Below are 72,089 nucleotides of genomic sequence, written 5' to 3' on the forward strand. Positions count from 1 at the left end.
CCATGTTGTCCATCCAGCCTTTGCAAAGCACTTCTTTACTCTCTCAGTAGCCATTCGGGGTCACATTCTTTTCTTTGTCTTTAAAATCTGAACTTCAGGCTGGGGATACAGCTCATTAGTAGAGCACTTGCTAGCATGCATGAGGCCCTGGGTTTGATCTCCAGAAACATGAAGCAAAAACAAAACAACACAGCTGACCTTCAAGAAGGTCACACTAGTTTTCTGGGTTAGGTTGATATCTCTAATGGGGACTGTGGAATCTTCTGGAAGACTGAGGCACCCCTTGATTAAGACACTGTACAAACTTGAAGTGGGGTCAATGTGTCAGTACATTTTTGGCAATGTAAGGAGGCAGATATGACTCTGTCCTTTCACATCTTTCCTAATTAACTAAGGAAAAGGAAGATGTGACTAGGTTTTCATTGAGGAGTGGGTGTGCTCTGAGCATACATGGCTTTGGAATTTAATCCTCTGCTACTCTGCATAGGTGTAAAATGTATGCTGTTCATAAATTCTATAAGCACTGCCCTCACCCCAAAAACTCTTGGCTACAGAGTTGTCCTGCATTGATACAGAGAAGGAAAAAGCAACAGGTACTGGGATTAGCCATTAAAAAAAATAAAATAAAGGAAGTTCTACACTTTCTAGGAGGCATAGCTAAGAAGAAAATGTCTCCACTTGGAAAATGAAACTCCAATAGGAGATCAGGATAGATTTCTGCATCACGCAGAATCCCCAAGCCAGTTGGCAGAACGATAACGACCACATTTTATACATCCATACTTATATAATGAAACTTTACAAATTATAGTTTCAGCATCTTGAGAGTCAGCATCTTGGTATTATGGTAGCTTTGCTCCTTTTTTTATTTGGTTTCTTTAAAAGATGAATGGAATAAGGGCTTTCCGAGACTTGGGATAGTCTTCAAACTTCTTGAGGTAGAACCTAAAAGACACCAAAGGAATAATCACAAATACAATGGAACAGCAGACAATAGTCAAGGTCACTGTGTCTGAAACCCTGGTTACAAACTGACCTACAGTTATTTAGGGCCTGGCTCTTCCAGGTGGCCATTTGGGTATCCTTTTCTCTTTGTTGTAACCCATCTCTTATAAATGTTGACAGTTCTTATGTTGAGAGTTAAAAAGGAATCACCAGTGACAGTGGTGATGGATGTACAACATTAACCAACACACCTCATGCCACTGAATTTTACACTTAAGAACTGTTAAGATGGCAAACTTTAAGATGTGTATATTAATTTACCAGAATTTTTTTAATGTAATGGAAAGAAGCACCATTTGGGTTCAGCTGAGAAATACAGGGAAACCCAAACTCCCAAAGACAAATGATCAAAGTTAATCCCGGACAGTTGGCCATATTCCCAGGAAAATATTCCTTCATGAAACCTAGAAATGCCCTTGTGTGATGGGTTCAATTCCCTCCTCCCCAAATATATACTGAAGTACTAACTCCCAGCATCTGGGAGTGACCTTATTTTGGAACTAGGATCTTGGCAGACATAATAAATTAAAATGAGGTCATACTGGAGCAACCTGGGCCTTGAATCCAATATGACAGGTGTCCTTAAAAGAAAAGGAAAAGAAACATAAGACAGAGACACACAGGAGGGACACAGCCACATGAAGATGGAGGCAGAGGTTACAGTGAGGCTGACACAGGTGCTGAGAGGTGGGACTTCAACTTGTTTGGGGGGACAAAATTGAACTCATACTACATGAGCACCCAGTATGGCTGGCCACTACCAGGAGCTGGGATGAGGCAGGGAAGGATTCTTCCCTTAAGCCACCAGACAACATGGCCCTGCCTGCAGTGAATTTCAAACTCCTCTTTAGAACTGCAAGACAAGAATTTCTGTTGTTTCAAGCCACCCAGATTGTGGTCTTTTCTTATGGCAGCTGTAGGAAAGGGATGCATCTTGTAAAAAGCCTTTCTTCTTAGGTTAGGTAGGTCAACCACCCTCTTTGCAAGAATGTGCACTGGTTGGCGTCCCATTCTCTAGGGTCTTCCCAATCTCCCTGATTGGCAGATTGGGTAACTCACTGGGGTTGCAGGGCCCTTGGAGGAGTTCCATCATTGGCTGCTTTTTCCTTGGCCCATTTACTTTCTTGACTGTAGTCTCCAAGTTTGGGGTTTTAAACATCCATCAGACCAGTTTCACCAGTGTTTAAATGGGAGTAACGGGTTTTAATTTTATAGTTACCCCTTCCATTTAATTGGGGATCAATATTAGCACTGGAAGTTAGCTTTATTTCATGTCTGTCCCATCAGTGAAAGCTTATTATCTCAAATTAACTCAGGTTGTTCAATTAGAAAGAGTACCTCTGAAAAACATTAATGGGCAACAGCTGTAAAGTTTTAAAGGAAAATACAAATTGAAATTACCAATAGCAGAAACATATTTAGTTTGGATAATGGCTATGATCCAAGAAACATAATTTTTTTATAATTCTAAATCTTACTTAGTTATATATTATATGTCCTGTTTATTTTGAAATCACAGTAATCTTTATGACAAAAATTTATCATTTGAACATAACTTTAAAGAGCTTAAGTCTAGTCTACTTTGAAATCATCTTAACACGGAGTAAGATGAGAGGCAGAGTCTTGCTCAGATGAGGCAGAGCTCTTGACAAATCTTACGTATGAGTGTTTTATTTCTGAAGCTGATCTTTACCTCTTTTTTTAAATACCATTTTTACAAAGTTTTTATAAGCTGTATCCTGAGTCTATATGAATGTTAGTTAATATAACATTATATCTGAAACATGAATCAAACAAAAGCTAAGAAAGGTTTTAACACCCTTTTGTGGGAAAGTGGCAAAATGTTTTTGTTTCACAATATTAACCTTTAAACAGATCAGGCTTTCAATATCTTTCAAAAGTACATTTAAATTTTCACCACAGTGTAAAAAGTAACATGAATTTTACATATACTTTATTGATAACAAGTTCAGTTACAGAACGTTAAATGATATAAACAAGTCCCCAATTAAATTTGCTATTTCTATAAATCTAAAATTACCATTACAGACAACATTAGTTTGGAGAACACCAAAGTTTTGTAAAGTGCTTTCCTAAACTTTATATTTTAAAACCTATACTAAAAGAACGTAAATGTATTCAGTATACAAAGAAGAACTAATAGCATCACATTACACAAATGTCCTTATATTAATTAGGTTTATTTTCACAATAGAATTCAGAATTTGCAGATAATTGCAAGCTTATAGACTTCAATACTACTAACAAAAATCAAGGATAGCCTTAAATCTCATAGACATTTAGGGAACGGAGTTAATGATCAGAACTAGACTTAGTCAAAGCAGATAGATCAGATAGACATGAGCCAGTTTTCCAAATGGCAGTGTGACCCTTTTATGCCAGATAAAAGAGAGCTCTTATTGGGTAAACCCACATGAACTTTTATTTTTTTGAAGTATTTATTTTTTAGTTTTAGGTGCACACAACATCTTTATTTTTTTTTAATGTGGTGCTGAGGATCAAACCCAGTGCCTCACGCATGCCAGGTAAGCGCATTACCACTTGAGCCACATCCCGAGCCCGGAACTTTTATTTTATAAACTTTTACAGAACATTTAGATAAAGCTCAGACAAACATATTTAGTTTCAGATGTATCTGTCTCTAGTATTGCTCTCAAGTCTTGCACTAATTAGCACTCATCAGTGTGAGGTTTTTTTCAACAGGCAGAATAGGCAAAACTGGCAAAACTGAAGCAATACACATTTTAAACAATTGTCCAGAACAGAATGAATCCCCATTAATGCCTCTCTCTTAAGGGTTATTTTATTTTTTCCTGAGACAAGTTATTTCCTCCTAAAACAAATCTTGGTTAGGATAACATGGATCACTTTTCTCAGGGTCTCTTTGGCCTAAAAGGTCTCACTCACTTCTAGTAGACCTCCAGCACAGCAAGCTCTGTTTTCTTTTTCTAGAAGTTGTTGCTTTTGGGGTGAGAATGTTGTCTCTACATTTAATTTACATGAAAAATTTTATCCTAAGAGAGGGATCACAGTCTGTCATACAAAAAAAAAAAAAAACAAAAAAAAACTGTGCCTTAACTTTTTTTTTCCTTCCAGTTTGCATTGAAGGGGTTTGAGCACAGGTATTGTTGTTTGACCAGTCTCCCTTAGCATCATCATAACGCCATCAACAAGTGAGTCCCCCACTGTCCCATTGTCAATTGCACCCGAGACTCTCTCTTTATATACATCTAGGGCACTCTGTCCAGTGAAGGTCACATTGACCATTACAGAGATTTTTAGGGACCTCTCTCTGCAGAAACCATCAGGGCCAAGACACAGATGCTTGCGTACATGGGGACTCAGGAGGTCCTTGTATTTTAGCTCTGTGAGCAACAGGCAGGGCTACACCCAGAAATGTCCCCTGGCCAAATGGGTTATCCTCTCAGATCTTAAAAGAGGAGACTATTTTGTCCCCAGGTTACAATTTAATAGTACTGGTACCCATTGCCCTGTTCTTTGTGACTGGCAGTTTTTACCCACTCCCCACCCCCATAAAATAGGCTAGTTATTCAATGAGTACAATGGGTGGCAAATAAGGTTTTTTCAAATGTAAAGGCAACCCTGTAAGGTTAAGCATTTGAGTCCACTTCTTTGTCCCAAAGTGGTGGGAAAATTGAAATGGGGGTGGACCTAAATGGAGGTTACAAAAAGTTTAGACTTAAGGACTAAAAGTACCCAGCCAAATAGAAAGTCATGGGCCAAGCCACTAGCCTTGGTACTTTTCTAACATCTGTACAGCACCGATCCCAAAAATTAGCCCCAACACTTTTTAGTGTCTGTTCAGCACGGACTCTGGTCAATGCCTTTGTCCAGAAGCCTTACGTCTCCAGACTAGTGTCCTCAACTGGAAAAGCTTTCCACCAGTTTCCCCCTCACATCCTGGGGAATTTCACTTTCTTTCCCTCTCATTCAAAACTAATTTTATTTCTTTTATTTTTGTCCTCTGCCACCATCCATGGATTTCATTCTTTGAACTGATGAGACAAGAACCCAGAAAGAAATCAGTGAGGCCTACAGCCCACATAGATTTCATTTGTCTACAGAAGCTGTGAACTGAGCCCCGTTCGCAAACTCTGATTTTATTTCCATGGGCAAAGAGGAGCTGGAAAGCAGGGTAGAGGCCAGGTTCTTCTCTACCCATTTCTCTATAGACCAGGCAGATTTCCTGGGAATTTTTTTCCTTTATCCCAGGACTGGTGTCTCTGACTCACAGCAGGATGATTTGCAGCTGCCTGGGGCCAGGATGAGAAGCAGTGCTCAGACTGTCAGCACTGGGTTGAAAGGGATTTTAAAAAAAATATTTTTTAATCCTCTTTTGGTCTCCTGCTATATCCACACATTTGAGGCAGCACTTTTTTATATCCAACTTTGGTTTTGACTGTTAAGACTCCTTATTATGTAATTGCATATGTTCCTGTACATACAGAATCTTTCACTTATTTTATCTCTGACAGACCAACTCCCAACTGCAAGATTGTACAATAATTCAGAAAACCATTCAAAGACTAGATTGTTACAGTAAAACATCATCTTTTTCTTAGACAGGTTTATATCTATAAGTGACCCATTCAACCATGATCTTTCCCAAGAAAACAATCTATAGGATCAAAACAGTATTATTACCCATGTCTTAAAGGGCCAGAAACAGATACAGACAAACAAAAAATAGAGACCGACAAACAGAGACAATCCCCAAACCATGGCCAACAGATGGGAACCTTTAAAACAAAACAGATAGAGGAAAACCCCCCAAAGTTCCCAACTCCCACTTAACTATGACCTCTACACCACTGGTGCCACAGATGTCCCACAAAGGGGAAACGTGTAGAATTGAGGGTCTCAGTGTGCACCCTGAGGGAGCTTACTGAATGGCCAAGGTGTCACAACTTTACTGTGCTCAGTTTCCTTTTTCTCAAAGTAGACCAAGATGGAGAGACCCATATAGTTCAGGGAAGGAAGGTGGGAGTTCCCTGAAGCGAAATGTGCTTCAGCAATTGCTGGAACAATCCCTCAGTCCCTCCCTGTACTCACAGGAATAGCTCCTTTGGTTCAACTCCAGGTCCATTTGCCCATCTCCTAACTTTCCAGCAGTCAGTTCTCAAAAAAGTTTGCCTTACATCCTCAGCATGGAAGTTTGGTTGCTTGGAGTGCCAGGCCTGCCCCAGAAAGCCGGAGTGGGGGCTGCTCTCCGGTCCCATCTGGGTCACCAATTTTGTTACCAAAATTGTCCCCAATGCCAACTCATGCCAATCAATCATGAGGACATGGTTTTGAGTCAAGGAAAACAGAAGGTTTAATCCTTTGTTAGCAAAGGAGAAACACTGGGGACTCCAGTCTCAGAGTCTGTGGTTCTGCTCTTCAGGGAAAATAGAGGGCTTTGAAAGAAGCTCTTCAAAGGCTCCATTCCAGATGTGCCCTGAAGATGTGTTGAAATTCACTTGCTAACTTGGGACACAGTCACTTCCTGGATCTTCTGGTGACATCTCCTTCCTATGAAGCACAGATAACTCAAGGTAATCTAGTTCCCCAGGTCAGGAAGAGGGAGAGGGAGAAGAGAAAAAGAAAAATATGTCCCTTTAAAAATAAGCAGCAGGGCTGGGGTTGTCGCTTCGTGGTGGAGTGCTTGCCTTGCACGTGTGAGGCCCTGGGTCTGATCCTCAGCACCGTGTAAACATAAATAAATAAAATAAAGGTATTGTATCCATCTACAACTACCAAACAAAAAATCTTAAAAAAATAAAATAAATGAGCAGCCAGGGCTATATTCAAAAGGTAAAGTGGATCATCCTCTCTCGGTCTCCAGGAATCACAGGCTTTATCTTGCCCCAAAAGCCATTTGGAGAAATGGATATGAAGATCACACTCAGGTTTAAACTAAGATAACAACTTCATATGTTTCCTTCCAGCGATACTTTTAGTTATTCCTTTTTGTCCCCACCCCACCCCTAATGGGGTTAGTGAAGCTGTAGACCAGACCTTCAGAGGAAAGGTTCTAGATGCCTGCAATCCCAGCCATGACCAGCAGAGGGGGAAGTCCAACAATTGCACCCTCCACACAATTGCTTACTCTACCTTACCATAGCCTTGGCTATGAGAGATGGAGAGGGGTAAAGGAAGGAGGACAGTACCAGAAGAAGCCCCAGCATTGGAAGATTCCAGAACAAATAATCCTTCTGCAGATGACAGGACTCTGTGGTTACCTGAACTGTTAGCACCAAGCCTTGAACTGAAACTAGCTCCCAAAAAGAACATCCACATAGACACCAGCTAGTGTTTCTTCCCAGAGGTTCTCTATCCAAGCTGTACCTCAGAATTATCTGCGATCCTTTGGGAGGTGCTGGCCCTGGTCTCCCCAACAGAACACACTTCCAGAATCATGGAGGAAGTTGGACTGGGGCATGGAAATGAAGGTGACTTCTTTTGTCTCTTAACTCAGTATCTACAATTTACTTACTGCCAAGTAGCACCCATCCCCAAGCACAGAACCGGGGTCAACAGTCACTTAGATACGAGGTGCCCTTGCTGGGAAGTCTTCTTCAAAGGGTAGACACAGCGGCTTCTCAACTGTCACCTTAGGGGCCTCCATCTACATGGGTTTGTTTTTGCTCTTAGAAAAATATTTACTGCTTGGGTCGTCCAGCTAAATTGCAATGACAGCAAAATCCTTAAATTTCAGAGTTTTACAGCCCAGATTATGGTATCTAATTTCCCTTAAAAAAAGATAAATAAGGTTTCTAAATCAGACTCCCTGTGCTAAAAGGCATGTCTGGAGAGGAAAGCTACCTGGGTTCCACTGCGTGTATTGACAAGTTTACCTGTGGTGATGAGAAGCTCGCTGGCCAAGGTAACAAAGTGAGAAAAAGGCAAACGCAAGTCCTGGAGGGGACCAAGTGGCCAAGGCATAGCCGATCCATTCAATGATCTCGCCAAGGTAATTGGCTCCAGAAACATATGTAAACAAACCACCTGTGTGCAGAAGAATCAGAAGGTCAATGATCAGAGCTGCATCCTTGTGACATTGCACCCCTCCATGTGTTGTTCCAGAACACATAAAGGTAGCTAGAACAAAGTTGGGGTTGGAGACTCCCATTACAAGCATAGGAGCTTTGTGGGGTTCTCCTGGATAACTTGTTCTGGAATCTTCCAATGTGTTAAAGGATTACTGAAACTGATCCATTCCTACCTGCTTATCTGTTTATCTCACACCCTCCTTTCTTGGGAATAATTAGGATTTCAAATATTCAGCATCTTCAAAACATTCAATATCCCCAAAAATATATACCCAGGTGCTGTATAACAATGCTTTAGTCAACATCAGATTGCTTATACAATGGTGACCCTTTAGATGATAATTAGAGTGAATCATAGCCAGTATAATCTCATACACAATGCACTACTTGTATATTCATGGCAACGCTGGTGTAAAAAAACCTACCACACTGCCAGTCATATAAAAGTGTTGCACATTAAATTACGTACAGGACATAATTTAATAAACTAATGTGCTATGTTCTTAAATTTACTATGCTGTATTATTTGTTATTTTAGAATACCAAAAAACTTAACTGTAAAACATTCTTAAGCAATTATTCCCCACAAAAAAATCATTTTTATCATAGGAAATTAAAGCTAAATGTGTGTTATTACATGTAAGACTTTCCAAGGAGACAAGATATGAAGGTGGAAGCCATGATTTTAATGATTCTGAACCCATATAGACCCAGGCTAATGTGTGTTTGTGTCTTAGTTTTTAACAAAAAAAAAAGTTTGAAAGGTAAAAATATGCACAGTTAAAAAAAAATTAAAAGCAGGCTAGAGCCAAGGGATTTAGTAGGCTACACTATCTAGGTTCTTGTGAGTGCATTCTATGATGTTGACACAGCAATGAAATCTTAAGCTTCGTTTATTAACTCAGAAAGGATTACACTCTGGGTGCAGAACTATCTTATCTACTACAACTAGATTGCAATCTACTCCTACCCTACCCATGCCTGGCACCCTCTTCCACCTTCAGGATATTGTGATCTTGCTTTCTGATGATTCTTGTAGCTCTATTGAGCTTCAGGGTATATATGAGAAATGCAGATGTGCTGTGGAGGGAACAGGGAGTGGAGGAGAAGTCAGGAGCAAGCCAGGACTTGTTGCATACTTGTGCTTTTGATACTCTATCTCCACTTGTTAGAGCTTAATCCCTGGGACAGGCTCCAAGGGAGATGGGAACCTGGTGGGTAGGGGAAGGCATTACCTTGTGGAATCCTGTAGGTGATTTCTCCAGGCTTCCTGAGCTGGCGCAATATATAGTCACTGTGAATGTTGATTCCCATTCCCAAAATAAATAGGAAGATACCTTGGTAAATAAGAGAGAAAGAAAGTTGAAAAATGTGTCCTGATTTCGATATGTTTCAGACATGTTGTTTTGTTTGTTTGTTTTCTAAAAATGAAGGAATTAATGTAGAAATGGTACTCAGATATGGTCCCAAGTTTTCGGGGCGTGTGTGTTATTGTTCCCTAAACCAAAATGCTGACATACGCCGTGATGCATGTCAGGTGGAGAAAGGAGGGAGAAGAGAAGACAGCAAGAGGCAACAACATGGTGCCATACTTAAATAACTAATCAAATACATGAAAGAATAATAGTCAGCCCTGGGCTCATTCCAATCAACTGGTTGGCTAACTCAACAGTCATTCTACCTTCCTCTTTTTTTGTCCACTATAGAGGCTGAAAATCTGAACAGTGATCAAATCCCCTAACTCTGCCAGAAAATGTAAGAGGGAATCTTCTAGGGACTTTCTTGGATATCTTTTGTTTTTCTGATAAAGGGAACAGACAGGACCAATGCTTCTGCTTCCTCTTTCATCCTGACTTGATTGCAGATGTAATATCTTGAGCTGCAGCCAGTGTCCTGCAACTATAAAACGACTAAAATGAAGTCTACAGGTAAGAACAGTGGAGCATTAACATAGGAAGGATCTGGGTTTTTAGTGGCATCCGTAAGCCACCAAAGGAACACAGAAGACAGCTTCCTTTGGAAACTTCTTGTTCTGTAAAAAATATGAACATAGTATGTATACTCTTCATAGCTTTTTCATTTAATTTAACCACATATCCTGAAGGTGTCTCCATGAATATCATCCACTGGTACAGAAATAGTCCTGGTCTTGGGTAAGAAGTTCCAGGATCAAGCATGCTAGGTCCTTCATCCCGATGGGCAGTACTACAGTCCAGAAACATTCTCTGTCCCCACCTAGAGGCCCAACCACACTTCTCAATAAAATGTGTTTGTGCAGATCAAAATTCAGCAGGCAAAAATCAAGAAAAGTTTTAAGTAAAACAATCAGATCTAATTTCATCTAATTGGGTGTGATGTGAAATCATGATTTTTCTACCTTCTCTTATCAAAATATCAATGGCCTAATAGAAAGGCAACCTACCTAGGGCAAGGAGGAAAGCGGGGAAAAGAGAATGCACAACAGTGGGGGGATAAAAGGAACCTCAGACTAGCTGTCTGTGTGCCCTTCAGTAAGTCACTTTGAAGACCGGCATTGGAGGTGTTTTTATGCATTACCATGAATTGCACTATGTAAGGAACAACCATCAACCATCTGTATAAAACTCTCCCAAATCAGCATCCAAGCAAGAAGGGCTTTTTCCTCTAGCAGGCTTCTGGAGTAACTCACCTTCCTTGCCTCAATATTTTATCTTTCCAACTTAACTGACCTGTCATAGGGTAAGCAGCCTGACTTTGTTCCCATGACAAATTTGGTGAGCCAGCCAGGAGGACTGCTGCCTGTGGCACAGCCAGCCCCCAGGATGGGGGAAGTGTCTGTACTAACTCGAGTAGCTGCAAGACCCCCTTTTATTCTGGGAATTCGCCCTTGTTTTCATCATTCATGGTGCATCCTGACCAAGCACCTTGTTGATGCAAGCAGTTGACATTTGGGTAAGCCAGGAGGCTCTTAGGCTGGGTAAGTCACTCTGATGTGCACACTGGGACCTCCCATTCTCTGCCATCTGGGCACTTCTGTCATTTACATTTGGTAGCATTTGTATAGGTGAAAATCTCACCATTTTGGCATTTCAGCCATTTGAAACTTGGTACTGAAAGGCAGGTGAGATCGTTGTTGGACTTTGTACCCAGTTCTGGATCTCTGGTGCCTTTGAGCCTATGTACTTACATGTCTCTACGTGTAAAAAAGAGATGAGATGCTAAAGAGCTCCCCTGCCCCAAGATAAAGAAAAGGAGAGAGAAGAAGAAAAAGAAATCTTTTAAAACTCAACCTCTGTGTGACCTGAAAATTTTGGGTTAATTGTGTATCTATAATAATAAAATCTCCTAGGAAATTCTATTCAAATTGATTTACAGATAAATGAGTAAGCAAATGTGTTCATTTAAATTTACTGGTAAAATAAAAATTAAAATCTCTTCAGAATTGTTAGCATACATTTTTGTCTGGGCATCTATCTGACCAATCAGGATTGTACTTTTCTTTGTTAGATGTTTAAGATAAAAAGTCCTTTTTATATTGAAGAAAATTTAATTTTAGTACAAAAAAAATAGATGTTTTAGAACATGTAAAATAATACATTTGGTTTTTCTTGTTTTGTTAAAGGTATGGGTATATATGAGGGCAAGGCATTCCATGTATCTGAGTTTTATCTAAACATCACTCAAAAAATTATAGTTAAAGATACGTCGATTTAATTCATGACATGTAACCAATAAGTGTTCTTTTTTATACAATAGCCATCACGTCTGAATGAATGTATAAAATGGTCATTACTAAGTTGTGATTTTTTTTTATGGTTGGAGCCAGATTTGAAGTGTTCCTTTAGTTTTTCAACTTGTATAGAACTGTTTGAAAAGCAAAGCAACACTATTATAGTTATCCTACTGATACATAGGTTTTTCTTTAAAAGTAAAAGCCATATTGGTGTATTATAAAGGACTTGCATGTATCTGTGGTGCTGGTTATTACTGGCTATCTTGTACGTGAAGTGCATTTGCATTCCCCAAGTGTATAAGCCTTAAGCTTAGGAGAACACTTTACCATGTTGATGTCCTCCAAATTAGACTTGTTGATAGCACTAGTCTTTACAGGTTTGTGTTTGTGTGATGTTAACTGTAGCATTTCACTGCTCCATGGCTTCCATCTTTACATGAAGATGACTAAACATGCCCAAACGTTACATTCCAAGCAGTGTTGTAATGCGAGTTCCCTTCATGCTTGGAGTGTAAACCTTGCTGCTTGGTAGCTTATTTTAAAACTGTGATGTTTTTATCCTTTTTCTTCTGCCTTTCCTTCTCCCTGTCCCTAACAGCAGGAGAAACAAGATTAATACGTTTCCCATCCCAATCTAAGATTTGTGTTCCTTGTTCACTAAAAGAATAAACTCCGGACCTGGGAACCGGAGCCATGGCTCTCTCAAGGACACCAGCTGGATATTAATTATAAAAATATCCAGTATAATAATTATACTTGGAGCCCAGTCCTTGTAGTCCCCTTTTAGTTCAACTGAGATGGCAGTGAGATGGTAGTCTTTGGATCCATCCATTGCCTTCCCCTTTGCTAGCAAATCAATAAAACTTTTTTCTCATAAACTTTGCCCTTATTATTTGGACTGGAATCAGGAACAAATATTGAACTTTTGGTATCAATTGGTGACCCAAACAGTACCTGAAAGCATTCTGTGCTCTGGACTTCTGGACAGGTCTAGAATTCTGATGGCCCCCTCCATTCTCCACTCTCTTCTATGCTGAGGGTGTGAAGTGGCTGGTGGGCTCATTCATAGTTGACCACTTAGGACTTCAGAGATGGGGTAAATTTTCCTCAGTTTAGAACAGTTTTGGGGGGGAACATTTTTTATAGTTTTATTTTATTCATTTATGATTTATGTGGTGCTGAGGATTGAACCCAGGGCCTCACATGTGCTAGGTAAGCGCTCTACCACGGAGCCCCAGCCCCAGCCCTAGTTTGGACCATTTTGATGGAGATGCCATCCCATGAAAAAGGGAAGAATTTGAGGAACAGTCCCAGCAGCTGCCAATGCTCCCTTCGTTTCAGAACTCCCCTTTCTCTCCCTGAATGGGTAGGGCCCACTCAACCATTTGGCCTATTTGAGAAAAAGAAAACTAAGTTCAGTGAAGTTGTAAATCCTTGATCGTCTGCTGAGTCCCCAGCATGCATGCTGAGACCCTGGGGTCCACATATCTGGTCTCCCCACAGAAGGGGCAACTGGGATGCCTCTAGTATAGGAATCACAGTTGAGTGGGATTAGGGAACCTAGAAGATTTGTTCCCATCTGTTCTGTCTGTACTTCAGAGATTCCCATCGGTCACCCTTGATTTTGGGAATTTCTTTCAGTTGTCTGTGTGCTTATAATCCTTAATGTTTTACTGCAACACTGCCTGGCTTAGGTGTGTGTTGGAAAGTGAGGGAAGGTGGCTGCCAGATGGTCCTCTGAATTACCGTACAATCTTGCAGTTGGAATTACTCTGCCAGAGATCAGGAAAATGGAATGAGAGTCCATGTGTGCAAGCATTTACGCAGTTACATAAGAAGTCATCTGAATGGCCAGGAGCTAAGTTGACTGGGCAGAGAAAGGCACCTTTTCTAGATTGCAAGGTTAGTGGAGTACCAGAAGAGAAAACTGAGGAAGATTTAATAAATTTCCATATAATGAACCCTTTCAATCCCAATTTTAAACTTGTGCCAGCTGGCTTGGTGCAACCTCCATCCTGGCTCCAGCACCAGCAAATTCTCCCATACCCATGGATGACCTGCCACAGGCCATGTAGTGACAAAGCCCCTCCTCCTCCTCCCACACACACTGTTGACATGGCCAGGTTATGGCTCAGGGACAGGAATGGTGTTCACTCCCTTTGACCAGGAAACACCTATTGCCAGGTTGGGGCAATTTCCACTAGAGCACTGCCCTACTGGCACAAACACACAGAGGAGCCTAAAGAAGGCACAGCTGCGCAGAGCTAGGAAGGCCTGGCCACAGCTCAAAGATCAGATCCCCAAAGCTGCCACCTCTTCCAACTGACTTTAGAATTCCAAGTCAGGGTGGTAACCAGGTGCTCACAGAGGAACCTTGGGCCCCAAGGCGTCTGGCTCAAAATGGAAGGCAAAAAGTAGTGTCAACCCCAGAACCTGGAAAGCCCAACTGAAGAATCTAAAGGTCATGTACTGCCTGGCCTGTACCTAGATCCTGTACCTCAAGCAGCAGGGCCCATGCTCCTATGGGGAGAAGGAGGAGCCATCTTTGCAGGAACCCAACTCCAGAATCCAAGCCCAAGGTCCAGAGCCTCCCTGAGCCATGACTGTCACCCAAGGCCACACGGGAGATAAATGTGGCCTTCATGGCCCTCCTCCTGCACTTGCCCCTCCCCCCACCTTACATGCCCTGAACCACTGTGCTGTCCCACCTCCCATGGACACATCTGGGTGGTGCCTTGTGTTCTGGCCGCAGAGCCAAGTGGGTGTCAGGGTCTCCTGGAGTCCCCATGCATGAAGGCACCTGCCTCTTAGCCCTGCTAATGTCCACAGAGAAAAACTTAACAACAGAAGGGAGGATTTCAAAAACAAAAGTAACCAATGCCTCTAAGTATCTGCTAATTTTTTTAAAAATTGTTCTAAGTGTTGTGAGGATACCTCCGAATTTTTAGAGCCAATCTATCACACATATGGGAAAGACACTGATGCAGCTCCTGAAAACCTGCATAGGGTCAATATGACCCTCATTGGGCACGGCATCCCAGACATTGGCAGAATGCTTCAGCGCATAAAAAAAGATTGACATAAACCCTTCACAGCTAGCTGATAATGCCTTTAATGTACACAGTATCCAGGAAGAACAGAAACTAAAGCCAACCCATGTATTATGGCGGCCCTGCAAAAGGATCCTCAAAAAATAAAAAGTCTAGAGGAAAGAATGGGAAGAACTGCTCTCCATTGGGAAAAAAATAAATCAGTGTGCCTACTATTAAAACACAACCCCATAGGGGCCCTGGAGACAATTAACAGTGAGGAAACATTTAACATCAATGACACCAAGGCAGTAGTAGACTGACAGGTCACACTCAGAAGCTTTTGTTGCTCCAACCCCTTGAATGTGCACTAGAAGAGCAGAGATGAAGGCATAGCTTCTCGTCCATGCCAGATTGCCTGCTCCCTCTCCCGGGATGAGATTTGTTATGTAAACTAAATGTTCAAATAACCTTTCCGCACAAAAAGCAATGACTTCATTTGCAAGTGCCACTAGACAATGCTCTCCAGTTCCAGCTTTTGCTTACCAACCAGAAAAAGGAAGCCTTCTCTACTGGAGGTGTACAAGAAAGTGAGGAAGTCCACATAGGCTGATGGGACCCTCGGAAGGGCAGTCAGTGCTCCCTTACGATCTTACAAAGGAGGGGATAGCCTCCCCCAAGAAGAAGGAATACTCCCTTAGGAGAACGGTATTGAGAGGGATTCAGCCTCTTCTAGAAAAATTTTTAAAACATATATGGATTCCGCCCTGCCAGTCCTTCTACAACATCCTTATTCTGCCAGTGAGGAAACCTGACACTGATGAGCACCGATTTGTGCAACTTGAGAGCTATAAATTATATTGTCCAGGATATTCAGTCTACTGTACCAAATCCCTACACTGCCGCAGTCTGGCTGGGCACAATTCAGGAGCCACTTGTCAAAAGAAACTAACTTTATTTTTAGAACTACAAACGCCAAGCAAAACAGCTCCTCAGGAAAAACCCTCAGAGCCCAACTGCCACCACTGGCTTCCACACTACACCCTGCTGACCATGAGTCCAGGTAACAAAGGCTGGTTCACAGTGCTGGATTTAAAGGATGCATTCTTCTGTGTTTACTGGAAAGGAAATCCCAATTACTGTTTTCTTTCAAGTGGCAGGACTATGACACCAAATTATCTACCCAGTATTGCTGGACTGTCCTGCCTGAGGGATTTAGAACCTCCTCTAGTCTGTTTAATGAGCACCCAGCAAAAGACCTGCAGGCGTGACAGCTGGATCAAGGAATCTTTTTGCAATAAGTGGATGACCTGCTGATGTTTGGCCCCAGCCGAACTCTGCCTTTCAAACACTATTATTGTATTGACTCACCTCATGTCATGCAGATAAAAGATAACCACTAAAAAGGCTCTGATTTATAAACAAGTCACCTATTGGGATTCTAAATGTCAGATTGGAACCAGGCTATCTTGAGCCTTAAAGAACCAGGAACCAGAGATAGTAGCATGGGTTCCTGAGAATGGCAGGATTCTGCCATATTTGGATTAGTAGCCAGACCACTGTATAAAGGCCTTAATAAAAATAGAACCTTTGATTTGGACCTCAGAATGCCAAACTTCCTTTAGAAAAGAAAGTTTCATGATGCCCCTGCCCTAGGCTTGCCTGACTTACATAAGAAATGCAATGCATATGTATATGAGAAATAGGGTACAGCCCTTGGGGTTCTCTTACAGGCACTGGGAGACATACAGTGACTGGTAAACTATTTGTCAAAACAGCTTGTCCACACTACAAAAGGATGGTCCCTCAGCCTTCAAGCAATGACTGCCACTTGTGATTTACTACAAGAGGCTGAGAAGTGCACTCTAGGGCCCCCCATTATTATGTGTTCCTCATCAAATCCTGGTCCTACTACAACAGAGGGGTGGCTACTAGATGACTGCTAGGAGGACAGGGACCTCTCAGGTCATCCTACTAGACAACCCAAATGTCAACTGAAAACCATGTCCACCCTAAATCCAGGGATGCCAGCTGATAATGGGCCAATACAACATGCCCATCTGCAGATCTTGGAGACGGTTTGTCAGGTTGGACTTGTCTGATCATCTTATCACAGAGCTGCATTGGCACTTCTTCACCAACAGAAGCAGCTTCATGGACAATGGTCTGTGAATATTGGATATGGCATGGTCCCCGAACAACAGGTATTAGAAGTCAAGGCTAGGAGCACAAGCCTAGAAAGCTAAGCACATTGCTTTAAGAAGAACTCGGAGGAAGGAGGGTAAATGTTTACACTGACTCAAAATACGCTTTCATAATAGCATTTGCACATTCAACTATTTGGAAAGAGTGGTCCTCACCGCTGAAAACAAGAACATTAAGCATGCCCTTAAAATTCCAGCATTGAAAGGGGCCATGGCCAGACAAAAGCAAGTAATAATCACGCACTGTTCCAGTTAGCAGAAGACTGACCTTCCATGGGCAGGTGAAATCAGGCCAACATAGCAACCAAAAGAGCCACAAAGAGCAAACTGTTTATCAGCTCCCTGATACCTCAGCTTGAATTAGACCAGTCTCCTTACATTGATGAGGATGAGAAATGGGCCAGAGTAGGGTTTAGGCTCCTGGGATAGCGCTGCCAAGTGGAAAAACAGAATTCCCATGGGTTCAACCTCCTGCCTAAAGCACTGGTCTGGCACCTACATGAGAATGTCCACTGTGTAAGGAGCACCTTGGTGAATGTCATCAAGCCTTCTTGTGAGGGTCACAGCTCCAGCTGCTTAGTGGCTAAATCAGAACTGTGTCATATATGCCCAGAACAATCCAAAGACTGAAAAGCAGCTTACTGTAAAAGGAACACAGCCCTTCAATGATTGGCAAGTAAATTGTATCCAAATACCCATTCCCTGGGAAAACTTCAGATATTTGCTTGTAAGAGAAGATACCTTTCTCAAGATGGATTGAGGCTTGTCCCATCAGAACAACAACAACAACAAAAGATTTGAAAGTAACAAGTTCTCTTGAAGAAGCTGATGCCAAGATATAGATTCTTTTTTGATAAGTACCTTATCTAATACTCAGATCATATTCTGGTTTTCTTAGATGTCTCCCAGATCCCCCTTGGAAGTGGTTTGTGCAAACCAAGGTCCAATGTAAGGCCACATCTTACACCTGGATGTTATATCTTTTAATTTTGACTCTTTCCTTTCTTGTTCTTCTCCTCCTCCTCCTAATTCTTCTTCTTGTTTGTTTGTTTTAGGACTCTCACTCATTGAAGAGATTAGACCGTTGTCCTTCAGAATTGTCCATTTTTCTAGATACGACTGGCTTACTTCCTCATGGAGGTATTTCACTTGCCTGTGTCCCACACTTCCTGTGAACTGGCTATTTTCTTGTGTGGTTACATCACCAGTTGAGTATATGGTAAGGTATACTCACCCTGATCTCTTTACCCAGAGACATGTAGGAGATTTTTATATTTCCAGTGTTTCCTTCCCAGTTACACACACACACACACACACACGTTCCTCTATCCCATTTCTACATAAAAAAAATAGCATCCTATACACACAGTTCACACTTTAATTTATTTTTATTTAACCACATATCCCAGAGGTGTCTCTGCATGAACGCACAGAGCACTCCCTTGTTTTTTTGGTTTTGCTTTGTTTTGTTTGTTTCTTTGTCTTTGTGTCTGTGGTGTGGTCTATGGTGGATATGTATCTATATTCATGCAACAAACCCTTTGGTCATTTGTGGGTTTGAGTGTTCACCCTGACTGCTGTATGGAAAATGTAAGCAGGCTGTGGAAGGACAGGATGGAGGCAGAAAACTGATTTTGGAGCTCTGGAAGTCTAGGCAATTGTGGACTAAACAGAAATTAATACAATTTAGGGAGAAGAGAGTCCAGTTGTCCCATGTTCTGGAGACAGATCCAGAAGTATAAAATTGATGGGTGGAATGTGATTTGTGATACTAAGAGGGATTAGGAATAATCTGTATTGTCCTTTTTTTTTTTTTGAGTCAAAGCAGTATTCAAAGGAGTGAGCTTACAAAAAAAATTAAAAAACAAACCAATGATCAATATCTTCCATTCTTTTAGATAGGCAGTCAGGAAGTCTTTTTGAGGAGCTGTGAATTGTTAGAGACCTCAATAAAATGAGGACCAAGTTCCATGGACACATGAAGCACAGCATTCTAAGCAGGGGGAGAATCCTGCACAAAGGCTCTGGGCAGGACAGGCTAACTGTTTCCAGCACAGCAGGAAGGTCCTGGGGCTAGCCCAGGACATGAGGGAGAGAGAAGCAGGAGGATGTGGCTGGAGCTTCAGAACAACTTTTTGGTTTCACAGGCTGTGGTTAGGAATGTACATATGGTCTTGAGAGCAATGGAAATCTATTAGATGGGTTTGAGATCCCTCTATATGAGTTCCACACTGAGGGAAGATCAGGGTAGGGGGGAGAGAGGAGGAGAACAGGATCATTCAGAGGTTACCACAGTAGGATGGAGGGAGGCTGTGGTGATGTACACCTTGGAAAGGGGCATCAGCTGGGTAGTGGGTGAGAGCTGGTCAGATTCACTTACCCAGGCTAAACCGGATGTCGGTGTACCACTCTTCAGGGTATTCTGCACAGTAAATCAGATAGTAGGCTTGAAGGAACCCATTTCCAACACAGAAGATACTTCCTCTGAAAAGGAAGGCAACTGGAAAAGGTCTCCCTCTGGTGAGCAATGCATAAATAAAAGTCCTGGGATACAGGGAGGGAAAAATTAGAATCTACCATCAAAAAAGAAAAGAAATACAGTCAAACAATGAGAGGACAATGTTTAAAACAGATAACTACATTAAGTGCATTGTTACAGTTTTTCCTTAAATTTATGCAATGGAAGAATGTTACTGTCTGGTTCCAGAGTAACCATTTATGTTATTATTTGCTTTATTTCATTAAACTCATTGTAGCTACCATTCAGCACCTCATTTTATTCTCACAACAGTCTTGAAAGGTAAAAGCCATTCCATCCAGTAGTTAATAAATTAAATTTTATGAGCCTAGGGTTGGAGATTAGTTTTCTACAAATCTTGAAGTTAAATTTAATTTATACTAGACTGGAGCTGGGCATGGTGGTGCACACCTGTAATCCCAGCTGCCCAGGAGGCTGAGGAAGGAAGGTTTCGAGTTTGGGGTAACTTGGTGAGTCTCCATCTCAAAACAAAAGAAAAAAAATTAGTGCTGGGGGTGTAGTTCAGTGGTAAGTGTGATCCTGAATTCAATCCCCAGTCCTGCAAATAGCAACAAAAATAAGAATGATGTTGAATAAAAATTTTACAAACATATTAGAAGAACAGTAAAGCCCGGTTTACCCACAAACAGCAGAACAGCGTTTGGACAGCAGCCACTTGACCACATGACTTTCTGTAATTTCTCTAGTATATTTATTTACTGATACTAGAGCATCTTTATATCTAGTATATGAAGTGGACAGGAGGATCCCTGGAGAAAAGAGACTCCTATAAATGTGACAAACTATGACTCTAGAGTCATCTAGAAAGAAGGGCATAAAAATAAAAATACTCAAAAAAAGGTACCCAAGACATGTGGCTAAAACTGGACTTTTTGTAATTTTTCATGGAGTGCAACGTAAAAGTCAAACAGGAAAGTTCATAAACCTTTGTGAGAAGCTTAATGAATAACTACCAAATAAACACCCAGACAGAAAGTAACTAAGTCAAGAAAAACAACACCGTCACCACCCGAGGTCCCATGTGCCCTCCCTATTCTCAATGCCCAGAAATAATGGCTATCTCACTTTTGTAATAATCATCACCTTCAGTTTCTTTACAATGCTATAACATTCATAGGTATCCTTCAAAAAACATTTATTTTGCTCATTTTTAATTCTGTGATTCTTAGAAGATTCTGGACTCACCCCCCACCCCACTGTCATGCATATGAGGCTAAACACCTTCCCTGTGACCTGAACACCTCCCCAACACCCCACCTGCCAACCCTATTGCAGTAGGACACTGGATATCATCACATTGATAATAAGTCCTGAGCCCCAGGGATGCTCTAGTAGTTAAAGGTCAGGAGGATCAAAAGAAACCATCAAAGGAAAATAAGGAGAAATCAGTGGCATAGAAGAACCCAAAGAGTGTGGTGTGCTGAGTGAAGACCCAGTCCAGCAGGAGGAAGTGGTTAGGTTGGTAAGGCAGGAGAGAGCTGAAGTGGGCCGCCACGCTGGAATGTGCCAGTCTCTGCTGGCCTCACCAAGCTTGTTTCTGTGGGGGAGGAGGAAAGAAGAGGAGGATAGACACAGGAATGGCAAATATAGATACCTCTTTGGAGGAGTTTTGCTATAAAGGAGAAAATAAAAGTGGGGTAGTGGATGAAAGAAGATATGAGGCCAAGGAAGGAGTTACTACTATAATAGAACAGCTAATTATAATACCTGGAAACTTTGTATTCATGTATATGAAATTTGAATTTATTTTGATTGACAATGAAATCTAAAATTTCATATAATGGAAAGTCTTCAGTTGGCTTGATAATCTTAGCAATAGCATTTATATTTGAGAAAGACTTAGTTAAATATGAGTTGGTCTATGCAAGATGTGTAATTTCAAAGTTTTTTCCTTTGGTTTAATTTGGATTTGCAATTTCGGTTAACCCTTTACAATGAGAGTTCACTCAAATGAATATTTACTGAGCAGTGATAGAAAACTTTATATTTAAAGAGTACTTATCAGTCTCTGTATTAGAATCAACATAAAAGAATTAAAATTGACATTAGAAGTGTAGGAGGGGATTAAAGAGATGTGGTCCCAGACCAGGGAAATGGCATCTCAAGTTGTCCTGAGGTGCAAACGGGAATCTCTCCTCAAGCTCTGCAGTACTGATTTGCAGCCCATCAGGCTAATTGACTCTTCCCCTTTTGATCATTTTTTATCTTTTTGTACATAGAGACACTTATTTTGAACCACCTCCAGCATTCTAACAGCAGGTACTCTAGAACCTTCTGTCTGGGATGTATGCACCAATCTTCTTTACCTTTTTCCTCTGGAAAGCCCAGTAAGCAATGTTTCCGTCTCCCTTGCAGTTGGCAGAGGCAAAGAAATGCAAGTGGAAAAATTTATGCCATTTCCCGCTGAAGTGTGACCCTCCTAAGAAAACCTACATGGCCCACACTCTGTGCTTTGTCTGTTGGTCAGAAGTTGCAGATCCCCTGGGAGAGGCTGGGTCCTGAATGACTGCGGAGTGCCGCATTGCCCCTGCACAGTGTTGTGCTCTGCTGCCAGCTAGGAACAAGCTTTTAGTACATGGAAGCTTTGGTACTTTGGAGTTGTTTGTGACAGTAACGAGCCTACCCTGACTAAGGCATGCTTCTTCAGATGAGATGCAGTGACTGTGAACTTTGTATTTGGAACTTAGAAGGCCCAGAGGGTAAGGGTGCAGTGTGCACATTGTATAATTTGGAAGCATCATGCTCTGGTTTTTGGATTTTTATCTTCTGACTTTTTTGGGGAGCACTGTTAGCAATGATGAACCTTCATCCAGAGGCAAACAACTGTTTTCTAATGACTTTATGTAGCTTCGCAGGGCCTGTTACCTTTGAGAGGTTAAGCTCTCTTCAGGCTCCCAAAGCTCTCATGGGACATGAGGTTGAGAAGAAACAAATATTTAGCAGAAATCCTATGTCAGATGCTTTTTCTTGCATTGCATTATTTAATTTTTATAATAATCTAAGGAAGTTATAAGGTATCATAAAGAAGTATGATTAACCTCAATTTACAGAAGAAGAAATTTGTTCAAGATCATGGAGTTATGAAAGAGCAGAACCCTTCAAGCAAGGCCTTTTTGACTGAGAAATGCTTGCTCGTTCCACTTCATAATGACTCTATTTCCCTCTGGGGAAGGAGGAAAGAACCTGAATTGAATTTGCTTATGTACACGGTAGTATAAGAGACACAACCTCCTCTTTCCTCTTGAGTGTATTTGTATTTTGAAGGAGGTGAGAAACAGAGAAGCCAATTGTTTACTTAAAGAAATGAATTGTAGGTGCTGTTGTGACTGAGCAGGGAGGAAGGACCTCTGCGGATGACCTAGAGGCCTGAGCCCAGACAGAGGGAAGCCACCGGTGGCTTTAGTTTTGGTTTAAGTGGAAGCTGACTTTTCTTTCCTCTTCAGCTCTTTAATACAGAGAATTGAAAGTCCTCATGATCCAGCAACTGGCCAGGAGGCTGAATGGTAGAGGTGAGAAGGTTTAGCATCTGTCTGTGGAGAGTCTCTGATCCTTTAGAGTTGGCCATGTTCAAGCCAAGAGAGGAGAGAGGTGGAAATACTGTTGTTAAGGGGGTAAGTGCAGTTCCTCAAGACCATCTTGACTATTTTAAATCTATAAAATTTGGCTTTCATGTAACACAACACCCTCATTTATGTCTGTTTGCTAACCACTCTACCGTTCAAAACATACTTTTATGTAGATTATCTAATTTGATCCTCGTAGCAATCTTGGGAGGTGACAGGGAAGGAATTATCATTCCATTTCCAGGTAAGGCAACCACGACCCAAGTTCTCTAACCTGAAGTTCAGGCTGCCTGCTTTTGATAGAGGGATCTAAGATAAACCTCACAGGCTTTGAAGCTGAAATCCATATTTGAAATGTAACTGTGGTCATCTATGACAGTCTCCAGCCTTATCTGTTCTTTGTTCTACAAATGTCCAATGAATGCTTGGAGGTGTGTAGGGTTGCTTGTAGTGTGTGTGTATTCACTCTCATGACATCTGTATGCAATGGATGTGAAATTTACAAAATCAAGTATCAGTTCTTGTCTTAGTTTATTTTCTGCTACTATAACAAAGTACTGGAGACAGTGTAATTTGTAAAGAACAGAGGTCTACTTATGTTATGGGTTTGGAAAGTGGGAAGTCTAGACAGCATCTTACTAGCATCTACTAAGCATCTGGTGAGGACCTTCTCTCTGTATCATAACAAGGCAGAAGGCATTGCATGGCTAGACAGAACTAATGTACCAGAGAGCTGTTCCTATAACAAAGCCACTCCTTTAATAGCCCATTAATCCATGAATAGATTAATTTATTCATTAAGTCAATCACACATCTATGGTTTAATCTCCAAAAGCAATTAACATATGAATTTTGGGGTTAAGTTTCCAACCCATGAACTTTTGGGGTACAAGGTTCAAACCATAACAGTTTTCAAAGCTTCAAAATCCAACTGTCAAATTTTGGAAGCTGTTCTTCAGAGTTGAGCTCTAGTTCTATGATGAATGTGGCACCCTGGTGTGTTCTTTGAAGAGTCACCACATGCTTAAGTATGTTGAGGCTCCAAGGCATGAACATGTAAATAAACACAGTGATTTCAAACTTACTTAAGTATATAAAGCCTCTTTTTTGGTGTATCACTTGTCCATGTGGAGTGACAGAATATCTTTTGAAAATGTCAGTGCAGATGACAAGTTTTGCTGTTTTCTCTCACATATGGGAGCTGGTGGGGGAGGTGAAAAGACAAAGTGAGTGTAAGGTGGAAACTCTAAGAGGAAGGGGATCATGGGGAGGGAAACGGAGGGTGGAGGACTGTAAAAGAGGGTGGATATGGTCAAAGTATGTTATTTGCATCTGTGAATATGCCACAGTGAAACAATTTTTTCTGTCTAATTGAAATGTATACACATACACACAAACTATGATGACTAAAACGGTATGGTCCTAGCAATAAATATTTCAATGGAACAGAACCAAAAACCCAGAAGAAGAACTGACACATGGGGTAAGTTAGTATATAACACCAATGACAATGCACATTGTGGAGGATAGATATTTAGTAAATTTACTTGCATCAGAAAAAAATGTTAGATTCGTATAAAACTTCTTATAACAAAGGACACTGTGAAAAATCAAAGGTTTAAATATAACAAGAAAATAATTAAAATAACAGGGAAGTTTAGAGTTAAAACAAAATAATCCCAGTGTAAAAACCACCCAAATATCCATCAAAGTAAAATAAAGTGAAAGAGGTAAGCAGAGGTGGGAATACAACAATGGAACTGAATGAACGATAGCTGGGCACAGCTATATATATATATATATATATATATGACATAAGAAGATTCTGGAAGATGACAAGGTCAAGATCAACACACTAGAAACCTTGGTACTTGAAGAAAATCAGGGCAGTGAGTTTCTGCGTTTCTTCTAGCCTCATATGTTCTAGACTTAGAGCTGATGAAGTTAGCAACCATGAAATCCAACAGGCACAAGACAAAAAGCCCAGACAAAGCATGTTCTCTCGAGCCTAAGGACCAGAAAAAGGGGCAACCTAGAAAGACAAAAACAGTACCTGCTGTACCACAGCCAAACGCTCAAGTGAGGAGCGAGGAGTGGACCAGCCCCACTCCCACCCCATGGAACAAGTTCAGTCGGGAGCCTAGATTCCCCTTCACCGAGCTGTGAAAGGCACTCTACACCCCTGTAAGGCTATGTTAGAGAGGCTTGGTAGGGAGCCAGGACTTTCACTGCTACTGGGAAATAACCAGTTCTCCCCATGTCCTCACAGTGTTAGGAAATACATATGGAGTACTTGTACCCCATATCATCCTCCTGTCCTGGGTGGTATCAGAAGTCCTAGTTGGGATAGTCACCACTTTACAGCAGTAAGGAGGCCATACACCCCTTACTCCATGGTGTTGGTGGAGATCATTTGGGAAGAGAAAGTCAACACTCCTGAATCTCAGCCAGGCCGATATCAGTGAAGGACTAGTAGAGGAAACAACTTCCACCAGACACAGTCAAAACAAAAGCCTCCCCCACATTCAGGTATGTTGATAGGTGAAGAAGGAACCTGAATGTCTACCCTCACCTAACAGCACCTGTGGTAGACGGAGCTCCCTCTTCCCTAGCCAGAGCACTGTGAAGGGACAGATGAGACAGAAGCCTGGGGGTGCAGCTTTGGAAGAGTACATGCTTAGCATGCACAAGGTGCTGAGTTCAATTTTCATCACAAAAAAGAGGGACGGGGGTTAAACAAGATTTGGCCTCTTTTAATTCTCCCAAATGTCCAGGTTTCATTTGCAAATCAGTCGTCAAGAACCAGGAAGATCTTAAACTGAAAGGAAAAAAATCAATGCATGCCAATATAGTATATTCTGTAATTCTAAATTATGGACAGGAAAGATTTACGACAATTATATTACAAATGGGGAAGGTAAGAAACATAAAAAGTAAGATTTCTACACTCTAACAGGTAGAACAGCAACACCTGTAAACTATGTAAAGTGTTGTATATATAATACGATACCTAGCACAACCACCAAAAAGCTGTACAGGAGATAGTCTCAAAAATGCTACAGATAAATCAAAATGGAATTCTAAAATGATGTTCAAGTAACCCACAGGAAGCATAAAAAAGAATGAAAAATGGAAAAAGAGAAAACAAAAATAAATGTCAGACTTAATTATTAATATATCAATAATTACAATAAATGTAAATCATGTAAGTACAGCAATTAGGACTGGGGATATACCTCAATGGAAGAGGACTTGCCTAGCAGGGACAGGGCCCTGGTATCAATCCCCAGTACTAAAAAAAAGCTTTACAAATAAACCAATTGAAAGACAGTTGGAGGCCAGGACTGGTGGCATAAGCCCATAATCCTGGTGGCTCAGGAGGCTGAGGCAGGAGGATAGTGAGTTCAAAGCCAGCCTCAGCAACTTAGCAAGGTCCTAAGCAACTCAGCGAGATCCTGTCTCTAAACAAAATATTTTTAAAAGGGCTGGGGATATGGCTCAGTGGTTAAGAACTCATTCCAAATATGACAGTATAGACCTGATGAAAGTTAAAAAGAAGAAGGATGGAAAGAGGGAAGGTAGGAAAGAAGGAAGGGAAAATGGGGGTAATATATCATGCAAACATTAATTAAAAGAAAGCAAGGAGATGATTCTGGGAAGAAAGTAGAATAGAAATCACCATGAATCTGTCTCCCCACCTGGACAACAATTATACTGGCATAATCTGTCTAATGTAACTTATTTTGAAATGCTGGAGTCTATTGGAGGCTTACAACTTCACAACTTGAATTGTGGTTCATTTCAGTGAACTATATCTGTAGGCACAGTAGCAGATACCTGCTACCCACACTCAGCCCTGTGGCAGTAGCTATGCAAAAGTTTTTGGAATAACTCGAAAGGACTAATGTAGGTAAAAAGGACCTTGCCCTCCAAATATCATGGATGTGTGCTTGGATAGATGATTTCGCTTCTGATAACAGAGGTACAGATAGACAGTTATTGTTGGTCATTATTGTAAGCATATTATTGTAGGCCCTCTGACTGATGTGACTTTAAAGGAATTTAAAGAGGCAGTGCCTCATTTTATTTCATTTATTTTTCTCTTTTTCCCCTTTTGTGAGACAGACCGTAAAGATGAGAATATTCATAAACAACTGAATATATAGGGAAAATTTGAGAGTGATTACACATAACCAAGAGGAAATGCAGACTCATAAAAGACCTAATGTTCATACATCAAGATGATTCCTTGCACAGTGATAGCCTAAAATGATTTTAAAAATCTAAAACAATAACAAAATAAGGCAAATCCAAAGGAAAATGGAGAATCTGAGTTCCAAGATTATCAAATTGTTAAAATGTTCACTTTTCAAAAAAAAAATCACAAGATATTAAAAAAAAATAGAAAAAGATGGCCTACTCTAAGGAAACAATAAACAGAAGCTGTCACTGAAAAAGACCTAGCCAGGCATGGTGGCTCACACCCATAATCCCAGCAGCTTGGGAGGCTGAGGCAAGAGGATCATGAGTTCAAACCCAGCCTCAGCAAAAGCAAGGTGCTAAGCAACTCAGTGAGACCCTGTCTCTAAATAAAAATACAAAGTAGGGCTGGGGATGTGGCTCAGTGGTTGAGTGCCCCTGAGTTCAATCTCTGATATAAAAAAAAAAAAAAAAAAAAAACCAATGTTAGGTCAGCTCAACAAAAACTTTCTTGAACATATTCAAAGAACTCAAAGATATATGAATAAAGTCAATAAGATGATGTGTGAACAAAATGGCAATGTCAAGAAAGAGATTGAAATCTAAAAAGAAACCAAAAAGAAATTCTGGCACTGAAAAGTCCTATAACTGAAACAAAAAAAAAAAAAAAAGAAAAAAGAAAGAAAGAAAAATTCACTGGAGAAATTCAATTCAAAGGCAAATTAAGCAGGCAAAAACAAGAATCAGCATACCTAAATATAGAACAATAGAAATTATTTAGAAATTATTGAGTCTGAGGAACAGAAAGAAAAAAAAAAGATTGAAGAAAAATTTTTAAAAATCAATAGAGTAGAGGAAGAATAACTGGGGGAGATAGGATAGAGGGGAAAGGGGGAACAGGGATTAAACGGAGTAATTCAAATCACAAGCACGTATGATTTTGTCAAAATGAACCCAACTACTATGTATAACTATAATGCTCTAATTTAAAAAAAAAATGTTACTCAAAAGATAAATAAATAAAATAGAACCCAAGGGACCTGTGAGATACCATCAAGGGAACCAACATACACATTGTGTGAGTCCCAGAAGAGAAAAAGAAACTGGTGAGAAGAACATTTGAAGCAATAATGGCTGAAATGTGATCAAAGATATTAATATAAACATATTAATATAATATATTAATATAAACTCCAAGATGAATTCAGAGGCCCCACTGATACATATGATTTCTCTTTCCAAAGACAAAGAGAAACTTTTGTTTTTTAGTTGTAGAGGGATACAATACCTTTATTCTGTTTATTTATTTTTATGTGGTGCTGAGGATCAAACCCAGTTCCTCGCATGCGCAAGACAAGTGCTGTACTGCTGAGCCACAACTCCAGCCCCTCCAATACCTTATTTATTTACTTATTTTTCTGTGGTGCTGAGGATTGAACCCAGTGCTTCACTCATGCTAGGAAAGCATTCTACCACTGAGCTACAACCCCAGTCCTACAAAGAGAAATTTTGAAAATAGCAAAAGAGAAGTCACTCATCACATAAAAGGGACACTCAGTAAGATCATCCACAGATTTTTCATTTAGAGGTGAAAGGCAATTGGGCTGATATTTTTAAAGTTCTAAGGGGGGGAAAAAAACAGTCAACCAAGAATCCTATATATAACAAAACTAGACTTCAAACAGAGGGAGAAAACATTTCCGACAAAACCAGAAGGAGTTTATTACCATAGATCTGTACTACAAGAATCCTCGAGGGAGGTCTGTACACCGAACTGAAAAAAAACACGAGAGATTTCTAAAGTGGTGGACAAGCAGCACCCGCGACACACTGGCTGCTGCCTGATAGTGCAATTAAATCAGTGTGCAGCTACGTGGTGAGATGGGGCCACAAAGGGAAGCCTGGAAATCCAACAGGTCCAACCCAGGCAGCAGGGGAAGCCCAGGAAGAGTGGTTTTTTAGAGATAGAAAAGGAAAACAGACTCCACCAGCATCAGCACACGGCCTCTCAGTGGGAGAGAGGAAGCTCCCCTCTGCAGAGCTGAAAAGAGAAATCATAAAGATATCAAGAAATGTGGACTCTGTCATTAGGCAGGCACACCATGTGAGCAGCGGAGGTTTCAACACAGCAGGGCTGGAGAGCACGTCTGCACTGCCTGCCACACTTTCCTCTGGAGCTGGTGAGAGCTGGGAACCTTAAAAAGGACAACTTTGTCCAGGCTGTCCTTGCGAAAAATCAGAAATCCCAGCACACATTTTTTTTTCCTTCTTTTTTTGCCTCCCCTTTTTTTTTTTTTTTTAATCCCAAAGACCAAACAACCTCCTTTTCTTTCCTTTCACTTCTCTTTCTTTCCTTCGCTTGGTTAGTGAGTGCCCAAACCAAACATCATTCCCCTATCAGAAGTGAGACCGTGGCCGGAAGCCACCGAGAGCTCTAGATTGTGACAGGCCAATGGCAGGATCTTTGAAATTGATGATTTAGATCTAGACAGGCCCACACACTCCAGCTGCAATCTGGAACAGATTAAACTGTCCAGATCTCAATCAGCAGGATTTATTCTGAGACTTGCAGAGTCACTTGACTGCCCCCAGAGAAGCGCAGAGAACTCTGCAGTTAACCCCAGGAGCATGGCTTTTTCCACAGGAAACAAAGACGCCCCCCGAGCCAGGGAAAGATCCAGCAGCAGAGCTTCACCAGAGTTATTCCCTCAAACCCTCCTGGGAGCTTGTAGGTGTCCAGGAACATCCTGGAAATACTGGAGCCACACAGCGTCATACCAGAGGTGGGCCACCAGGTCAGTATGGGGAAACATGGGAACGTGAGTTTGGGGCAGTGTTTGAAGCAGATGACTGATCCAGACAGGTCAAGAGCTGAACAGACTAAAGGGCCAGTGTGGTTGCTATCTCCATGCCCAGCGGCACTCAGAGGTTATGCATTTGAAGCCTGAGTGTCTACTACCCCTCCCAATATCTGGTATCATCCCTTCAAGACCCTGGGAGAAATTTCTCCATCTCTAATACTTCAGCAAAAGGTAATTTTGGACTCTTCAGTGTTAGTTTTTCTTGCTTCCCTGGTATTATTTTCTATAATTTAATAGATCTTCTATAATTTAATAGATTCCCCACTATTTGATATTGAACTCTTTAATCCAATTTTATGTACTTTTCTTTAATATTATAATATGTTAATTGGGGACTGGGATTGTGGCTCAGTGGTAGAGCGCTTGCCTGATATGTACGAGGCACTGGGTTCGATTCTCAACACCATGTATAAGTAAATGAAAAAAAAAAGGTCTATCAACAACTAAAAAAATATTTAAAAAAAATAATATGTGAATTGGAAGTGTTCACTCATGTCATTCATTCATTCTCTCTCTCTCTCTCTCTCTCTCTCTCTCTCTCTCTCCTTGCATTTTTCTCTTCTGTCTCCCTTCCCTCCCAAATCCTAGTTTTTTGTTTATTTTATTGTTTTATCTCATTGGGTTTTTCCATGGTGCTGGGGATTAAACCCAAGATGCTCTGCACTGAGCTGCTTCCCCAGCCCTTTTTGGTTGTGTTTTGAGGCAGGGTGTCCTTGGGTTCCCAACAGGGACCTTGAGCTTGTGACCCTCCTGCAATAGTTTCCTGAACAGCTGGGGTTGCAGGTGTGTGTCTCCATGCCCAACTTTTTTCCTCAATGTCATAGTATTAATGGGATTTATTCATTCAATCTTTATTCCTCTTTAAGTTCTCCCTGTCTCTTCTCTCTCTCTTCACTTTTCTTTTGTCTCTCTCCCTCTCCACCCCTGTTGTTTTTTTTTTTGTTGTTGTTTGTTTGTTTAATTTTTCTGTCTGGTTTGATTTGGTTGGTTGTTTTTTGTTGCTATTGTTCTTTTTTCTTTTTTTGTTCTTCATGGTAATATGTCAATCGGATTTATTCTTTCCATGTTTTTCTTCTTCTTTTCTATATTCTTGATCCCTCTTTTTCCAACACTCATTTTTTTCTTCTTCTGTCTTCTCTTTTCTGTCTTTTCTTTCCCTTTCCTTTCATGCCTTTTCTTCTTTCTCTTTTATTTTTCATGACTTACATAGTATAACAACTCTACTTTCTTTAAAACTAACTTTTTAGCCTATTATAGGGTATTACTCCCTTATTGCATTTCTAGACTAGTAAAGTTATGGGGAACATTTAAATAAGTTTTTATAGACCGTTAGTTTGTGGTTTGACCTCAAGTTATAGGGTACAGGAGATCATCACCTCCTTTCATAATGGTGTTAGAGATTGATAGAAGCATCATGAACATGCTGCATGGTCCTGTGACCCAGAGATATATATACTCCAGGCCTGGGAAACTGGTTTAAAAAAAAAAAAGCAGCTTCCTAAAAAGAGACCACTTACTACAGCTAGAGAGAGATCCATTTCAGAAGATGCACAAATGTCAATACAGAAATGCAGGAAACTGCTGGGCGATGGCACCTGCCTGTAATCCCAGCAACTCAGGAGGCTATGGCAGGAGGTTTGTGAGTTCAAACCCAGTCTCAGCAAAAGCAAAGTGCTAAGCAACTCAGTGAGACCCTGTCCCTAAATTCTAAATAAAATACAAAATAGGGCTGTGGATGTGGCTCAGTGGCCAAGTACCCCTGAATTCAATCCCTGGTACCCCCCACCAAAAAAAAAAAAAAAAAAAAAAGAAAGAAAGAAAGAAATGCAGGAATCCTGGGAAAACAAGGAAACAATATCTCCAAAAGGTTATAACCCCAATAACATAATCCACAGATGTCAAAGTTGATGAAATCCCAGGAAAACAATTTTTTAAAAATTGTTAAAATTATCAATGAATTAAAAGTACAGCTAAGGATTGAATAAAGCTAAGGAAAATCAGGATGTGAAAGAGCATTTCAACTAAGAGATAAGCTGGAAAAGAACAAAACAGAAATCTTAGAAATGAAAGACTCAATAAATCAAATAAAAAATTCAACTGAAAGTCTCTCCGAAACATTAGATCAAGTAGATGGTAGAATTTCAGAGGTTGAAGACAAGGTGGCCAGCCTTGAACATTCAAACAGGATTAAAGAAAAAAGTAGAAATTCTGAGCAGAATATATAAGAACTTTGGCACAACATTAAGAGACCAAACTTAAGACTCACTGACATTGCAGAAAAAAAGAAGTAGATAAATAAGCTAATGACAACAGTAACCTTTTCAGTGAACAGTAGCAGAAATATTTTCTGATATTTCTACTTGGGAACATTATGGACATCCACATACTAGAAACATTTAGAGTCCCAAATAGATAAGACCGGAAAAAAGTCCTCTCCATGACACATTATAATTAAAATGTCAAAAATTCAGACCAGAGAAAGAACTTTAAAAGCAATAATAGATAGACACTAGGTCACATTTAGAGTAACAACAATCAGAAATGCATAAGATTTCTAATAAAAAATCCCCAAATCCAGGAGGGCTTTGAACAATGTTATTTCAAACACCCAAAGAAAATAACTAATTGCCAACCAAGATTGCTAGACCCAGAGCTATCCTTTAGAATCAAAGGGAAAATAAAAACTTTCCAAGATAAGTATAAACTAAAGGAATTCATGACTACTAAGCTAGCATTGAAGAAGAAAATTAAAGGAATTTTACAGACAAAAGATAAAAAAAACAAGAGAACTTGGGAAAAATAAATTCCATTAGAAGAATAGATAAGCAAATGAGAATTAGGTTTGAATCAAGCATCAAAAATAAATCAAAATGGCAGGAAGAAATAAACACCTCTCTATATTACCAGTAAATGTAAATGACCTTAATTCTCTAATTAAAAGACTTAAACTAGCTGAGGTTATGGCTCAGTGATAGAGTGCTCACCTAGCACCTGCAAGGGGCTGGGTTCAATCCTCAGCATCACATAAAAATAAATAGAATAAAGTTATTGTGTCCAAGTACAACTAAAAAATATTTGAAAAAAAAGACATAATCCGGCAGATAACTATTTTTTAAAAAGAAGACCCAACTATATGCTACACCTCACTGGAAGATATCAACAGGCTGAAAGTGAAAGGATGGGAAATGATATTGCATGCAAATGGAGCTCAAAAGCAAGCAGGAGTAGCTGCTCTCATGTCTGACAAAGCAAACTTTAAGTAGAAATTAGGAGAGACACAAAAAGTCACTTCATATGGTAAAAGGAACACTCCAATGAGAAATTATAATAACAGTGAATATTTATACCCCAAACATTAGTAAAGCTAATTACACTAATCAACATAAAGGTTCAGAGAGATCCACAAGTAATAACAGGGTGATTTCGATATACCTCTCTCATTTAGAAATGAAATCAGTAAAGACATGTCAGAGATAAAACACACTATAGATCAAATGGACTTAAAAGACAGCTACAGAATATTTCATTCAACAACAGTTGAATATTTTCTTTAAAAAGCTCATGGACTTTTTTCAAAATGGACCATATTTTAGGCCACAAAACAAATCTTAACAAATACAAAAATACTGATATAATTCCTTGCATCTCATCAAATCACAATGGAATGAAATTAGAAATCAAAAGCAAAAGAAACTATATAAACACACAGATATTTAACAATACACTTTTGAAAGATGAGTGGGTCAATGCAGAAATCAGGGATAAATTTTTATTTTTTTTATTTTTTATTTTTTTTATTGTTGGTAGTTCAAAACATTACACAGTTCTTAATATATCATATTTCACAGTTTGATTCAAGTGGGTTATGAACTCCCGTTTTTACCCCGTATACAGATTGCTGTATCACATCAGTTACACTTCCATTGATTTACATATTGCCATTCTAGTGTCTGATGTATTCAGCTGTCTATCCTATTCTCTACTATCCCCCCTCCCCTCCCCTCCCCTCTCCTCTTCTCTCTCTACCCCCTCTACTGTAAATCATTTCTTCCACTTGTATTATTCTTCTCTTACCCCTCCTTTCCTCTTATATGTAATTTTGTATAACCCTGAGGATCAACTTCCATTTTCATGCAATTTCCCTTCTCTCTCCCTTTCCCTCCCACCTCTCATCCCTGTTTAATGTTAATCTTCTTCTCTAGCTCTTCGTCCCTACCCTGTCCTTAGTTACTCCCCTTATATCAATGAAGTCATTTGGCATTTGTTTTTTAAGGATTGGCTAGCTTCACTTAGCAAAATCTGCCCCAATGCCATCCATTTCCCTCCAAATTCTATGATTTTGTTGTTTCTTAATGCAGAGTAATACTCCATTGTGTATAAATGCCACATTTTTTTTATCCATTCATCTATTGAAGGGCATCTAGGCTGGTTCCACAATCTTGCTATCGTGAATTGTGCTGCTATGAACATCGATGTAGCAGTGTCCCTGTAACATGCTCTTATTAGGTCTTTAGGGAATAGACCGAGAAGGGGAATAACTGGGTCAAATGGTGGTTCCATTCCCAACTTTCCAAGAAATCTCCATACTGCTTTCCAAATTGGCTGCACCAATTTGCAGTCCCACCAACAATGAACAAGTGTACCCTTTTCCCCACATCCTCTCCAGCACTTGTTGTTGTTGGACTTCCTAATGGCTGCCAATCTTACTGGAGTGAGATGGTATCTTAGGGTGGTTTTGATTTGCATTTCTCTGACTGAATTCTTCAAATCAAACAAGAATAGAAATGCAACTTATTGTATCCCAAAATATCTGGGATACAATAAAGCCACTTTTAAGAGGCAAGTTTATAGTTATAAATGTGTTTGTAAAAAAAAAATCAGAAAGATTCCAAATAAATAATCTAATGATGCATCTCAAGAACTTAGGAAAACAAGATTGAACCAATACCAAAGTTAGTAGAAGGAAATAAATAATAAATATCAGAGTCAAAATTTATGATCTAGATAAATAAAAAATTACAAAGGTTCACTGAAACAAAGAGTGGGTTCTTTGGAAAGATAAACAGACAAGAGATAAACTGGTAAACTCTTAGTCAATGTAACACAAAGAAAAAGAGAAGACCCAAATTAATAAAATTTAAGGAATGAAAAGAAGTTATCAAAACAGACATAATTGAAATCTAGAGTATCAGTAGGGACTATTTTTAAAACTCACATTTCAATAAATTGGAATGTCTAGAAGAAATAGATAAATTTCTTAACACATATGACCTATAAAAATTGAACCAAGAGGGTGTAGAAAACCTAAACAGACCAATAAATAGCAATGAGATTGAGGCAGTAATAAAAAGTCTTGCAACAAAGAAAACCCCAGCACCAGATGGATTCACTGCTGAATACTACCAGATATTTAAATAAGATCTAGTGTCAATGTTCCTCAGATCCATGAAGTAGAGAAAAAGAGAATGAACACTACCATACTCATTCTACAAACCCAGCATCATCTTGATATCAAGCCAGATAAGGACACATGATGACAAGAAAACTAAATACAAAAAAAAATCCCTGATAAATATATATACCAAGATTCTTAATAAAATATTAGCAAATGAAATGCAATGACATATTACAAAAATTATATACTATGATCAATATACAAAAATCATATACTATGATGTTAATCAATAAACATAGTATATCACATAAATAGGACCAAATAAAAATCACATGAACATCCCAATAGATGCAGAAAAAGCCTTCCAAAAGTTTCAGCACCCATTTATGACAAAAATCCTGAAGAAACTAGGGATAGAAGGAAGTTACTTCCATATTGTAAATGTTGTGTATGACAAACTCAAAGCCAGCATCATACTGCATGGGGACAAAATCGAAAGCATTCTCTCTAAAATCAGAAATAAGAGGAGAAGATCTACTTTAACCACTCATATTCATTATAAAACTTGAAATTTTAGACAGAACATTTTGGGAAAAGAAGGAAATAAAAGGAATACAAATAGGAAAAGAAAAAGTCAAATTGTCCCAATTTGCAGATGATTTGATCCTCTACTCAGAAGACTCCAAAGATGCCACCATAAACATTTTAGATCTGATAAACAAATTCAGTAAAGCAGCAGGACACAAAAATCAACACATAAAATCAATAACTCTTCTAAATGCCAATAATGAACTTGCTGAGAAAGAGATCAGAAAAACAATTACATTCACAATAGCCTAAAAATATACAATACCTAGGAATAAATCTAGCCAAAGAAGTGAAAAATCTATACAACAAAAATTACAGAACATTGAAAATGAAATAGAAGAAGACACTAGAGGATGGAAAGATCTCTGATGTTCATGGATATGCAGATTTAATATTGTTTAAATGGCCATATTGCCTAAAAGGATGTAGAGATTCAATGCAGTTTTTATCAAAATACAAATTACGTTCTTCACAGAACTAGAAAAAAAAATAGTCCTAAAATTTATAGGGAAGAACAGAAGACCCCCAAATAGCTAAAACAATCCTAAACAAAAAGAGCAATATTGAAAGTATAGCAATACCTGATTTCAAATTACTTACAGAGCTATTATAACAAAAACAGGATCGCACTGGCATAAAAACAGATAGGCAAACCACTGGAATAGAAGACACAGAGACAAAACCACACAGCTTCAGTCATTTGATACTTGACAAAGGCATTAAAAGCATGCAGTGGAGAAAAGATGGTCTTTTTAATAAATGGTGCTAAGGAAACTGAATATTCATATGTAGAAGAATGAAACTAGATCCAATGGCTCCCACTGCACAAATTCAAAATGGATCAAAGATCTAGGAATTAGACCAGAAACTCTGAAACCTCTAGAAGAAAACATAGGGTAAGCAATAAAACATATAGATGCAGACTGTGACTTCTTCAATAGTATGTCTAAATCCCAGAAAATGCCAACAATTAATAAAGGGATGGGATTGAACTAAAATGCTTCTACACAGCAAAGAAAATAATAAAAATCATGAAGAGAGATTCCACAGAATAGGAGAAAATCTTTGCCAGCTATTCTTCCAACAGAGAATATAAAATTTTATATAATATATAAATATATATAATCCAGAATATATAAAGCACTCAAAAATCTCAACACCAAGAAAATAACCCAATCAATCAATGGTCAAATTAACTAAATGGACAGTTCTCAAAAGAAGTATAAACAGATAACAAATATATTTAAAAATATCTTTCACAATCAAAGAAACTCAAATCAAAACCACAATGAAATTCTATCTCATTTCAGTCAGAATGATGATCCTCAAGAACACAACTAATACTGGGCATGGTGGCCTATAGCTGTAATCCCAGCAATTGAGAAGGCAGAGATAGGAGAAACACAAGTTCAAGGCCAACCTCAGCAATTTAGGGAGCACTTGTCTCAAAATTTAAAAAATAAAAATAAAAAGGTCTGGGAATGTAACTCAGTGATAATGTACCCTTGGACTCTATCTCCAGTACAAAAAGAATAATAACAATGAGTGCTCCTGAGGATAAGGGAGAAAGGAACACTTACACACTGTCAGTAGGAATGTAAAGTAGTTAGCCACTATTGAAATCAGAATGGAGTTTCCTCAAATGGCTAGGAATAGAACCACTATGTAACCTAGTTATTCCACTCCCACATATTTATCCAAAAGAATTAAAGTCAGCATATAATTTTTTTAAATATTTGTTAGTTATTGATGGATCTTTATTTTATTTATTTGTATGTGGTGCTGAGAATGGAACCCGGTGCGTCAAGCATGCTAGGCAAGCACACTACCACTCAGCCACAACCCCAGCCCCAGCATATTATAATGATACATGCATATCTGTTTGTAGCAGTGCAATTCACAATAGGGAAGTTATAGAACCAGGCTAGGTGCCCATCAACAGATCAATGGATAAAGAAAAAAAAAAAAAAAAATATATATATATATATATATATATATATACACACACACACACACACATTTTATATATAAAGTAACATGTATTATATGTATATTATTATATATTTGTGTACATAAATTTATATTATTGTGCCATAAAGTAGAATATGGCACAATATTATGAATATAAAGAATTATGTCATTTGCAGGCAGAAAAGTAGAAGTGGAGAGCTCTGTGTTAAGCAAAACAAGCCAGGTTCAGAAAGTTAAGGATCGTTTGTTTTCTCTCATATGTGGAAACTAGAGAGAAAAAAGAAAAAAAAGAAATCTCGTGAAAATAGAAAGGAGGGAAAATAGAAAGGAGACCTGTAGGGCAGAGGTAGAGGTTATGAGAAGGGAGGAGTGAAGAACAAGGGCAGGTATTGGGGAGAAATTTTATTATGTGCAAGTACAAATGTTTCAATGAATCCCACTGTTAGGTGTAATTATTATGCATTTGTAAATAATTTTCAAAAACCACTACTAGAAAGTAACAAGAAGCTACATAAAGAAATACAGTAAAGGTAAATGCATGGCTATTACATAAAAGTAGCAGAACAACAGAGGTGTGTAACTGCTCTTTTTCTATATAATTTAAAACACTGATAGATTTTTTTATAAATAATTATTAGTTTAAAAAGCTAGTACTATTGTGACATTGTTTTATAACTCCACATGTTTTTTATATAATTTAAGAGGCTAATGCATTTCAGAGAACTATTAGTTTGTGCTTTGGAGCACAAAAATGTATAAACACATAATTTGTGACTTTGACAACCAAAAAGGGTAGGGAGGGAGCTGTCAAAGGAGCGGAGGTTTTCTATACTATTGAAGTCAAACTGGTATAAATTCAAGTTACAGAGCTATAACCTTAGGATATGAAATGTAATCCCAATTGTCTCCATAGAGAAAATAGCTATAGGGTACATTCAAAAGAAAACAAGAAAGTAACTTAAATATTTTTCCATGAAAAATCAACTAAACACAAAAAGGTATGAGGCATATAGAAAATAACTCTCAAAATGATAGAAGTCCCTACTTACCAATAATTACTTTAAGTGAAAATGGATTAAACTTTTTGATCAAAAGATAATCAAAGTTGGCAAATAGATTTTTTAAAATGATTCAAATATATGCTGTCAAGAGATTCATCTTCCATCTAAAGACTTGAATAGATTGAAAATGAAGGAAGGAGATGTTTCAGACAAATAGAAAAAAAGAACAGGATTGAATATATTTAATAGCAGGTAAAATAGACAATCAAAAATGTTATAAGATTTAAAGCACATTAATATTAAAAGTTTCTACAGAACAAGAAGATATGATAATTATAAGCATTTATACCCATAATGACAGACCATCCAAATATATGAAGCAAGAACTTAAAGAAGAAAAAGACTTGTGCAGTAATAGTTGAAGAATTCAATACACCACTCTCAGAAATGGATCAGGTGGCCAGTTAGAACATAAACATTGAAGTAGAGGACCTAACACAACAAACCAACTAGATCTAACAGGCATACATAAAACACTCTAGCCAAGGACAGCACACACATTCTTTTCAAATGTGCATGGGACAATTTGTTCTCAATAGATTTAAGCAGATAGATACCATCTTCTGTGACCAAAACAGGATGAAATTAGAAATCAATAATAAAATAAAACCAGGAAATTTACAAATTTGGGGAAATTAAATAACACATTTTTAAATTTTTATTGTCTTTTTAACTGATACACAATAACTGTAGAATGTATGGGGTACAATGCAATGTTTTGATGCCTGTATATGCATTGTGTAATTAACAAACCAGGGTAATTAGCATATCCATCACCTAAAGTATCAATGTTCATCATTTCTCTATAGTGATACATTCAGAGTCTTTTATTCTATTTTAAAATATACTAGTATTAGTGTATAGTATTAGTATTAAAATATATTATTATGAACTATAGTCACTCTGGTGTGCAACAGAACAGGGTCATGCTTTCCAGACAGGAGCTGGTCTTATCACACTATCTTGGGAATGAACAACAAAAAAAAAAAAACAGTAAAGTTTTGTTAACATTTTTTCTAGGACTGTTCTTTTCCATGAGTCTTGAACCTGATAAGGAGTATGGTCTTACATACTTCAGTAGTCTTAACCCCCAACAAAGGATAGCCTTTCTGGGGGGCGGGGGGAGAGCCAGTAAAAGTAGAGCAAAAAGAACTAGAGAGAAACCAGGTCCTGATGGTATCTTTGGAACCATTGCTTCAATCTAAGCCTGAAGCTGATATTTCCCAGTTATGAGAATTCATATGTTAGGGTGTCACCCAAACTTACTCAAGTTAGTTTTCTGGTCACTTGAAACTGAAAGAGTCCTAATTAATATGGAATTTCACTGTTCTCTTTTGAAATAAGCATCACAGTTTTCTGATTGTAAATCCATAATTGATGTGGTTTGAGCATAAAATAGAGTTTCCCTCCAAATTCCTCTCTTCCGAGGCAAGCCCACCAAGAGGCCTATCCTTGTTGAACCTTTGCCCAGTTCCCTGGGTCACTGCAAAGAAATAACCTGATCATTGAAAATCAATACTCACTTAACTGAATACAAAGTTGGTGCCTGTTATGTAAATCATGGTCTGGGACGTGTTGGAGAATGAGATGCTCAGGCCAAGCACAAGGGTGAGTGAACACAGAATGAGCCAGTGGAGCAGCCAGTTCAAGCTCACTTTATAACGGTATCTTGTGAAATGGGCTGAATGGTGACCCCCAAATAAGTGTCTATATCCTAATTCCATAGAACTTGTAAATATTACCTTATTATAGTAAAAAAAAAAAATACTTGGTATTATCTAGTATGAGAAAAGACATGAGTAAACTAAGAATCTCAACAGAAGGAACTTATCCTGTATAATCCAGGTGGGCCCTAGATGCAATCTCGTTTGTCTGTATACAAGACAGATATAAGCAGAGAAAGAAATACACACAAAGGAGCAGGCACTGTAAAGATGGAGCAGAGATGTGACCACAAGCCAAGGGATGCGAGGAGGAGGAAAAGTACAGGTTCTCCTTCAGAGCTTTCAGAGAAGCAATGCCCTAATAATGCTTTGATTTCAGACTTTTGGCCTTGAGAATATTGAAAGGAAAAAAAATGTCTTTTTTGTGTGTGCTGATTCATTACATAAGGAACTAAAACACCTTATTAGAGCAATGTTAGATCACCGAAATTCTTTTTTTTTTTTTCAGTTCAGACATCCAGTAAGGGAAAGGTTAACAAAGGGCCACAAACAACTCATATATAATGCCTGAATATTGCTAACAGATAACATTCTCAGTGCCTCAATCTTTGTAACAATCCTAGGAATTAGGTATTATGATGATGATTCTTATTTTACAGTGAAGGAAATAAGTCACAGTGAGATTAAGTTAGCACAGGTCACAGGTAAAGAAATAGCAGAATTGGGAGTGAGTCCTTGTCACTTAAGGACAGGGTTTCAATTTCAGACTCTAGTCTTCAAGTGTAACTTGTTCAAGATAAGCCCGTGAAAAACCTGCAACCACTCTCTCTACTCTCCCAATCTTTTCTGAAGTGCTTCATCTCTTTATCTTTTCTCACATTTCCTACTTTGCACTGTGGCTCTTTTGACTTCTTTCCCTCATTATTTTATGCATATGTTATTTTTGTCTTTGCCCTCTCTCTGAGTAGCCTCTCTATAATCTTGTAGCCCTACAGAATTTGTCACATATTACCTCTAGAACTTGTTACTCATTCTCGCCACAAAAATGCGCTACAGATAGAAATAAAATCAAAAGGTAATGGACACCAAGTTTTGGGAATACATTAGTTAGTTTTTCATCACTGTGACCAAGATACCTGAAAAGAACAACTTAGAGGAGAAAAAGTTTGTTTGGGCTCATGGTTTCAGAGGTCTCAGTCCATGGTCGACCAACTCCATTTCTCTGGGCCCAAGATGAGGAAGGACACATGGCAGAAAAGCATGGCAGAGGAAAGCTCATGACAGTAAGGAATAATAGAGAGGGAATTAGGAGCCAGGGAGAAGATACATAATCCCCAAGGGCATGCTGCCAGCCACTCACTTCCTCCAGCCATGCCCTACCTGCCTCCAGATACTACCCAGTTAGTTCATTCAAATTATTAATCCATCAATGGGTTCATCCACTGAATATATTGCAGCTCTCATAAACTAATAATTTTACCTCTGAACATTCCTGCATTGTCTAACATGGTTTTTTGAGGGGACACCTCACATTCACACTGTAAGGGGAGACAGGCAAATGCTACATATTATCCAAAGAGCAGTTGCAGAGAAAGATAGAAATCCCTTCACTTTCCTGGGCAAATACTCCCCCTAAAACATTTTACAAGGCCCCAAGAATACAAAAATCAATAGATAAATGTACCCTTTCTCTCCCCCACAGGAGAAGCAAGAGATCCTACCATTATTTAACTTATTTTCTCTAGAATTAAGCTCCTCTCCAAATACATCCTCAGTGGAGAAACACATGGCACAGTATGTACAGTGCCAGTTCTCCCTGTTTGCAGGCTCCAAGACTGTACCCGCACAACAATATTAACATTCCATGTTCTCTGGTGGAAAAAAAAAATAGAGTCACAATGGAACAGAGCAGATACCTGAAAAAATTGATGGAAAGTTTATAAATACAAACCATTCAGTTTAAACATGACACAAATACAAGCAGAGGCCACTGACACTAACAAATCAGTCAGGGTTGTAGATTATTAAATTATCAAAAATAAATGTTAAATCCCACTGGAGAGATTTATGCTTCCAGTCAATACTGGATAACAGAAATTGGATTTATCATCCAGGCCGAAGAGGAGAGAGACATGTAGAAGCCTACAGAGGGTCTTTTTCAAGCACATTCATCAGAGCGCTATTTCATGCATTTGTGGGGAAAGAACCCACCAAAAAGATCAAAAGGAACAGCACAAATGCTTACATGTGGCCAGGATTATGAGCCACTTTCACCAGTCAGATAGAAAAACCCATAATATATGACACATTTGGTAGAGCACACAAAAGAGCCTTGCTAGAGAGGAGCATTAGGTGGCCTAGCACTAGGATTCTTTGGGGACCACCTAACAAATCAGATGAATACATGAAAGGATCAGATTGTTTCCAAGTAATTTAACTGCATTCCAAAATAGAGCTCAAACATATTTATGGGAATACAAACCTATTTAACATCCAATAAGACACATATCTGACCATCCAATTAAGATTATTAGGTAAGCAGTATAACCATTCTTTCACATGTACACAGAACATTTACCAAATTCAATAATTTTAAGAGGATTTCTGTCATATAAAGTAATAATAAAGTTAGAAATTAAAAACAAAATCCCTAAGTATTTGGAAATTAATTAACACCCTTCTAAGTAACCTATGAGTAAGAGAATAAGCAAAGAAAAAAAAGTTAATCTTTAGTGAATTAAAATAAAATATATTAGAATTTGTGGTATCATAAACAATATTTAGGGTGAGATTCACAACAATAAAGGTCCATATTAAAAGAAAGAGAGGGTCTCACTCTATAATCTCAACTTTCACCTTAAGAAGTTAGCAAAAGGAGAGCAAATTAAACCCAAAACAAGCAGAAGAAATAACAAAGATCAAAGTATAAAACAAGTAAGAAACAGAAAATTCATAAACACAATGAAAACAAAATCTGGTTCTCTGAAAATATCAATAAAATTGATAAAGCTCTAGTCATGCATATCAGGGGGAAAGTGAGAGATATAAATTACCAATATTGAGAATGAGAAAGGTGACATCTGAAAGGCGAGTGACTCACCCGAGGCGGAGATTCAACCAAGAGATTTATTGGGGGGCTGCCTGGAGGGGAAGAAAAGGAGAGGCAGAGAGGAGAGGAGAGGAGGAGGGCAGAGAGAGAGGAAGAGCAGATAGAGGAGAGAAAGAAGAGGAAGAGGGCAGAGAGGAAGAGAGGAGGAGGGCAGAGGACGCCAGTTTGCAAGCTTCAGCTTAAGAAGGCTTGCACAGATGACCGGGCGGGCGCTGATTGGCAGGGTGACTCAGAACTCGATTGGTCGAGAAAACTTGAATTTGGCGCTCTTAGGCTTGGCGCCCTTCAGAGAGGAGGGGGAGGGTTAAGGGATTACATGATGTTCTCGCGAGACTTAACCTCAGACTCAATGGCTATTAAAAAGGATATTTATCTGGACACTTTGCCACATAATATGCTTTCATTTTAAGGAATTGAAGCCAGATTTAAAGTTAGGTAGTCAGTGTAGTTAGGTAAATCGGGTCTAATATCGAGTGAATCTAAAATGGAGGCCATGCTGGGAATGACTCAGGGAAAACACAGGACAATTCATGGAATGTTAATGAAGTCCCGAAAAGGCCCTAGGCCAAAGTCCACCTGGAAGAAGTATTAATGAATAGCCCCCAACAGATTTGGAGATAGCCCATCCCAGAGAAGTGATAAGCCCATCCCAAAAGTCCTTCCTGCTCAGACTACTTCTTTGGCCCACCTGTGTCCCACCCCTCGGGCCTTCCCACCTACATTCCATCACCAAAACTATAAAAAGGGGAGACAACAGCCCTTCCACGGATTCCACCTCCTGGGTCCCCTTCTTCCTCCGGGAGAAGTCTTTTCTGCTGTCCTTTAATAAACTTCTAATTTCTCCTCTGACCTTGCCTCGGCGTGCTTCTCTGGTGTTATTCTTCAACATCGGGGAAGCAAGGACTCGTCACCGGTCAACAGCGGTAACAGAATCATTGACTTGTTAACTCAAAGGAGCAATATAAAGGATGACAATTTCAGAAGCTGTGGTGTCATGGTGGCTCAACGAGGGAGACTTACACATGAAGAGTGGCCTTTGAAATCTCTCAAAGCAGTACCTACTTATAGGATGTATTAAACTGTGTTGAGATTTTAAAGGCATAATCAATATGTAGGGAACTTTTTAAAATCTTATAATATCTGTATTATTTCTTGGTATGTTTTAAATATGTCCCTAAAAGCCCCTAGGTTAATGAAGGAATGTTTGGAGGTAAAACTGGTTGGACTGTGAGAGCTGTCAGGTAATCAGCCCATCCTGGTTTGGATTAGCTAGGTGGTTAGCTGCTGGCAGGTGGGGCATGACTGGAGGTGGGTTGCTGGGGGTTTGCGATTTCCTCTCCTCTTCCTCTCTGCCTCCTGTTTACCACAAATGGAGCAGAACTCCTCTGCACATCCTCCCATTGTGATGTTCTGTCTCACCTTGGACCCAGGCAATGGAGTCAGTAAACCATGGACTGAACTTCTGAGACTATGAACCAAGATAAACTTTTCCTCCTCTGAGGTTTCCTTGTCAGGCATTTCAATCACAGTGATGCAAAGCTCACGAGGAAATTGTACCTAGAAGTGAAGTCATTTCTATGACTAACCTAACCATGTGATCAGAAACCTTTGGAGCTGGTGTGTAGGATGAGTTTGGAAAAGTTTGGAGACGCATGATAGAAAAAATTTAGAATGTTGTAAGTGGAGCTGAATGGGTGATTCCGGTGGGAATGCAGAAGACCAGAATGCAGACAGTAAACACTGTACTTATGAGGTTTTAGAGGGGAATTGGGATTCTATTTAGAATTGGACTAGAAGCCATTCATGTTATATTCTGACAAAGAACTTGGTCTACGTTTTGCCCATGTCCTGAGACTGCATGAGGCTGACGTTTAAAGTGATTGACTAACTAATCTGGCAGTGGAAATTTCAAAGCAGCACAGTATTCGAGCAATGGCATGGATTTTGCTGACAGATTTTAGCAGGTTAACTGGGAGAATCAGGAACAGAAAGCAGACCTGAAGGATTTTAAAAACTGAACAGCTTGGCCAGAAAAGTGCATATAAACTGGGCTGAGCAAGGTGTGGTTATTGAAAGATTATAGCCACTAAAGAGATACTAAGTGCCTTACACAGAGACAGTAGGAAGGATGCCTTGAGGGCATCTCAGGAATTACCTCACCCATAGCAGGTTCAAGGGTGTAGAAGGGAAAATTACTTTGAGAAGAGACGGTGGGGACATCCTGACCACACAGAGGGGCATAGGAAGTGGTTTCACCAGGCTCAGCCACTCAGGCTCTCGGAAGCCACTGCCGCCGTCATTCCAGGGGGAGGGCTGGCAGAAGATCTCGGCATCATCCCTGTGATGCTGGTTCTGCAGGAGGTTTCCACCAAGATTTCAGAGGAAGTCCTGGGAGTCCAGACAAAGTGTAGCAGGGTTGAAATCCCTGTGAGCTGCCCCTGAGAGGGCAATGAATGAAGCTATGAAGGTGAAGCCAAAGCTGGAATGGAGACCCCAGGAATTACTGATGACTGTCATTAATGTGACAGTAATGGGAACTGTCTGCTGAGAAAAGCTGCTGGCTGAGAGAGAAACAGAACCCACGTGCACTGCAAATAGCAAGGCCAAAGGGGTGGGGCTGCCCAGGTTCTTTGCAAGGCACATCTCACCACCATGTATCCTAGTTGCTGTATGTGGGGTTACAGGACCTGTTTGCCCAACTGGATTTCTGTCTTGTTTTAGTCCCATCCTTTTTTTCTGTGTCCCTATTCCTCCCTTTTGGGATGGGAATGTTCACTCTGTGCCCTTGTATTTTGGATGTATAAAACTTGCTTTTGATTTTTACAGAGGTTCATGGCCAAGGGATTGCCTTGAGTCTCAGAGAAGACTTTGGACAATGTGGGAAGTTTTGAAGGACAGAAGATTATTGAATTATTTCTAAGCTCTTATAGAGACTCATGGAGATGAACTAAATGCAAATTGCATTGTGAGATGGACATGAGCTTTAGGGGGCCAAGGGTGGAATATTAAAATTTGGATGTGAAATGTCCCCCCAAAAGTTCCTGTGTTAATGCAGGAATGTTTGGAGGTAAAAATAATTGGATTTTCAGAGCCATAACTTGATCAGTCCATCCTAGTTTGCAGTGGCGACTGTAGGCAGGTGGGGCATGGCTGGAGGAGGTGGGTCACTGGGGCATGCCCTGGAGGGAATCATCTTCCCTGCAGCCCCTTCCCTTCCGCATTCCTCCCTCTCCTTCTCCCTTCCCCCTTCATCTCCCTCTCTTTCTCCTTCCTGGTTGCTATTAATGGAGGAGTGCTCCTTTGCCACACCCTTCCATCACGATGTTCTGCTTCACCTCACCTTAGCCCCAGAGCAATGAAGTTGGCTGACATGGATGAAGAGACTTCTGAGATCATGAGCCCAAATAAACTTTTCCTCCTCTAAGTTGTCCTTTTTAGGTATTTTGGTCAAATTGACCAAAACATTTCTTTTATCAGCTATAGTAGGTGTTAAACTATTAAATACATTAATAATATCAGAAGAAAAATGCAAACCTCAAATATCAACTTTCCCATCACTTTATATTCTGATCACTCTGAATATGGATTCATACATGTTGAAATAGATTGTTGAGTGTGATCTTCCTGGGTATATTTTAACCAAATGACTTTAGTTAGAACCAAACACAGATATAGTCCATGCAACTAATATTTTTGAACTATATGTGATATGTAATTACAATTGATCCTAGAATATTTAAGTAACTTCTGGTGTTTCACAGTTGTGCATGGCAATACAGTAACTATGTAGGCTTATTTGTTTCCTTTGTATTATTTTCCTTGAGTTGCATTCCTAGATTTCTCCCTTGCCCTCCTCACACACATACAAAAAAGAAGTGAAGGTTTTCAGATCTTGTTAAAGATGTTCAGTGAGCTTCACAATGAGTTTGAACAATTCTCAGTGACACAGACTCACAGGCCCACTGAAATTGGTTCATTTTATTTTTATATATAATGGACCAAACATATTTCAAGTGTGCAATTTGATGTAATATATATGAAACTACATCACATCAACACCTTGAGCATAACCATCACCACTAAAAGATCCTTTATACCCTTTGTCTCCACCCTCTTGTCCGCCTGTCCTCAGGAAACCACTGGAGTATTCTGACACTGTAGATTATTTTAATTTTTTAAGAATTTTATATAAATATTTTATATAAGTAGAATGGTATTTTTTGTTCAGTCTATTTCACTCAGAATAATTATTTGGTCTTTCATCATTTTTATTCCTGAGTAATATTGCATTATATGGTTACACCTCAGTTTGTTCACCCATTCACCTACTGATCAACATTTAGATTGTTTCCAGTTTGGGGCTACAAAAAAAAAAAAAAAGCTGTTACTAACTTTTGAATGCAAGTTTTGAAGGACAGAAGATCATATACAAGCAGAGAGGAGCTGGGAGAGAAATGGGGTGTACACATCCCACAGAACGGGATCTGGAGATGGTCAGAAGCACGATATTCACAGCAACTCTGAGAACTGGCCTGGACAACATGGAGCAAATATGATGGAACAATTTTGAAAACAGCCCAGAGTTTGACTTAAGAATTGGGGAGTAGGACTGGGTGGTACAGCATAGACACAGAAGACATGTGGAATTAAAAAGTGAACAGGTATTCCAGAACTGAGTATATGGAGTACAGGGCAATTTTAAGTCATAGATCACCAGATGAGCCGCTTTCTTTACAGAACATCACTTTCCCACCCAAAAGTCTGGAAAGAGACCATCCTTCAAGGACTAGCTCAAGGGTTTGCCTTTTCCATCCTTGTTCATTCACCCCACCAGTCGTCCCCACCGCAATCCCTTGTGAAAGAGCACCAATAATCAAGCACAGCATGAGATAACCAATGTAAAACGCATCACATACTGACTGGAACACCAAGGGCTCAATAAATATTGGCAATAAATATTGGCTTTTCCTTGCCTTCTCCCCATCCATAACCAAATGGAAGGCAAATTGCACTGTTGGCCCCAGTTCAGAGTTTTTTAAAATTTAGAGCTCCTATGTTGAGCTGAGTATCATTAAAGGCTCCCTGATAGAGGACAGAAACTTTTTAAAATAACTTGAGCCTGGTCTTTGTGGTCCCATTGCCACACAGGGCAGGGAGGCAATGACAGAATGGAAAGTGTCCCAGGTTCCAGAAGCAAGTTGCCAGGTAGAAAATTTGTATCTACTGTGTAGAATCCAAAAACATTTCTGCTCCCCCTCCCACTTGCTAAAAGACCCTCCTGTTCTTTCCACTGTTTCTTACCCACTCCTCCCTCAAGGAAAGAAATGGGAATGACCTGACAGGTCAATTTGAGAAGAGGACATCTCAGAGTGTGGACAGCTCAGCCCTTCTGTCTTTTCAGAATAAGAACCACTGGAAAAGGCCTCTGGTTATAGATCATTGTGGCTGAGTATCTTTGAGGTACAGTGACAAAAGGCCCACATGATCCAAAATCCAAATCACTTTCCCCAAATCCAGCTTTCTGATTATGTGTGGTGGTGATGTGTCTCCGTCACCTAAGCCCCGGGTCTGTCTCAGCTGGTTCTGAACCTGGGTGGGGAAGAGGAGCCTATCTGGAGGCTTCCTCAAAACCACCCAACGTCCGGCCTCTGTCCCAGGCACACCCAGACACACAGACACCAGGGTACTCAGGGTTTTCCAGTGACATGACTGTGTCCCCCCACATTCCAGCTCCTCTTCCTGTTCACTTTATATATGCCCACCCGTTTGGTACTCTGAAACAGACATTGCTATCACTGAAGTTTTACACCAGAAACAGTGACAGGTATACCATGATGGTTCTTTCCTGCCTTCCTCCTGAGGGAACACCCGCTGTGGTACCTTAGTGTCTTCTATAAGACTGGAACATGCAGAATTCCGATAAAGGTTAGGAGAGCTGGGTTCAAATCCCATTCTCTCCTTTCTTGCCATGTAACTTGATGCATGTCACTTCACCAATTTGGATCTCAGGTTCCTCATTGTGTTTGTTCTTTTTCAGTGACACTGTTAAATTCAAAATGAGTTTTTAAGTGACATTGTTAGATTTAAAATAAGCAGGATGTTGGTCCTTTCTGCAATGTAGTAAAAGTGAAACAGTCAAGAAAGGTCTAGGGGCTGGGGTTGTGGCTTAGCGGTAGAGTGCACTCCTGATGCAGGCGGGACCCTGGGTTTGATCCTCAGCAACACATAAAAATAAAGGTATTTTGTCCAACTACATATTTTTTTTTTAGAAAATAAATATTTTTTTTCAGAAAAGAAAGATCTAAAACTTGTTTACATTTTTTTTAGCAAACATAGCTATATATTTTTCAGCTGTGCTGTCACCCACCAAGACTCCTATTTCCCATAAAGGTTCAAATAAAGGACTTAGAACCCAATAATTTCATAAAAGAATGTTTGCAACCAAGTCCCCAATTGTGTAACAGAAATTTTCTAAAATGTACTCACTGCAGAATTCAACCAATTTTATTAGAGAATTAGCACTGAATGTAAAGCTCCTCCTACTTTTCTTAAGGGGTTGGCTAACAATAATCCCCAGGCCAAAACTGGCCTACTACCTGGTTTCATAAATAAAGTTTTATTGGAACACAAGTGCACTCATTTGCATACATAATATCTGTAGTGGCTGTCCTACTACAACAGCAGGGGTAAGTTTATTGCAACAGAAACTATGTGGCTACAAAGTATTATCTATCTTTGTACAGAAAAAGTTTGCTGACTTCCATTCTAAAAATCTCTCAGGTGAACCTTAACTTTCACAGTATGTCTCTCAAACGTCCCTAACACATGAGTGACTACAAGAATGTTGCTTATCTTGTCTGGACTTTTCTTCTAATCTGTAAGAAGGGAGAGTTGTCATTTCCAATACAGACATTCATTATCATTGTGATTCTCAGCCAATAAGCAGTTTCCTAAGTGTGGTTTGATACTTCAGAATATCTTAAATAGCTGTACTTTTTTTCTTTTTCCTTGTATTTTATTTATTTATTTTTTGGTACTGGGGATTGGACCCAGGGGTGCTCTACTACTGATCTGCATCCCTAGTACACCCCCCACCCCAACACACATACTTTTTATTTTGAGACAGGGTTTCACTAAGTTTCCCAGGCTGGCCCTAAAACTTGCAATCCTCCTGCTTCAGCCTCCTGAGTAGCTGAGATTACGAGCCTGTGCTGCCACATCTGGTTAGGAAACAAGTGACACATTGGCAGTGCCCTATAGGAAACTAAGTGCCAAGCCCCCTCTTCCTCCTGACTGGCTTAACTTCCTGTGCTTTGCTTCTGTGAGGCTGGGCAGGCGAGAACTAAGCTTCCTTAGAATACATCACTATTAGCCAGTGTTCAGAGTATTTGGAACTACAAAAGCCCAAAGAATGGCATCATAACTGCATTCACAAAGGAGAAGGGACTTAGATAAGTCTTCTTGGAGGAAATGATGCCTGATCTGAGTCTCAAGGGATGAAGAGGAATTTGTGCTGCTGAAGAAAGAATTAACCAATACAGCAACAATGCATCCTATTATAGCTATCATTTTATTTTGTTTAATCGGGAAAATGTTTCAGCATCTAAACCCCAGAAAGCCCTCTCTGAATTCAAACAGACTCTAATGTGTGTGTTTCACGCTGCCAAGCACCTTTTCCCAACAGTCTCCTTTTTTTTTCTTTCTTTTTTTAAATTTTTTTCAACAGATTATCAAATTCACATCCAAATCTTTAAAAAGACATCAGCTACGACAGGCATACACACTGTGTGATGGCCAAGGCCTATGACACCAAGACTTCTTTGAGAAGTGAAGATCACTGGACAAGAGCCATTCCAGGGCTGTCGCAGAGGTCAGCAAGAGGTGAGATAACTCTGACTTCAAGCGACTTGGCAGTGGGATTAGGCAACATGCTTAGGCAGCAGCCATATTCATCTGGCTAAACAATCCAAAAATCTACAACAATAGATTCTGAAGGGAAGAGAGTGATTTGAGTTGACCTAGGCATGCAATCTCAGCAGGACTGATTCCTACATAATTGCAAGTACTCTCATAATCCTGTCTGTACTGTTTTTGCAAGTATAGTTCATTTATGCATTCAATAAATCTTAGTGAGTACCAACTATGTAGCACCACGTTTCTGTTCACTGGAAAAACATTAAAAAATTAGACAAAAATCCTTGCCCTTGTGGAACTTAGATGCTCATGTGTTATCCTTGTACTGAGAAAAGTACAATGAATTTTAACTTCTATCCCATAGGACTGTACTGAACAGTTCCCAAGGAATGTTTTGCCAAAGAGCCCCAACCAAACCTGAGCCATTCATCCCTCTATCTCACCCTCTGTGTCACAGCAGTGAATAGGACAGAGTAAAGCCAGGATAGCCAAATGCTTCTTCATTAACATGCCCTTATCATCAAGCCAAATGACTCCTGAAGCTGCAAAGCAGATATGTATCAAGACCCTAAAGAATGTTCACAGCTTTTGAATCATTCCTGTGTGTGTGTGTGTGTGTGTGTGTGTGTGTAGGAACTGAACCCAGGGCCTCACGTATGCCAAGCACTCTACAACTGAGTTATACTCCCAATCCCATTTCTAGAAATCTTAACCATGAAAATAGACTTAATTTCTGAAAACAATTTACATGCAAAAATGCACATCACAGTTTCATTTAACCTATACACACACACACACACACACACACACACACACACACACATACAATTAAGTGTAGCTACAAATGAATAGTTCAATTATTTTTTACACAAGAAGAAATAACAAGCAGCCATTAAAATGGTGTCTACAAAGATTCTAGGTAATGTGGGAAAAGTTTTATAAAATGTTAGGAAGTCAAGCAGAACAAAACAACTATAAATTCAATACAAGAACCATGTGTAAAAATCTACTGACAAAGATAAAACATTATGGAAATATTCCAAAACATTAATAATTAATATATTTAGATGTAAAAATTAAGAGTATTTTCTTTGTGAATTTTTCACTTTATTATTTTTTTAAGAGAGAGTGAGAGAGGAGAGAGAGAGAGAGAGAGAAATAATTTTTAATATTTATTTTTTAGTTCTCGGTGGACACAACATCTTTGTTGGTATATGGTGCTGAGGATCGAACCCGGGCCGCACGCATGCCAGGCGAGCGCGCTACCGCTTGAGCCACATCCCCAGCCCTTCACTTTATTTTTATAAGTAAATGATGCAGGTTTTTTTTTTTTTTTAAGCAAACATGAAGTAGCAAGAACAAGTGTAAAGCAGCCTATCATTGCAGCTAAGAACCTGAGATCTGGATCCAAATTGCCTGGGCCTGAACTCTGATTCCTCAAGTTATTGTGTGACCTTGGGCAAGTTACTGGATCTTTTCATGCCCCAGTTTCTCATCTGCAAAACGGAGGTGATAATAGTGCCTACCTAACAACTGGTATAACAACTAGTAGGTAATTCATGTAGGGTTCCTGGCAATAGAGTGTTATTACCAGTAAGTATTCAAAATGATAATTCTTCCAATACTCCAGGGGGCTCAAAGGAAAAATTTAAACAAAGGGAAAAGTTGGCAAACTCCTATTCTGATGTCTTAGGGGCAAGTAATTCAGAGTTGTGCTTCCACTGGGCAATTTTCCCTCACAGAATCAATCCCAAATCTGTTACTCATATTTTAAATTTTCCCCTGAAGAAGATGAACAGTATGTACACATTTATTTTATGGGTAATTACTTCCTTGGTTTCCTTTTATGCTCTCATCATAACTTACTGTGCAAAGTGCCTTTTGGTTTTAAAAATAAATCTAAAAATTCTGTTCATAGGATTGTCAAAAAACACAAATCATTAATATGAAATGACCTCATGAACCTATCAGTCAGACAACAGCAGTTAATCTGAAGATGAAAATAACTGTCAATACAGTCACATTTTCTGCCAAATGTCTATTTCAAAATCAGTGAAACCAGCAGCTGATTGCTTGGGTCCTACATCCAATATCCTTCTTTCTGTGAAAATTAAACCATCTAAATTTAGGTAAAATAAAGTTATTGATAACTAGCCCAGAATCTTGTTCACAAGAGCCACTATTTATCATTCTAATCTAAATTTCCTTCGACTTTTGACCCTATGAATCCTCTACTCAAAATAAGACAGTGCTTCTATTCAGGTCTTGGATTGGTCTGGCAACCTTTTCCTTCCCATGGACTCTCTTCTCCCTCTGCATGAAATATCTACCTACTTTACATAGCTCGACCTAAGAGATTCACAGGCTTAGATGTGAATCTTGCTGAGAACTAGGTGTATCATCTTCATCGGTCACATAACCTCAGTCTGTCTGTAAAGTGGGCATAACAAAGACACATCTCGCACAGTTACTATGGGGCTAAACTAGACAACAGATACTAAAGAACTGGGCATGGTAGACAATTTAGTAATGAGTTCTTCTATTCATTGTCTTTGTTGGGGTTCCAGTCATTCTTAAAATCCTAATATCTCTGGTATCCTTCCTGTTTTTCCTGTTTTTCCTTCCCAGACCAGAAAGGCCAAGTACTACTGAACTCAGAATATTCTGTTTCACCAAAAGAACATTTGTTAAGTCCCTGGGGACTTGGAAAGGTAGATGCATTAATTAAAAGTAATTCGTGTCCCTTTTGGGTGGAGCCTAAGAAGTGGGGCTGGTGTGGGGGGGTGGCTTCAGTCAGTGGTAACCCATTATATTCTCTTCCCCGTGAGGTCCTTATCTGGGCTCAGCCCCCGTGCCGCCCCACACCTGCAAAGACTAAGTTAATTAAAACATCTGAGCTGAGGTTCCTTCAGAGGGTACCAACCCCAAAGACCCTCCCAAGATCCCTAAAGACTCTCCCAAGATCCCCAGCCAATCTGGCCCCAGCCCTCAGCGGAAAGGTTCAACAACAGAAGGGACGCCACAAAGTGGACGCGGACCTCGCGCCTTTGGAGACAGAACAGTGAGGGACAATAGCTCTGCCCAGTCTGAGCTTTACAGCGCGCCTCCCGCCCCGCCGAACCGCCTTTTCCCGTGCAGCTAGACGGTTTGGAGCTGTTGAGAGAGGCGCAGGACCCCGGCCGCTTCCCACCTCGCCGGCGTCCGCCCAGAGCCCCGGGAGCTGCCAGGTGCACCCGCGAGCCCCACTCCGCGCTCTCGGCAGCGGTCCGCGCCGCCCCTTCGACGTTCCTCTGTGCGCTCAGCGCGCGGCGCTCCGGGGCCAGGCTGGGTGCGGCGCTCCGGGGCCAGGCTGGGTGCGGCGCTCCGGGGCCAGGCTGGGTGCAGCCCTCCGCGCCCGCAGGGGGAAACGCTACCTGTGAAAGTAATGTGCGCAGAAGAGGCCCAGAAGCAAAGTCCCAGGCGGTCCGAAAAGAGAGCGGGGCTGCCAGGCGAGGATCCCTGCGGACACCACAAAGGCGGGCAGCTCCTGCAGGAACCAGGCGGTGCGGGCGGGCAGGCAGGAGGTACCCCCGGGCGCCGGGATCTCCATGTGCTTCCCGTAGTTGAAGGGCTTGGTGAGGTATAGCATCAGTGCCCCCAGGGTGGCCATGGTGGCGCTACCTGCCAGCACCGGGCTCTGCTGGCACCGAACCGGCATTGCGCGTGTTCACTGCCTGTGACTGCCGCCCCTCGCAGAGAAGAGCGCGGCCCCCACGGCCCCTTTATGAAGCAGGAGAAGCCACCCGGTGTCCGCCCCTTTGTCCTGGGCTCCCGCCCCTCTGTCGTGCCTCCCACCTCGGCGCGGCCGGCCCTGCCTCGACTTAGCAGCGATGCCCCTTTCTCAGGACTGACTCTTTCGGCTGCAGACACCGCAGAGAGGACAACTAAGGCTTTCGTGGAGCCAGAAATTGTCCTGGGGTCCCTGCCCCGCCCACGCGCCTGCCCTCTCTACCGCTTGGCACTCGGCTCCCTTTAGGCTGCCCTTCGATGACTTGCTCCTCGCCCATCCACCTCTGTTGCCATAACTTCTGGATCTAAGCAACAAGGAAGAGAAAAACACTGAGACAATGTGGCCAGGTAGTTCTCGCGCCCCAGACACACTGTGCCCTCCTCGCCACGCAGCCCCTGCCCTCGAACCCCCAAGCCAGGATCTCTCACTCCCGCAGTTCCCACTCCACCCAGGATCCTTCCTTCACCCCTGGACTGGCATTCTGTCGTTGGGACCGTCCCCCATCCGCTCTGCTATTGGCTGGGTGCCCTGCTCCTTCGCCACTCTAACATCAATATCAGCTCAGTCCTCAGCAGAACTCCCAGGCGGGTCCCAGCCTCTCCCTGCCTCAAACTATCCCGTGGTTTTTCTTTGTATCTGCACGTGTGTCCGGAGCAGCCCACTTTAGTGAGAGCCGTGTTCTCTGAGCGCAGGTGTGGAGGCACGAATTTGGGCCAGCAGTGTCTTCCTGCCCTGAAGTTGGCACAGACTCGGGCTAAAGTCTAGGGCTTCTCCCGCGGGACTCCCACTCCCAGCTCTGGAGTGGGTGTGTCAGGTTTCCTGTGATGGTGAACTTGGAGATGCCACCGACCTCCGAACATCTGTCCAGCCTCCGTGCACTGGTCCTGTTCTTTCTCTCTTCCACTCCCCATCCTTCTCAATCTCCATGTCCTCATTTTACCTCTTGCCTTCCCTGATCCAGCATCCAGCTTTTCCTGACTTCCTCCTCCTTTGCATAGTGCCCCAACTCCTTTTCTTCCCACCCTCTTCCTTCCTTCTTATTCTGACCTGGGTTTCTCCTTCTAGGTTGACCTGCTTTCTTTGCCTGCTGTTTGCTCCCCTTCCTTGATTACTTTATCCCTATTTTCCCCTCTTGGCCCTGCTTGTCGCTCAACCCCAGGATCTCCCCCTTTCTTTTTCTTCCTTTGCAGCTTTCTTCACCATTCCCCCTTAGCTCCAAATCAACACCCAGCAGAAGGTCCTCTCAATATTTCCCCATCCACTCCAGCCAGGCCAACCAGCTGGTGCAGGAAAAGGCACAGTCCCTCATCCTCTATGGTTTCGGATGTTTTCTGACTCTTGGGACACTGTCGCATATGGTGATGCTTTAGTGCCTCAGGACATCGTCGGCTGATGACCAAGAGGTATTTATCATCTCCCTGTTTGGTTAAAACCTAAACCAAACATGCACAGAAATTATTTTTGGGGAGAAAAAAGTTGACATTTACAAATCCCTGATAAGGAGAGACACAGTACACCATACAAGACTAGCAGGAAACACTAAGGTCAGTCAGGGTCAGCAGGACTGTGGGAGACATGGATGAGGCAGAATATGCAGGTTTAGAAATGGCTACTTTGATTGATTCCAGTGGCTCTGGGGCATAGGGGCTGCCTCTGGTTGTCGGTTATCTGACCCTGGGCTAATTGAGGCAAGGATATGTGGCTCAGAGTTTGAGAGCCTTAAAAAATATATTGTTTGGTCTACATATGAAAGATACACAGATAGTCATTTACATCTCTAGGAATTAGCTAGCCCTGTGAGGGGCAATCCCTCCAGTATCAGCAAGGCATGGTTAATACTGTGGGTACAATACTGTGGGTGTGCATGTGTGTACATGCATGTGTGTGATCCATTCGTATAGTTGCATATAGTTGTAGTTTGTTCTCAATATTGTATAGCATTCCATATGTGAGTGTACTACAGTTTATTTACTTTTGATGTCTGTATTTGTGCACTCAGGCTGCAATAACAAAATACCATAGACTGGATAGTTTAAATAACAGAAATTTATTTTCTTACAGTTCTAGAGGCTAGAAGTCCAAGATTAAGGTTTGACCAATTCAGTTTCTGGGGAAAGCTCTCTTCCTGGCTTGCATAGAGCTATTTTTTGCTATGTCTTCAAATGGTCTTTCCTCAGTGCATTCATGAAGCTTGAGAGAGAGAAAGAGAGAGAGAGAGAGAGAGAGAGAGAGAGAGAGAGAGAGAGAGAGAGAGAAGAAGAAGAAGAAGAAGAAGAAGAAGAAGAAGAAGAAGAAGAAGAAGAGGAGGAGGAGGAGGAGGAGGAGGAGGAGGAGGAGGAGGAGGAGGAGGAGGAGGAGGAGGAGGAGGGGGAGGAGGAGGAGGAGGAAGAGGAGGAGAGGAGAGACACTTTTGTGACTCTTCCTAAGGTCACTAATTCTATCAGATCCAGGTTGCACCTTTATGAACTCGTTTAACCGTAACTATTTCCTAGAGGCCCCATTTCCAATTACAGTCACACTTAGAGGTTAAGACCTCAAAATGTTAAATTGGGGAGACATAAACATTCAGTCTGTAACAATAAGCATTTGAACAGTCAAATTTTGACATATTTATAGAGATTATTGTTCCCTCAACCTCAGTCTTCTCTCAATTTAGCTTCTCCTCATTACCATAGCAACCCCTGCAGTACAATAAGCAGTAGGCTATTAGAAGAGATGAGTAAAATGGAGCAGAGAAAAACAACACTCTTTAAAGGAAGATAATTAAATCCAGACAAATAACAATTTGGCTGATATGGTTTGGATCTAGAACTATTCCCCCAAAAATTCATGTGTTGGAATATTCAGATGACTATATTATGAGTGCTGCAACCTTATCTGTGAATTAATCCACTTGATGGATTAATAATTTGAATGGACTACTGAGTGGTAACTGAAGACATGGCTGGAGGAAGAAGGTTACTGGGGGCGTGCCCTTGGATTATATCTTATTCCTGGATTCTCACACTCTATCTTGCTCTGCTTCCTGTCGCCAACAGCTGAGCAGCATTCCTTTACCATGCCCTTGCACCATGGTGCTCTGCCTGATGGAGTCAGCTAACCATGGACTGAACTTCTGAAACCATGGGCCCAAAGTAAACTTTTCATCCTCTAAGTTTTCCCTTCATGTATTTTGGTCACTGTGACAGAAACCTGGTAAACACAGTAACATTCACACTATCCAGTATCCCTCAAATTACTAGGCATGTTGCATTGACTTCTGATGCCAAATATACTTTTCCTCTAAAATTGTTCTAGTCAGGTCTTTTAGACACAGCAGTGAAAAAGTGGACTAAAACACTCTGTATCATTAGTATGCATTAATACAAAATAAATAAAGGTAGAAACTTAAGGTAAAAAACATGCTTTGATGCATGAAATTGCTAAGAGAAAAATAGGAGATCTCAATAGAGATAATAGAAACAATTTTTAAAATATAAAACATCTAGAACCCCAAACTGCAGTTTCTAAAATTAAATATTAGGAATTACACATAACTGCTGAACAAAGACAATGGAAAGTACATTGAACTTGAAGATGATTGTTAGAAAAAAGATGAAGTCAAACTGCCAAAAGTATATGAATTGGAATTAAGTAGGAAAAAGGAGACATTAAAAGATTGCAAAGAATTGCTTAAATATTCCTGAGGTTGATAAAAGGCCAATGTTTACAAATTGAAAGGTTTGTATTGAGCCAAAAGGAAAAAAATGCAAAAAAAATTCTACACTGAGGCATAACGTATTTAATTATTCAAGGCTATAAACAAACAGCAAATCTTAAAATCAGGTACAGGAAATCAACACACTTTCTATGGAGAACAACAATCTGATTGATAGCTAACTTCTCATGAGATTACAAGCAACCCAGAAAAGAGCACAATAACACCTTCAGAAAGACTCAAATTTTAAAAAGGCAACCCCAAATTCCACCTATATCCAACAAAAAATGTCCAGACATAAAGGCAAAATAGGAATGTTTTCAGATTTAAAAAAAAAATCTCAGGACTCATAATTACTGAATAATACACTGTAAAGAAAGATTTCTCACTAAAAAACAAAAATATCTGATGAAAATAGGTCTTTTCTACACAAAAAAAGGAGAGTGTCAGAAATGGACATTTGGGGACTGGAGATGTGGCTCAGCGGTAGCGCGCTCGCCTGGCATGCGTGTGGCCCGGGTTCGATCCTCAGCACCACATACCAACAAAGATGTTGTGTCCGCCGAAAACTAAAAAATAAATATTAAAAATTCTCTCTCTCTCTCTCTCTCTCTCTCTCTCTCTCTCCTCTCTCACTCTCTCTTTAAAATAAATAAATAAATAAATAAATATAAAATTATCAATATAAAAAACAAAGAAATGGACATTTGGGTCAATGTAAAAAAAATTTAAAGCATTTTTTAATCCTTTTAGTCTATATGCTATGTACTGAATATTTATGCCCCACAAAGATTACATGGTAAAGTATCGACCTGCAATGTCATGGTATTAACAAGTGGGTTTCTACGCTGGGGCTGTAGCTCAATGGCAGAGCACTTGTCTAGCAGCACAAGGCCCTGGGTTTGATCCAAAACACCACAAAAAATAAAGTTAGGAAGTGGTAATTAGACCAGTAGAGTGGAGCCCTCATGAATGGGATTAGTGTCCATATAAGAAGACAGATATCTCTCCTAACCATTTATTGACACAATGAGAAGACAGCCACCTGAAAACTTAAAAGAATGCCTTCACCAGGCACTGAATCTGCCAGTCCCTTGAACCTGGGATTTTCAGACTTCAAAACTGGAAAGAAAAATGTTGTCTAACCCACCTACTCTATGATATTTCATTATAGTAGCCCAAAGACACTATATAACTGTTTGTAATTGTTACTAAATTGCTTTATAAAATTTCTAATGTGTGTTGATATACCACATATACAATTATAACATAAAGGATACAAGAGATATAAATTTCTAATGTTGCAAAATTTTTATTTTTTATGTGAAGTAGTTTATTACAATTATAACCCTATTGGGAAGTTACATTAAGAAATGTCTGAAAGAAAACAAAACTGTATTTGCAGATGACATTACCTTGTGAATAAGATTCTAAAACAAATTTATAACTAATAAATAAGTTCAGCAAGTTTACAAAATTCATCAACAGAACAAAATCAATTATAGTCCTGTACATGAAATTACCAAAAAAAAACCCATGAATTACATGAAATCACAAAACAATCCATTTATAATAGAACCAAAAAGAATAAAATATTTAGATATAAATTTAGCAAACTAAGTTTAAGGCTTATATACTAAAAATTGCAAAACATTATTGAAGGAAATTAAATTGATGGAAAGATATCCCATATCCATGTGTTGGAGAACTTAGCATTGTTAGATGCCATTCTCCCTGCTATGAAATGACTTGTGTTCCCCCAAAATTCATATGTTGGAGCTGATCCCCAGTGTGTCTGTAACTGGAAACAGAGTCTATAGTAGATAATTAAAGTTAATTAAGGTCCTCAGGGCAGAGCTCCATCTGATATGTCTGTGGCTTTATTTATTTATTTACTCTAATTTATTATACATGACAGCAGAATACATTTCAATTCATAATACATATATAGAGCACAAGTTTTATTGTCTCTGGTTGTTCACAAAGTAGAGTCAAACCATTCATGTCTTTAGACGTGTACTTAGGGTAATTATGTCCACCTCATTCCACCATCTTTCCTAACCCCATGCCCACTCCTTATCTCTTCCCCACCTACTGTCCTATCTAGAGTTCCTCCATTCCTCCCATGCTCCCTGCCCCATCCCCATTATGGATCAGCATCCACATATCAGAGAAAACATTCAGCACTTGGGTTTTTTAGGATTGGCTTAGTTCACTTAACATAATATTCTCCAACTCCATCCATTTACCTGCAAATGTCATAATTTTTTTCTCTTTTAATGCTGAGTAATATTCCATTGTGTATATATACCACAGTTTCTTCATCCATTCATCTACTGAAGGGCATCTAGGTTGGTTCCATAGTTTAGCTATTGTGAATTGAGCTACTATAAACATTGATGTCCCTGGAGTATGCTGTTTTTAGGTCTTTGGGGTATAAACTGAGGAGAGGGATAGCTGGGTCATATGGTGGTTCCATTTCAAGTTTTTCAAGGAATCTCCATACTGCTTTCAGATTGGTTGCACCAATTTGCAGTCCCACCAGCCATCTATGAGTGTGCCTTTTCCCCCACATCCTCAACAACACTTATTGTTGTTTATATTCTTCTTTTAAAATATTTTTTAGTTGTAGTTGGACACAATATTTTTATTTTATTTATTTTTTACATGGTGCTGAGGATTGAACCCTGTGCCTCGCATGAGCTAGGCAAGTGCTCTACTGCTGAGTCACAACCTCAGCCCCTTGTTTTTATTCTTTATAGCTGCCATTCTGACTGGAGTGAGATGAAATCTTAGTTTTGACTTGCATTTCTCTAATTTCTAGATATTTTAAACATTTTTTCATATATTTGTTGATTAATTGTATATCATCTTCTGAGAACTGTCCAGTTCCTTGGCCAATTTACTGATTGGGTTGTTTGTTTTTTTGGTGTTAAGTTTTTGAAATTCTTTATGTATTCTAAAGATTACTGCTCTATCTGCCGTGCGTGTGGTAAAAATTTGGTCCCATTCTGTAGTCTTTCATGTTACCTCACTGATTGTTTCTTTTGCTAAGAAGAAGCTTTTCAGTTTGAATCTGTACAATTTATTGATTCTTGATTTTATTTCTTGTACTATAGAAGTCATATTAAGGAAGTCAGGGCCTAATCTGACATGATAAAGATTTGGGCCTAATTTTTCTTCTTTCTTCTTTCAACCCTGTCACACTTCTGCCCCTTTTGGGGACCGGCCCAGCGCAGCCTCCACTTTTTCTTTCATCTGCAGGGTCTCTGTTTTTATTTCCTAGGTCCTTGATCCACTTTGAGTTGAGTTTTGCTGCATATGGATTTCCAGTTTTCCCAGCACCATTGTTGAAGAGTCTATCTTTTCTTCAATACATGTTTTTGGCATCTTTGTCTAGTATGAGATAACTGTATTTATGTGGGTTTGTCTCTGTGTCCTCTGTTCCATACCATTGGTCTACAACTCTATTTTTATGCAATACCAAGCTGTTTTGTTACTGTTGCTCTGTAGTATAGTTTAAGGTCTGGTAAAGTGATGCCACTTGCTTCACTCTTCTTGCTAAAGATTGCTTTAGCTATTCTGGGTCTCTTATTTTTGCAGATGAATTTCATGATTGCTTTTTCTATTTCTATGAGGAATGTCATTGGGATTTTGATTGGGATTGCATTAAATCTGTATAGTGCTTTTGGTAGTATGATCATTTTCACAATATTAATTCTGCCTGTCCAAGAACAAGGGAGAACTTTCCATCTTCTAAGCTCTTCTTCAATTTCTTTCTATAGTATTCTCTAGTTTTCATTGTAGAGGTCTTTCACCTCTTTTCTTGAGTTGATTCCCAAGGTTTTGTTTGTTTGTTTGGTTTTGGTTTTTTGAGGCTATTGTAAATGGGGTGGTTTTCCTGGTTTCTCCCTCCTAGAATTTGTCACTGATGTACAGAAATGCCTTTGATTTATGGGTGTTGATTTTATATCCTTCTACTTTACCAAATTCATTTATTAGTTCTAGAAGCTCTCTGGTAATTTTTTTTTTTTTTTTGGATCCTCTAGGTATAAAATCATGTCATTGGCAAATAGCGATAGTTTGGGTTCTTCTTTACCTGTTTGTTTGTTTACATTATTTTACTTATCTTTTTTTACCCTTTAAAATGACCTACTAGCCTATCAAGGAGTTTTCAACACTCTGTCATAGAATCTGAAATCTCTGTTGTGGAAACTGCTGTAGTTCCCACTTTCACTTCCCTCTGACACCTGTTCGGGGCCAAGAAGCTGCCACAAGATGAGAAGTCGAGGTTCAGGGAGACACGCCTGGGGCCTGTTGTTCCAAGTGCCACTGGCTGCTCTTTCTGTCTGGAAGTGTCCTCATCCTGCAATCCTGTTGCACTGCTGCCCCTTTTGGGGACCGGCCTAGCACAGCCTCCACTTTTTCTTTCATCTAATTGTTCTGGCTAGAGTTTCAAGAATTCTGTTAAATAGAAGTGGTGAAAGAGGGCATCCCTGTCTTGTTCCCGTTATTAGAGGGAATGCCTTCAAGTTTTCTCCATTTGGAATGATGTTGCCATGGGCTTATCACAGACAGCTTTTGCAATGTTAGGATATGTTCCTATTACCCTAATTTTTCTAGTGTTTTGAACATGAAGAGGTGCTGTATTTTGTTGAATGCCTTTTCTCCATCTATTGAGATATCATATAATTCTTATCTATTGATATGATGAATTACATTTATTGATTTCCATATGTTGAACTAACCTTGCATACCTGGGATGAAACCCACTTGATTGTGGTGCACTATCTTTTTGATAGGTTTTTGTATTTGATTTGCCAGAATTTTACTGAGAATTTTTACATCTATATTCATTAGAGATATTGGTCTGCAGTTTTCTTTCTTTGATGGGTCTTTGTATGGTTTTGGAATCAGTGTGACATTGGCTTCATAGAATGAGTTTGGAAGTGTTCCTACTTTTTTCTATTTCATGAAATAATTTGAGGAGTATTGGTATTAGTTCTTCTTTGAACGTCTTGTAGAACTCAGCTGTGTATCTGTCCGGTCCTTGGCTTTTCTTGGATAGCAGTCATCTGATGGCATCTGCTTGAAATTGATCTGTTTAACTTGTGTATATCATCCTGATTCAGTTTGGGCAAATCATTTGACTCTAGAAATTTGTCAATGCCTTCGATATTTTCTATTTTATTGGAGTACAAATTTTTAAAATAGTTTCTAATTATCTTCTGTATTTCTGTAGTGTCCATCATGATATTTCCTTTTCATCATGGATGTTAGTAATTTGAGTTTTCTATCTCCTTCTCTTCATTAGCATGGCTAAGGGATTATCAATTTTATTTATTTTTCAAGAACCAACTTTTTGTTTTGTCAATTCTTTGAATTGTTTCAATTTTATTGATTTCAGCTCTGATTTTAATTATTTCCTATCTTCTACTGCTTTTGGTGTTGATTTGTTCTTTTTCTAGGGCTTTGAAATGTAATGTTAGGTCATTTATTTCTTCTTTGAAGGAATGAACTCCATGCCATGAACTTTCCTTTTAGTACTGCCTTCATAGTGTACTGTGTTCTCATTAACCTCTAAGAATTTTTAAATCTCCTCTTTGATGTCTTTTGCAACCCATTGTTCATTCAATAGTATATTATTTAGGTGTCGGAATAGCTTCTATTTTTTATTTTACCATTGATTTCTAATTGCATTTCATTATGACTAATAGAATGCAAGGTAGTATCTCTACTTTTTTGCATTTGCTAAGAGTTGCTTTGTGGCATAATATGTGGTCTATTTTAGAGAAGGATCCATGTGCTGCTGAGAAGAAAGTGTATTTACTAGTTAATGGATGAAATAGTCTATATATGTCTGTTAAGTCTAAGTTACTGATTGTATTATTGAGTTCTATATTTGCTTTGTTTAGCTTTTTTTTTGGAAGATCTATCCAGTGGTGAAAAAAGTCTGTCAAAGTCAACCAGAATTATTGTGTTGTGGTCTATTTGGCTCTTGAACTTGAGAAGAGTTTGTTTGATGAATGTAGCTGCTCCATTTTGGGGGGCATACATATTTATAATTGTTATGTCTTGGTGATGTATGTTTCCCTTAAGCAGTATAAAATGTCCTTCTTTATCCCTTTTGATTAACTTTGGCTTAAAGTCTACTTTATTTGATATGAGGATATAAATCTCTGTTTGTTTCCACAGTCTACATGAGTGGTATGTTTTTTTTTTTTTTCCCAACTTTTGACCTTCAGTCTGTGGATGTCTTTTCCTATGAGATGAGTTTCTTGAAAGCAACATATTGTTTGGTCTTTTGATTGTATCCATACTTCTTTTTTAAATCCAATCTGCCTATGTCTTTTGATTGGTGAGTTTAAGCCATTAACAATCAGGTTATTATTGAGACATAATTTGTATTCCTGGTCATTTTTGTTTATTTTTGGTATTTAACTTGACTTGGTTTCTCTTTTGATTGGTTTTTCCTTTAGTGAAATATCTTCCTTTGCTGATTTTCATTGTTGTTTTTTATTTCCTCCTCTTGGAATATTTGTGCAGGTTTTCTAGTTGTAAATTCTTTTAACTTTTGTTTATCATGGAAAGTTTCTATTTCATCATCAAATCCAAAGCTTAATTTGCTGGTATAAAATTCTTGGTTGGCATTCATTTTCTTTCAGAGTTTGGTATATGTTGTTCCAGGATCTGCTAGATTTCAGGGTCTGGGTTGAAAAATCTGCAGAGATCCTAATTGGTTTCCCCCTATATGTGACTGATTCCTTTCTCTTGTGGCTTTTAAAATTCTATCCTTATTCTGTATGCTAGGCATTTTTATTATACTGTGTCTTGGTGTCGATCTGTTGTAATTTTGTACATTTAGTGTCCTCTAAGGCTCTTGTATTTGATTTTCCAATTCATTCTTCATGCTTGGGAAGTTTTCTGATATTATTTCATTGAAGAGATTGTTCATTCCTTTAGTTTGTGCCTTCAAATCTGTGCCTTCCTTTATCACCAAAAATTTGATCTCTTGATGTTATCCCATAATTCTTGGATGTTCTGTTCATGGTTTCTTGCCATCTTCACTATGTAGTCAACTTTATTTTCAAGATTGTATAATTTGTCTTCATTATCTGACATTCTGCCTTCCAAATGACCTAGTCTGTTGGTGATGCTTTCTATTGACTTTTTTATTTTATTTAAAGTTTCCTTCATTTCAATGATTTCTGATTTTTTTCCATACTCCATACTCTCTATTTCTTTCTTGAAGTAGTCTTTTGCTACCTGTATTTTCACCCTTACCTCTTTGTTGGTGTGATTAATGGTTGTCTGTATTTGCTCACTTAGATAATTCTTTAATTCATAGATCATTTTAATTATGAACATTCTGAACTCCTTCTCTGACACTTCATCAACTGCACTGTCCATGGATTCTATTATTGTAGCATCTCGATTTGTTTGGGGTACTAACCTCCCTTGTTTTTTCATGTTGTCTTTGTGTTTTCCCTTCTTACAGTGTGGATCTGGGGTATTACAGTTTCTACCCTATAATCTTATAGATTATAAGATTATAATTACCTGTACCTCACCTTGGTGCTGGGCTTCTAGACTCCAGCAGGTGTCCCACAATAAATGCTACTGCAACTAAAGGTGGTGGTGGCAATAGCAGAAATAACTCAAGATAGCAGCAGGGTGTCCCAAAATGGATGCAACCACCTTCAGAGAAAGGGCTGAAAGGGTGGGCCTTACAATGGCTTTGGGCTGCCTATTCCAAGATGCAACTGCCTGTAGGCCCTATCTATTGTCCCAAAGTGGAGGGTACTGCATGGGGAGGGCTATGGTGATGGTTGCAGGATCCCAAAATGGAGGCGGAGTAGGCCTGGGTTCCACCATGGGTCTGGTGGTGGGCATGGACAGTCCTGGGACTAACCTTGTCCTTGGCTCCTGTATGGGTTGGTGGGGTGGTTCTAGGCCTAAGCTTGGGCTCTGAGGTGGGTCTGCTGGTCAGCAGGAGCAGTTCTAGTCCTGGGGCTGGGGTCTGGCATGGATCTGATGGTCCTGCAGCTTTATTTATACAGAGAGATACCTTTCTCTCTATCAGTGGAGGACACAGAAAGAAAGCAGTCATCTGCAACTCAGAGAGATCTCGCCAGACACTGACCCCTATTAGTACATTTAGAAATGTGAAAAAAAAATTTATTGGTATTTTGTTATGGCAGCCTGAGCAAACTAAGATACTCCCCAAACTGATGTACATATTCAACTCAATCTATCAAAATTTGAAATTATATTTTTTTAAAAAATGGGAACGTTGATACTAAAATTTATATGGAAATGTAAGAAAAATTATAAAATAATATATACAAAATAATATACAAAACAATCTTTAAAGGAAAAAAAAGGACATGCATTTCCAATTTCAAAACTTAACACAAAGAAACAGTAATCAAGATAATGTAGTACTGACATAAGTAAAGATGCAAAGATCAACTGAACAGAATTGGGAGTCCAGAAATAAATTATACATTTATAGTGAACTGATGTTCAACAAGGGTGCCAAGTTCATTCAATGAGAAAACAAGTTTTTTTTTCAACAAATAGTGCTAGTACAACTATATATTCAAATGCAAAAGAATGAAGTTGGAACACTCACTCACCCCATATACAAAAATTAACTCAAAATGGATCAAACACATAAATGTAAGAGTCAAAACTATGAAACTCTTAGTAGAAAACATGTGTAAATACTTATGACCTTAAATTAAACAAGTTTCTTGGGTATAACATGAAACAAAATAAAAATTAGATTAATTGGGCTTTATTAAAACCAAACAAATTTTTGCTGCAAATAATACCACCAAGAAATTTGGAAAGATGATCCCCAAAGTGGGAGAAATATTTTCAAGTCATATCATTTATAAGGTTCTACTATCAAGAGTCTCTCTCTCTCTCTCTCTCTCTCTCTCTCTCTATATATATATATATATATATATATATATATATATTAACTCTTACATTTCAACAATGAAAAAGTTAATAATCCAGTTTTTAAGGAGGATCTGAATAAATATTTCTCCAAAACAAATATACAAATGATAGATACACACATGAGAAGAAGCTCAACACAACTAGTAATTAAGGAAATACAAATCAAAACCAAAGATTATATGGTAAATTTTTAACTCGAATGTTGTAGTATTAGAAAGTGGGATTTAAGGCTGGGATGTGGCTCAACGGCATAGTAAACTGGTTTGGGAGAAGTGCTCCACTTTTCTTGTGAGTGGAGAGTGGCAGCAGGAAGTTACTTTGTGAAGATTACATCTAAGCTTGCAGCTTTGGGAAAGACAAATCCCTGCATCTTCTTCTCTCCTGGAGATAGCAGCAAATATTGCCACAGGGAGAAGGCCTTTGAAGCTAGTCATCTAAATGACACATACACTGAGATCCCTGGAAGCCAAAGGCTGCTGAGGTCACTTCCAGCAGGTAGAGAGAGCAGAGTTGGACAGGGCACACTCCAAAGCCAAAGTGTACTGTGCTTCTCCCTGTGCACCAAGATCTCCAGGATCTCCACATCTTTTTTTTATTCTATATCTCCCTGAGAACTCCAGGAACACCCACACAGCTGTTGCCCTCACCTGCAAGGGCTCAGCCTACTGGATTGACAACACTCCAGCATCGTCTTCTGTGCGCAAGAGGAGGTTCTCCAGCTCCTGGTGCACGCTGCAGAGTTTCGGGTCCACCTTGGCTACACTGGAGAAGGGTGAAGTGAAGTCTATATTAATAGCTCCCCCTATGCTGTGCTTCACCGCAGCACACAAAGCAGCCACCTGCACCAAAAAGGAATTTGGGTGCTGGCTCACAGACACCCAGGGCTGTCCTCTCTGTGCCACCAGAGAACACACTGGTGGGCCCTCACAGATCTACAAAAGCCATGTCCATGCACACCAGAGCTGGAAGGGTGAGGACTGTGTGGGTAGGCGTCAGAGCCCAAATTCCATGCATTTTTTTAAGCAGAAGACCGATCTAGACACAGGAAAAAATAAATATGAATATACAGCACTCCAACTCAGCACCGCCTCCAAGCCCAGAGACAGTCAAGAACATGTGCCAAATCTTGATCATTTGTTATGCTCCAGTACCTGGTATATACCAAAACAGGAAGTTTCTGGGGGAAAAAATTCTCTCTGCCTTGAATACCTCTGCAGGAGACATTTTAGTCAGTTTTTTACTTTGCTGGCATTGTCTTCTACACTGGATTGTTTTGGTTTCCTTCATTATTTGTTATTTGTTTTACTCGTATAATTTTAGGCTTCTTTTAAAATTCATTAATAGGGTTTATTCTCCTTTTTCTCCTTTCTCATTTTTTATACTCTCCCCTTTTATTTTGTCTGTTTTTTCTTTTCCTATTTTTCTTCATCTGTTTTTTCCTTCCTTTCCTTATTCCTTTTTTCTAACTTTCTTTTGCCTTATGTTCTTGCCCTTTTCTTTTTTTCTATATCAGTTAATATTAACTTTATATTCTTTATTGCTTAATTTTCAGCCTATTTTATATTATTACTCCCATTTTCTTCTCTTTGTGGAGTCATAGAGCAAATTTTCAAAAAGCTCTTATTATAAGTCAGTATGCAGTTTGCTTCAAGCTGTTGCTATTTGGGGTGGTTATTCTCTTCCCTCAAAGTGGTGCTGGGGATTGAACACAGCACTTGAAGCACATTGAACAGATTTATGAAACCGAGATATACCCCCAGCCCCAGGTACGTGGCAAAGAGAAAGTAACTTGCTGAAAAGCCCTCAAATAAAAATAGAAGAGATATTCATTCCAACAGAGGCATAAATCTCAACATAGAAAGAAATACAGCAAACATTAGAAAGCAAGGTAATAATGTTCCTCCAAAAGTTCATGACTCTCAGTAATTGAAATCATATATATTGAAGTGTAGGGAATGCCAAAGAATTCAAAAGGTTGATTATGAAAATGATCAATGAATTAAAAGAATAAATGAACTAAGGAGAGTGATATAGGATATGAAAGAGTGTTTCAATAAACAGAGATTCTGAAAAAGAATCCAACAAAAATTTTGGAAATGAAAATTCAATGAGCCAAATATAAAGTTTAGTAGAGAATCTCATCAATATACTAGATCAAGCAAGAGAAAGAATATCAAGGCTCAAAGATAAGATTGATGAACTAGAATATTCAAACAGAAAAAGAATAAGGAACTATGAACAGCAGGGCACAGTGGTGCATGCCTGTAATCTCAGCAGCTCGCAAGGCTGAGGCAGGAGGATCACGAGATCCAAACCAGCCTGGGCAAAAGCAAGGCACTAAGCAACTCAATGAGTCCCTGTCTCTAAATACAATACAAAACAAGGCTATGGATGTGGTTCAGTGGTCAAGTGCCCCTGAGTTCAATCCAAAAAAAAAAAAATCAAAAGAAAGAAACTATGAACAGAAAATGCAAGACCTCTGGGTCAACATTAATAGATCAAACCAAGACTTATAGATCTTGAGGAAATAGTGCAGATACAGGCTCATGACATGGTAAACATATTCAGTGAAATAATTATAGAAATGTTGTTTGATCTTAGATGTGTTAGGTTATTTTGCTACAGTAACCAAAAGACCTGAAAAGAACCATTTTAGAGGAGGAAAAGTTTATTTGGTGTTCACAGTTTCAGAGGTCTCAGTCCATAGATAGCTGGCTTCAACATCATGGCAGAAGAGGAAAGCAGCTCAGAACTTGACCACCAGAATGAAAAGAAAGCGCCACTCACCAGAGACAAATTGTATACCCCAAAGGTACACCCCCAGAGACCCAACTCCAGCCATACCTTACCCACCTATAGTTACCACCCACTTAATCCATTCAAATGGATTAATGCATTATCTCACATGAGTTTTGGCAGGATACCTAGGAAACAGATATCTGTTGGATTAGCTCTCCAAGTAGACATCACCAGAAAAGAAAAAAAAAACTTCTCCATGACACATTATAGTTTATATGTCAAAAATCCAGAGCAAAGAAAGGATTTTAAAAGCTGAAAAGTGAAGTGAAAAATCACTTATAAAGGCAAATCCATCAGAGTAACAGGTTTCTTAGCAGAAACTCTAAAGTCCAGGAGGGCATGAAATTATGTATTTGAAGCCATGAAAGAAAATAACTTCTGGGCTGGGGTTGTGGCTCAGTGGTAGAGTGCTTGCCTAGCATGTGTAAGGCAATGGGTTCAATTCTCAGCACTACATATAAACAAATAAATAAATAAAGGTCCATCGATAACTAATACAAACATTTGAAAAAAGAAAATAGCTGCCAACTATATTCAGAATCAAAGGAGACATGAAAATATTCCAAGATAAGCATAAACTACAGGAATTTATGACCACTAAACCATCATTACAGAAAACATAAATATAAAATAAACCTACACATAGAGGAAGATTAAAATAACCCAGAGGCTGAGAAAGAAAAAAAATTTCATTAGAAAAATAGATAAGCAAAAGAGAATTAGGAATGAATCAAGCATTAGAAATAAAACAAAATGATAGGAAATAATACATACCTCTCTGTAACACCAAATGTAAATGGTCTTAATTCTCCAATTTAAAAACATAGGCACTTTGAATTTAAAAACAAGACCCCACTATATGTTGTCTTCCAGAAACACAGCTCACTGAAAAGACATTCATAGACTGAAAGTTAAAGAATGAAAAATGATTTCCCATTCAAATGGAATTCAAAATCAATTGAAGTA

At 39.5% G+C, this 72,089-nt stretch overlaps 1 protein-coding gene across 1 annotated transcript; it reads right to left on the reverse strand.

Annotated features, from left to right (window-relative positions):
• Nucleotides 1-878: 878 nt before the first annotated feature.
• On the reverse strand, nucleotides 879-55,585 carry Srd5a2 (steroid 5 alpha-reductase 2). Its single transcript, XM_026414106.1, has 5 exons — nucleotides 55,302-55,585; nucleotides 19,404-19,567; nucleotides 9,314-9,415; nucleotides 7,884-8,034; nucleotides 879-945 (listed from the first exon to the last, which is right to left on the reverse strand). Exons 1-5 carry the CDS (start codon nucleotides 55,583-55,585, stop codon nucleotides 879-881), a joined length of 768 nt encoding a protein of 255 aa, XP_026269891.1.
• Between the last annotated feature and the right edge of the window lie 16,504 nt (nucleotides 55,586-72,089).

The sequence above is a fragment of the Urocitellus parryii genome, chromosome 12, assembly GCF_045843805.1.
Source record: "Urocitellus parryii isolate mUroPar1 chromosome 12, mUroPar1.hap1, whole genome shotgun sequence".
NCBI classification, from domain to species: domain Eukaryota; kingdom Metazoa; phylum Chordata; class Mammalia; order Rodentia; family Sciuridae; genus Urocitellus; species Urocitellus parryii.

What these genes read in the sequence shown, in the direction of transcription:
- Srd5a2 (XM_026414106.1), bottom strand. Translation starts at nt 55,585, where the DNA reads ATGCCGGTTCGGTGCCAGCAGAGCCCGGTGCTGGCAGGTAGCGCCACC. An exon ending in CGACATCCGGTTTAGCCTGG is followed by an intron (nt 9,416 to 19,403) that starts GTAAGTGAATCT and finishes TTATTTACCAAG; the next exon opens with GTATCTTCCTATTTATTTTG. An exon ending in CACCTACAGGATTCCACAAG is followed by an intron (nt 8,035 to 9,313) that starts GTAATGCCTTCC and finishes TTCTGCACACAG; the next exon opens with GTGGTTTGTTTACATATGTT.